This window comes from Hylobates moloch, unplaced genomic scaffold (assembly GCF_009828535.3).
Source record: "Hylobates moloch isolate HMO894 unplaced genomic scaffold, HMol_V3 SCAFFOLD_16, whole genome shotgun sequence".
Classification (NCBI taxonomy): Eukaryota; Metazoa; Chordata; class Mammalia; order Primates; family Hylobatidae; genus Hylobates; species Hylobates moloch.
This window is the reverse complement of record NW_026652291.1, coordinates 22,085,505-22,157,593: the sequence shown is the minus strand read 5'-3', so window position 1 is coordinate 22,157,593 and position 72,089 is coordinate 22,085,505.

Below are 72,089 nucleotides of genomic sequence, written 5' to 3'. Positions count from 1 at the left end.
ATGTGGGGTCAATAACCTGAAGCATTTTTTTCAAATACTCCTAATAGGAGATAAAACATGGCGTTACCAATACGTATAATCCTGAGCACAATCAATGCAAGGGGTACCAAGAGAGTAACGTGGTCCTGTCAAGGCAAAAGTGGATCCCTCAAGAGCAAAGGTCACAGTGACAGTTTTTTGGGATGCTCAAAGCGTTTTGCTTGTTAACTTTCTGGAAGGCCAAAGAATAATAACATCTGCTTATCATGGGAGAATGTCAAGAAAGTCAGTTAAGCTTTGGCAGAAAAATGCCCAGTAAAGGGTCACTAGAGAGTCCTTTGCCACCACTGCTCCTGCTCATTCCTCTCATTACACAAGGGCAGCTTTGTGAGAGTTTCTATGATAAATCATTAGTTATCCATCCTACAGTCCTGATTTGGCTCCTTCTGCCTTTTTTTTTTTTTTTTTTTTTTTTGAGACAGAGTCTTGCTTTGTCGCCCAGGCTGGAGTGCAGTGGCGCAATGTCGGCTCACTTCAACCTCCGCCTCCCGGGTGCAAACGATTCTACTGCCTCAGCCTCTTGAGTAGCTAGTATTACAGGCATGCACCACCATGCCCGGCTAATTTTTGTATTTTTAGTAGAGACAGGGTTTCACCATGTTGGTCAGGCTGGTCTCGAACTCCTGACCTCGTGATCCACCTGCCTTGGTTTCCCAAAGTACTGGGATTACAGGCGTGAGCCACCGTGCCCAGCTCCCCTTCTGACTTCTTTATGTTTCCTAATCTTAAAAAATAATTATAAAGGACATCCATTTTTCTTTAGTTAATAATGTAAAAAAGACTAAATTTACATGGTTAAATTCCCAGGACCCTCAGTTCCTTAGGGACGGACTAAATGGCTGATATCATTGCCTACAAAAGTGTCTTGAACTGGATGGAGCTTATGTTGAGAAATAAATATGTATTTTTATTTGTATCTTTTAATATTAATAATTCTATTTTTCTACAAACTTTTCAAAGTCCTCTCATATCAGAAAAAATAGACTGTGAGACAAGAAAATTACTAAGACAAGGAGGAACACTTAATAGTAATAAAAGTGCCAATAAATCAGGAAAATAAAATTACATATGGGATGTGCCTAATAACAGATATTCAGAGCTAAAAGGGGAAATCAGAAACCTAATAATTATATTTGGAAACATTAATACACCTTTCTCAATATTTCCTTAAAAAAAAGGAAGAAAAAAACTAGCCAAAATAATGATACTATTAACCATCTTTTAACCTCCTGACATTTATAGAGACTACATAACCAACCTGTATAATACATATATATTAGAAAACAAGAAACTACTAAATGTAATGATTCAGGTTCCCTCTTTAGGAAACTAGAAAACTAACGAGAAAATTAATCTTTAAATAAGTCAAAGGATATAGTAAAAGTAAAAATTAAAAAGTAGAAACAAGTAAAAACAGACAAAAGATAAAATCAAAGGGCAACTCTTTTAAAAAATCAGGAATGTCCATTACACATGTCCAAAGATGTTCAACATCATTAGTTATTAGGAAAAAAGAACGTTTAAAGCATTAGAATGGTTAAAATTAGAAAGACTTAAAATACCAAGTGTTAAGGAGATGGCGAAAAAATGGGAACTCTCATACACTGATGAATATTAAAAATATTATAATAAGCGAAAGAAATCAGACACAAAAGAGTAGATGCTTAATTATTCCCCTTATATAAAATTTTAGAAACTGGAAAATTTGTATAGTGATAGAAAGCAGACCAGTTACTGTCTGGGGACTGGCGGTAGAGAGAAGGAATGACTACTAAAAGAGGAAACTTTGGGAGTGATGCCAGTGTTGTTTGTCATGAGTGTGGCTGCGGTTCTGTAGGTGTGCATGCCTATCAAACTTACTTAGTTCTACACGTTAAAAGGTGCAGTTTATTATATATGTGTCAACTATACCTCAATACAGTTTTTTAAAAAATATATGGAAAACAAGAAAAACCAAAAGAGGAAATCATTTCTAATGAGGAGACTGGTTCAATTATTCTGAAGTCAAGCCCTGCTAATCAAGGAGGTGAGTAGTTTGAGGGGGAGGAGGGCTTTCAGAGAAAAGAGAGGAAAGGAACAGTTGTGTACTGAGTGCCTAGTGTGAGACAGGAAACTTACCAATTTACTAAATTTCCACAATAGTGCTCTAAAGGGGGTGCTCTCCCTATCGTAAAGATGAAACAACTGTGTTTTAATACAACTTATAACAAGAGTTCACAGAATAGAAAATACCAAGATTTTTCAGATTTTAAAGACAATGTTATTTGTTACTTCTTACCCATCTTTGTTAACTGCTGTTCACCAGAACAGTCTGGAAATATTAATGAAAATGGCTCGAAATAACTGATTTATTTTTATTAGTAAAAGGCCTCATGCAACACGAATAAGTGATCTATAACTTTGGAAAAAAAGAGAGTGAACACAGTTCTTTAAAATTCATTTCAATTGAATATTAAAGTTCAGTTGTTTTTGTTCTTATTGCTAGCATGGTTGTATTGGTGAATGATTAACCACCAGTTCACTGGAAAGACTAAAAAACAAACAAACCTGGGTTTGTAGGATTTGACAATTTCCACTGATGTGAATATTTCCAGCAAAGCCAATTTTAAGCTGTCAGGTGATGTCACTATACACTGAACTGGGGAGAACTGCACACTGTCGGCTCTGCTCAGCCGATTCAAGCCAGCTCTAATGTATGGCTGCTTTTTAGCCTATTTAATAAACAGAATGGATTGAGATTTTTTTAAGTTTATTTCATAGCTTTTTTGTTAGCAAATTTCCTTGGCAGGTGTTAACGTAAGTTTAGTTTTATGACACTCTTTAATAGATTTTGAAACTCGTTAGCAGGTTTGTGTTACTAACAAATGAAAATTTTCCTGATAACAACTTGAGTTTAGTGCATCAACAATACAGGTGACTTCGGTCTTCAAAACATATTCCTTTATGTAACAGTATGTTTTGAAAATGTAACTTCATGCCTTCCTTGACTCATTTTCTTTAACAGCACATTGTCGGCCTTTGAGAAAATCCTAAAGGCTTTGCTTTTAACACACACCTCGCCATCTCTCACCACTTTCACTTGTACAGTCATCTGTGCACAACCCATCCCCTGGATTATGGCCATAGGTTCTCAACTTGTCTCTCTTCTTTCACCCTTGCTCTCTCATCATCAATTCCAAATACAGTCACCAACACTAGATTTCTGAACTCTAAATCTGACCTTGACGGTGCTCAGCTCAAATCTCACTGACGGTTCTGCATCACTTTTATGGTTGAAGGCAAGGTTCTAACCTTGACCTACAATGATGCCTTACATGATTGTAGCACCACTCATCTCTCTAGCTTTATTTTCTGTTACTCTTCCCCATCACTGACTTCCCCAGCCATGCTATTCTCCAAATGCTTCTGACACTTTCTGCCCTAGGCTGTTTCCTCTGACTGCAATTCTCTTCTGGCAGATTTTTACATAGTTCACATCTTCATTTCCTTGATGTCTTCGGTCAAACATTACTTTTTCAGTAGAAACTCAGCCTCTACTTTCACCGCTGTCATTAAGATTGCACACTACCAGCCTATTCCTACCCTGCTCCTGTCCCCTGCACTTCCTATCCTCCTCCCTTGCTTTACCCCCACAACATTATGGCCTTCTAATGCCTATAAGATTTACTCCTTTATTTTATAGTCTGCATCCTATTTCCTCATTGTAATATAAGCTCTCTAAGGGCAGTGGGTTTTGCCTGTGTAGAATTCCTAGAACAATATCTTAAACCTCATAGATGTTCAATACCATTTCTTAAATAAATGAGTGAATATAAATGTTCATATTAAATGACCACGCATTTAGGGAACAATTTATTATGATCCCTGTCTGTTAAATTAGAGGACTGCTTTCTCCTGAAGGGAAATCTTTAATAAAAACAGTTTGTCCAGAAAGAAAAAGATCTGCTCAAACCTCTATTACTGAAAATGGAACAGAAAAAAATTATAAAAGATTGAGTTACTACTATAGGATTTTATACAAGATATAAATAATTATTGAGACTCTTCTGAATATCTAGAAATTATTTGCTGAATTTAAAAGGTTTATGTTAAGTAGTCTATACTTTATATATTGATATCATTGATGTCATCAAATATTCTAAGGTAAATATAATTTTATTAGTAGTTTTTTTTAAAAAAATGCATAGAGCTGTGTGTGTGGTACATGAGCTATTAAGAGGCTATAGCACATGATTCATATGCTTAAGAAACAGAGAATGCACATGCAAATTACAAGAAAATCAATAATGCCCAATATCACCTGCTAGTGCCACATTTTGAAATATGAAAAGGAATATAGGAAGAAAGTTAGGAATGTGGAAAGCCATAGAAACAGAGTAAAGTTGTCCCTCTGTATCGTTGGGGAATTGGTTCCAGGATCTCCCCATGGATACCAAAATCCACGAATGCTTAAATTCCTTATATAAAATAGTGTAGTATTTGCATATAACCTACACACATCCTTCCATAAACTTTAAATCATCTCTAGATTACTTATAATACTTTGTACACTGTAAATGCTATGTACACTGTTGTTATATTATTTTTTATTTTATTATCTTTTATGGTATTTTTTAATGTAATTATTTTTAAAATATTTTTAATCCACAGTTGGACCGACTGTGACATTTGGGGAAACCCCACAGAACAGGTGAGTGTTAAACTGAGACTTTAGCAACTTCCTGTCACATGTGGAACAACCCGAAAAAAATTAGCCTTGATAAAACAGTGTACCCTTAGATTGTATTCTCTGAAAACCAGCAACTTGATTGACCTAGTAATAAGGGATCCTACATATTCATTTATCGTTTTACTTAAAATAAATTTTTGATTTTTAACATTATTAAGACAGGGAGTTGATCAGTTGAGAATGATGAGATTCTTCCCTCTAGGTGAGGAATATTTTCTCTTTATTTTCTACAGGCAATTATATAAAATACACTTCCAGGAGGACTGAGCAATGCAGATTTGCACAATGCCAGCCTCCACAGGATTTCAGGGGCCCTAATACCAAATAGAGTCGTGATGGAAACTGATTTCTTTAAAACCAGGGAATTTTCCTGTGAGTAGGGATGAGTGAATAGTCTTGCATTTGTGTATCAAAGTTCATCCAGAAAAACACAAGTAAGAGATATACATTAAGAGATTTACTACAAGATATTGGGTTATGAGATCATAGGCAGTTCCAAAAACCACAGGGCAGGCTGACAGGAGTAACAGGCTGATGCTACAGTCTGTAAGTGGAATTTCTTTTTCTGAAAAATCTCATTTCTGCTCTTAAAACCTTTCAACTGATTGAATCAGGCCCACTTAGATTTTCTGGAGTAAGTTAACTAATTATGTACATCAATCACATCTACAAAACATCTTCACAACGACCCCTACACTAGTGTTTGATTGGATAACTGGAAACCTGTAGCCTAACCAAGTTGACACAAAAATCTGACTATCACAAGTACAGACTGATCTTTCAGTCTCTTTCTTTGTCGTTCTCTCTCTCTGCCTGCCTGTGTTATCCCTTTTGGTGGCCTAGCATTCAGTGCTGCATTTTTGAAATTATATATTTATTTTTAACTAGAATCTTTATTTTCAGTGTCTTTTCTACTTTTAAAAACTCTCGTTATTACAATTACATAGCATCCTGCAATAAATTCTGTAGTCATGGCGATTGTACTTATTGACAAGCTTTAGCTTTCTGTTCCTCATTTTACAATTCAATGGTTGCTACTCATGGATGTACTTCAGCATCAGCCAGAATTGGTGCCTTGGAATTCATATTTTTAATAAAATACTCCCCAGATTATGCTGATATATAGTTGGTGCTAAGAACTGTAGCTATACTTTTATGGTTATTTATCTGTGTTTTCTACTGAAAACAGCTAAATAAACAGTTTTAATCTTTTTCTCTTTTTTGTTTGTTTGTTTTTGGTAAGGGTAGGGATTAAATGTTTTTCAGAGCAATCCTTTACTTAATATGAAACCTGAAATAGACAGCCATTTTTTTTTCCCCAAAGTCAACATGAAACTACCTGTGAAATAGCAATAAGCACACAGTCTAGCCTTCTCTAACAGCCCAGGGAGTTTGTCTGCCTATTTAATCTCCAGCATTCTGTATAATGCATAAAATCACAATCCTTCCCAAGCTGCCAATCAATATTACATTTTCCCAAGAGGGACAATAGCTAAGGAGGAAGATTTAACTTTATTAAGAGGAATTTCTACCCTCGCTGAGCTAAATCATGTGGGGGAATGCATCTGGTACTCTTAGATTGTCAACCCCTGTCCTGTTTCCAGCGTGTGCAATTGGTTTATAACAGGGCCATGATTTGACCTTTTCATGGAACAACTGCAGATCAGAGCACGTAAAGGTCAATGTGGCCTGGTAGCATCATGATATGCATTAGCAAAACAACCAGATCACTGTGGGCTTATTTTCTTTTATCTTGATTCTGGAAATCTGTATTTCTTCCATTTATACCTGTGGTTTAAATGTGTAAGATTTGCCTTAGTTTTTAAAAATTCTTATGTAAAGAAATAAATCACATGTGGCAATGTTTCCAAGTAGTGTTTGTTACAAGGCAAGTCATATTTATGTTCAAAATAAGTCAGAAAAGGAAGCATGAAACTCTTTAATGGCAAAACACAGTGTAGTTAATGACTAGCTATTAATTAACAGGCCCAGGGACCCACCAGGCTGCAACAGCCAAGGGCTAGCCCTTCTAGAAATAACTAGCTTCAGGCATTAATTGCTATTATAATCTATTTTCTCTGATTCAAAGGAGACCATTGTTTTCTACAGTAGCAGAACATAATAACTAGCTAATTGGGGAAACTCTTTGAACTCCTGGCCTCCAGCAATCCTCCAGCTTTGGCCTCCCAAAGTGCTGGGATTATAGGCATGAGCCACCAGCCTTGAAGAGAGCCATACTTTATATGCTAATTTATTGAAGATTTCATCACCAGTTTTCCAAAAATAGACTTCAGTGACTAATAGAGAAGTTATCTCTGCATTACAGATTTGTCGAGAAACAAATTACTTAATTTACTTCTGAAACGTGCTGCCAATCACAAATTTCCATCCATATATAAAGGGTGGTGATAATGATAATAACAATGCTAGAAAAGGACTTTTGCAGGGAAGCAGAGAACGCTTTCTCATGACTCCCATCATTTTAGTGCATCACTATTTAACGGAGATACTGGCCTGTAGTTTTCTTTTTTTGATGTGTCTTTGTTTGGTATTTATATCAGGGCAACACTGGCCTCATAGAATGAGTTTACAAGTATTCAAGTATTCCCTTCTCCTCTGTTTTTTGGAATAGTTTTAATAGGATTAGTATTAGTTCTTCTTTATATGTTTGGTAGAATTCAGGGAAGCCACCAGGTCCTGAGCCCTTTATTGGGATACTTTTTATTATGGCTTCCATCTTGCTACTTGTTACTGATCTATTCAGGTTTTGGATTTCTTCAAGGTTCAATTTTGGTAGGTTGTATGTATTTAGGAATCTGTTCATTTCTTCTAGATTTTTCAATGTATTGGCATATGGTTGCTCATAGTGGCTGCTAATAATCATTTGAATTACTGCAGTATTAGTTATAACGTCTCCTTTTTCATTTCTGATTTATTTGTATCTTCTATCTTTTTTCTTAGTCTGACAAAAGGCTTGTCAGTTTTAACTTTTTAAAAAACTAACTGCTCTTTCATTGATCTTTTGTATTGTTTTCTTCATCTCAATTTAATTTATTTTTTGCTCTGATTTTTATTATTTATTTTCTACTTATTTTGGGTTTTGTTTGCTCTTGCTTTTCTAGTTCTTTAAGATGCATCATTAGATTTTTTTTAAGTGTCTCTTCTTTTTTGTTTTGTTTTGTTTTTTTGAGACGGAGTGTTGCTCTGTCGCCCAGGCTGGAGTGCAGTGGCGCAATCTCGGCTCACTGCAAGCTCTGCCTCCCGGGTTCACGCCATTCTCCTGCCTCAGCCTCTCCGAGTAGCTGGGACTACATGTGCCCGCCACCACGCCCAGCTAATTTTTTGTATTTTTAGTAGAGACAGGGTTTCACCGTAGTCTCGATCTCCTGACCTCGTGATCCGCCTGCCTCGGCTTCCCAAAGTGCTGGGATTACAAGCGTGAGCCACCGCGTCCGGCCGTCTCTTCTTTTTTGATGTATGCACATATAAACTTCCCTCATAGTACTAATTTTGCTGTATCCCACAGATTTAGGTATGTTTTGTTTCCATTATCATTTGTTTCAAGAATTTTTTCAATTCCTTCTTAATTTCTTCATTGACTCACTGGTCATTCAGGAGTATATTGTGTAATTTCCATGTATTTTTATAGTTTCAAAAATTCCTCATTATTAATTTACAGTTTTATTCCATTGTGATCTGAAAAGATGCTTATATTATCTCAAGTTTTTTGAATGTTTTAAGACTTGTTTTGTAACCTAACCTATGACCTATCCTTGAGAATGATCCATGTGCTGAGGAAAAGAATATGTACTCTGCAGCTCTTGGATGAAATGTTCTGTATATATCTATTAAATCTATTTGGTGTATAGTGCACATTAAATCTGGCATTTCTTTCTTGATTTTCTGTATAGAAGAGCTATCTAATGCTGAAAGTGGGGTTTTGAAGTCCCAGGTATCATTGTATTGGGGCCTATCTCTCACTTTAGCTCTTATAACACTTCTTTTATTTATCTGGTTTTTCCAGTGTTGGCTGTATATATATTTAAAATGGTTATATCCTCTTGCTGAATTGACCCCTTTATCATTTTATAGTGACCTTCTTTGTCTGTTCTTATAGTATTTGTGTTGAATTCTATTTTGTCTAATATAAGTATAGCAACTTCTACACTTCTTTAGTTTCCATTGGCGTAGAATATCTTTCTCCATCCATTTATTTTCAGTGCATGCGTGTCTTCATAGGCGATGTATGTTTCTTGTTGGCAACAGCTCAGTTGTTCTTGATTTTTTATCCATTTAGCCAGTCTGTGTCTTTTGATGGAGAGTTTAGTCCATTTACATTCAATATTATTATTGATAAGTAAAGGCTTACTCTTGCCATTTTATTATTTGTTATCTGGTTGTTTTATAGTATTATCTTCCTTCTTTCTTCCTTTCCTTTTTCCCTCTAGTAAAGGTGATTTTCTCTGGTAATATTATTTAGTTTCTTGCCTTTTATTTTTTGTGTATCCATTGTATGTTGTTTGGTCTGAAGTTATCATACAGTTTGCAAATACTATTTTATAAACCATTATTTTAACCTGATAACAACACTATTTGCATAAACAAACAAGCAGGCAAAAAGTAAACTAATAAAAACTCTATGCCTTAACATTGTCCTCCTCACTGTTTAGCTTTTTGTTGTTTCTATTTATATCTTATTGTACTGACTATTTCTTGAAAAGTTGTTGTAGTTATTATTTTAGATTGGTTCATCCTTTAGTCTTTCTACTTAGGATTAAAGTAGTTTGCACACCTCAGTTACAGTGCTGTAATTTTTAGTCTTCTGTCTTCTTACTATTACCATTGAGTTTTGCACTTCAGGTGATTATGTATTACTTATTAATGTCATTTTCTTTCTGATTGAAGTACTGTCTTTAGCATTTCTTGTAGGACAGGTCTGGTATTGATAATATCCTTCAGGTTTTGTTTAGCTGGGAAAGGCTTTATTTCTTCTTCATATTTGAAGGATTTTTCACTGAATACACTATTCTAGGGTAAAAGTTTTTTTGTTTTTGTTTTTGTTTTTGTTTTTTTTCCCTCAGCACTTTAAATATGTCATGCCACTGTCTCCTGGTCTGTAAGGTTGCTACTGAAAAGTCTGCTGCCAGATGACCCGTGCTCCATTGTATGCTAGCTGTTTTTTTTCTTTTACTACATTTTCAGGATTCTTTCTTTATCCTTGACCTTCGAGAGTTTGATTACTAGATGCCTTGAGGTAGTGTTCTTTGGGTTAAATCTTCATGATATTCTATAATTTTCTTGTATTTGGATAGTGATGGCTTTCTTTAGGTCTGGGAAGTTCTCTGTTATTATACCTTTGAATAAACTTTCTACTCCTCTTTCTCTACCTCCTCGTTAAGGTAAATAACTCTTAGATTTACCCTTTTGAGCCTATTTTCTAGGCTTCATTTTTTTTTAATTCTTTTGTCTCCTTTGACTATCTATTTTCAGATAGGCTGCATTCAAGCTCACTAATTTTTTCTTCTGCTAGATAAATTCTGCATTAAAGGACTCTGATGCATTCTTCAGTATGCCTATTGCATTTTTCAGCTCAATAATTTCTGTTTGATCTTTTTAAATTATTTCAATCTATTTGTTAAATTTATCTGATAGAATTCTGAATTCCTTCCCTATGTTATCTTGAATTTCTTTGAGTTTCCTTAATACAGCTATTTTGAATTCTTTGTCTGAAAGGTCACATATCTCTGTTTCTCGACGATTTTACCTTCATGCTTTATTTGGTTAATTTGGTGAGGTCACATTTTCCTGAATGGTACTGATGCTACTAGATGTTCTTCAGTGTCTGGGCATTGAACAGTTTGGTATTTATTATAGTCTTACTGCCTGGGCTTATTTGTAGCTGTCTGGGAATGATTTCCAGATATTTGAAAGGACTTGGGTGCTGTGATCCAACCTGTGTCTGCTTTAAGGGGTACCTCAGGCCTCAGGTAGATCCAGAAGTACCATCTGGTAGTCAGGGTTTAGTGTCAAAACCTTATAAGTCTACCTGGTGTTCTATCATATTGCAGCTGTGCTGACACTCAAGCCACAAGATGCAGCCCATCCCACTCTTCCCTCTCTTCCAAAGGCAGAGGAGCCTCACCCCATAGCCACCACCCCCCATGCCACAAGGAGTACTGCCGAACTACTGCTGATGTTCCCTTCAGGCCCAAGGTCTCTTAAGTCAGCTTATCATGAGTGCTGCCTGGCCGGGGAATCACTGTTCAGAGCAGTGGGCTTCCCTCTGGCCCAAGGCACGTCCATAAATGCTGTCCAAGAGTCAAGTCCTGAAATCAGAAACCCTAAGAGCCCACTTAGCGCTCTATCCACCTGTTGTCATGCTGGTACCTAAGGTGTAAAATAAAGTTCCTTTTACTTTTCTCTTTGCTTTTCTCAAGAACAGATTTTGCCATGTAGCCACCATAGCCGGTAATGTGTTGAGTCTCACCTGAAGCATCAAGTCTCAGGCTTACCCAAGGCCCTTGATGTAGTACCTGGGTATCACTCCTGGTTATTCAGCTCCCAAGATCTGTTCAGTTAGCAGGTGATGAATCCTGCCAGGACTGGATCTTCTTCTTCAAGGCAGTTGGTTTCTTTCTGGCCTAGGGTGTGTAAGAAATGTCATCTGGGAGCTAGGACCTGGAATGGGGTTCTTGTGACTGTGACCGGTGCCCTACCTTGCTGTGTCTGAGCTAGTATTCTAGTGCAAGATAAAGTCCTCACCTCTCTTCTGTCTCCTCTCCTCAATTGGAAGGAAGGGGTATCTTTTGGAGTTGTGTGCTCTGCAGTGTAGAGTTAGGGTAAGGGCAATGCTAGCACTCCCTTGTTTGTCCCAACTAGTGTCTCGGTATGTCATATGCTCCCCCGACCCCGAGTCCACTGTCTCTGGGGCTAGTTCAGCACTAAGATTCACCTAAGAGTTGTGGTCTTTATGGCCTAGACTGCCTTTCAATTTACTTGGAGATAGAGCGCTGTAGCCCTCCATGGTGAGATTGTCACACGCTCAAATTCAGCCCACTGGAATGGGTGATTGCTCTCTGGCTAGGGATGTTTTAAATGCTCCATCATGGGCAGATGTCAGCTGAGTTTGGTCAAAGAAGGGTTTTGTCCAAAAGACTTCAATAGGAAAGTCTTCTTGAGAGTTAATATTTGTAAAATATCTGCATCACCAAGTCTTAAGTTGAAATGGAAATTGATGTCATGGATTATTAATATCAAGTCTTAATTTACAAAGCTAAATTGTTTTGATAGAAGTGCTTATAGTTTGGAGGTCACAATCAGGTAATAGATTGCCTTATGTAACAAGATTGTCACTCCTCCCGAAAAATTAGAAACCTTCCCACTGATGGTCAAATGAAAATATTTAAAACACACCTTTTATCTCTGACACGTTTGCATAGATTGTGTCATCTCCTCCTCTCTAAAGTTCCAATGAGATATTTCTTTTATCAAAACTAATACCAAGCATTTCTTTTTTACATAAGTGAAAATGTGCTGTCTCTAATTTAGTTGTCACTTTATGTTCTTACTTCCCAAAATAAAATTAACCCAGTTTCACTCTGGTAATCATTTTGGAGTCAAACAAAACCACTAGTCCCATAGGAATAACACACTTTGTGAATAGAAATAAACTTTTTCAAGTTCTCACTTTTTCAGTCATCCTTAGTGAACCTCCAAGCACTTTATTTATTCATTAGATTTTTTTCAGAACTATCTCCATTGCAAAATTGCCTCAGGAGACGGGCTAAGAATCACATACCAAGAAAAAGATATACCAGAAAAATAGATATAATGGACATTTAAAAGAAGCTAAAATTAGCTATTTGTTTAAGCAGTAGAAATGACATTCTATTAAAAAAATTAACTTTCCCAGTGGAATTTAAATAGCATCTGCCTTTTTAGAATGATGACTGGAATAGGTAAAGCTGCTTTTAGTTAAAAAAAATCAGGCAGAAAAGCTTGAGTTTACACAATGTTTTCTGTTCTACATCAGGAACTCAAATAAGTACTTCTAGTGCTAGCTAGAGCATGCACTGTGTTTTGCAGTAATTTTCCTAATAGGATAAAAATCTGGTGGATGATCCATTACACTTGAAAAAGGATGTGATATGACAGAGTATCAGTGGTAACTGGACATTACAGAGGAAAGCTAAGATCTTTGTTGTGATCACTAGATTTGCTATGAATCTCAGTGACATGTTTTTAATGTTTTGCATTACACAGTACGTGAAAAATGAGTACTGATATTGAGAAGAGGAAGTGAAACTGCAAACCAGTCCTCCCATTAAAACGAGATTAATACAAACAAGTGAAAACATTGAGATGCTTGGAACTTTTAATTTTCATGGGATATTAATTTTCATGACACAATTGAAGGACCTTTTAAAAAGTAAATTAGATTTTATTCAACCTAGACGTTTGCATTTAAATACATTTCTATCCCTACATAAAAGTTGTCAAGGTGGTTATTCCTCTCAGATGTATTTGCATTATATTCTAAAGAAATGAAGTTTCAGCCATACACCTGAGTTGATAATCTTTTATTCATTTAAATAGACACACTTCGAGTTAGACCTCTGTGTGAGCTAACAAATTAGAAAATGTACAGAATATTATTTCAAGGAGCACATGCCCTTGAAGATACGATTGAGGAAAACAACTAGCTAGGAAAAAGATATTGACTATAATACATGATTGAAAGTGTATTATGAGCATTTTGTAGGACAAAAATATCTTGGTTTTGGATAGCAGGCCTAACATTAAGGCTGATCCAAGTCAATGAGCCTGCAGCTTGTCCACTTTGCTAATCCCTTTTAAATAAAATTAAATAAGAACACAAAATTGGGAATACACAATTTCTGCATCCTCAGAATCTTCAGAATCTTAGAAGGAACCGTGCAAATGGGGAATTCTGGAGCTTAATTCTCATGGTAACTCTACTCTTGGTGTGTAGCAAACACTGCCCTGGATTACGTGAAATAATTTTCATTCACAAACTCTATTGTATAGTAAGACAGCGGAAGCTAGGAATAAATTTTCTATTTTTTTCTTGTTTGAATAAATGTTAACTACTTATCTTAGGTGATACAGTCTAAAGGTGTATCATAAGAGATTGTAAATGTCAATCACGGGTTTGGGACTTTACTAACTAATGAATCTAGTGGAAATGACAGAAATATTTCATGGACGAAACTACCCACAGATGCAAAAAACTTAAAGATACACTGAATTAGGTTTCTATTGAGATCACATGCCACTTGAATAAGAATAAAAGTCTTGACAAACATGTTGACACTGGAATGAAGAAGTTAGGGATTCAATATTAGATGGAAAAGCCTAACTTAATTGAACAAAACATTCAATTGGGTCAGGAGATGGAAATTATTATATATACTTATGCTTATAAATAATAAACTTGCATACACAGAGAAGATGAAAATAAGGACTGTTTAACATGTTAATGTAAACTTTACAATTTAGTGAAGATAGCTGTTGGAAGTTTGAGATTTTGGCAATGCACTATCAGAGAAAAAGTGAGCTGAAGGTCTTCCTATAAGAGTCATCATCATACAAGTTTATATTCATGGTTATAATTGCAACTCTAATGCTACCATCAAATGGGGGATATAACCAGGGTTGATGATCTCAATGCTGCTTTTTGGATAAAGTTATCATCATGATCCTTCACTGTCCTTCCCTGTAGAGTGAACTCACTGTCACTTCTTAGCAGGAGCATTTCTTTTCCACCTCAGTGGTCTTTTGACTAATATGGATTGGTGTTACCATAGATTTTCCAGTTATCACGAGGTGTTTCTAAATGTTAGTGGGAGCATTACTCGGGAACCTTACTAATAAATTATTCATTTACTCATTCAGCCAGAACTTAGTGGTTGCTATATGCCAGCAACTACCTAGACACTAAAGCAAAGGGATTAATAAATTTCCATTTACTGTGAGAAACATGAGTCTAAATGAGAATTCAAACAGGGCAGGTGTTCTCATAATAAAATGTCTGAAGTGCTGAAGCGATGAGGTGACAATGTGTTATATATACTTCTTTTTTTGTTTGTTTTTGTTTTTGTTTTTGTTTTGAGATGGAGTCTCGCCCTTTCGCCCAGGCTGGAGTGCAGTGGCGTGATCTCGGCTCACTGCAAGGTCCATCTCCCGGGTTCACGCCATTCTCCTGCCTCAACCTCCTGAGTAACTGGGACTACAGGCGCCCGCCGCCACACCCAGCTAATTTTTTGTATTTTTAGTAGAGACAGGTTTCACCGTGTTACCCAGAATGGTCTCGATCTCCTGACCTCATGATCCACCCACCTCAGCCTCCCAAAGTGCTGGGATTACAGGCATGAGTCACCCCGCCCAGCCCTATATACTTTTATAGGTAAAATATATTGACATGAACATGACAGAATAGGTGTGAAGACTGCTGTAATAATGTTACATAATGGATATGGTTTCTTAAAAGCATAAAAATAAACACATAACATTGTCCACTTTTACTTTGTAGGTGCTGTTCCACTTATGTGTTCTCCTTCACAAATAACTGCTTTAAAATATCGTCAGTATTTGCTGTTATTAATCTTCCTCATTCCATTCTTGACTTTCTCCAATTTGGATTGTTATTCCACCAAACTGCACTGAAAATATTTAAATAAGATTTCATTTTGCCAGATTCAATTGTTGACTTTCTCGTTCCGTCTTACTTGTCAGAAAATTTGGAAGAAAGAAGCATTATTCTCTTTTTGAAACTTTATTCTCTAGACTCATTGATACCACGTTCTCATGGTGTTTCTTCTTCTTCATGGACTATGCTTTACAAGCCTTCTTTGCTGGTTTTTTGTCCTTTGCCTATATTGTATTAAAGTACTCAGTATTCTGAGTCCTTTTTCTGTAACTATTATCTTTTCTTAGTTGATCTAATCCAGTCAAATATCTTTACATCTCCTCTCCATGTGAAGTGCTCCCATATATGTCTTCACCTCTATGCTGAATTCTCATCTCTCCTCCAGACTGGCAAATGTATCAAACTGCTTCTTCATCCCCCTTCAATATTTAGTATACATGCCAATTTAATATATTTAAAGTAAAACTCATTTTTCCTCCTTTAACTTTGTCTTCACTCATCTCCCGTATCTCAGTAAATAACACCACTTTTCCATTTGCTAAAGTCAGAACACTAAATAGGATGGATTATTTTTGCAGTATCACATTCCACATGCAACCTATCAGTAAGTTGTGTCAGTTGTAACTCCAATATAAATCTCAACTCAGACAGCTTCTCAATATCTTCAATGATAAAACCCTAGAAAATAAACTAACAACCTCCCAAATTTTATCTTTACTTCACTCCTACCTCTTTTGCCATGCATCTTCTATTAATTTTCCAAATTACGTCCAAATGATCTTCTTATATCCTAATCAAATCTTAGCACTCCCTTGCTTAAAACTTTCTAATGGCTTCTGATTACACTGTGAACTAAACCCTGAAACTTTACAATGACCCACAAAACCTGTGTGATCTGCCCTTTCCAGTCTCTGATCTGAGTCCGTACAATTCATCCACATGGTCTTGGTTCTAGAAACTCGGCCTTCTCTCCTTCCTTCCTTCCTTCCTTCCTCCCTCCCTTCCTTCCTTCCCTCTTTCATCCCTTCCTCCTCTCCCCTCCCCTTCCTCCCTTCCTCTCCCCTTCCCCTTCCTCCCTTCCTCTCCCCTCCCCTTCCTCCCTTCCTCCCTTCCTCTCCCCTTCCCCTTCCTCCCTTCCTCTCCCCTCCCCTTCCTCCCTTCCTCTCCCCTCCCCTTCCTCCCCTCCTCTCCCTGCCTCTCCTCTCCTCTCCTTCTTTGTTTCTTTCTCTTTCTCTCTCTTTCATTCTTTTTCTTTTTCCTTCCTTCCTTCCTTCTTTCCTCCATCCCTGTCTTCCTCCCTCCCTCCTTTCCTTCTTTTCTTCATTCTTTTTATCCTTTTCTTTATTTTCTTTCCTGGAATGTGGCAGAGGTATTATTATTGAAGGGCTTTTGAACTTGTTGGTTCTTCTTTCACCTCTAAGAAGCCACGTATTTTGCATCGTGGCATATGGGTGTTTTCTTTTCATCAATTAGATCTCAGCTCAAGTTTTACCTCTTTAGGAACATTTTCTATAACCACACTAATGTTGTCCTCTACCCATCTAGTCACTGGTCACTTGATATTTCATTCGTGTGTTTCATTTCTTTGTAGCTGGAAATAAAAATATACATTTTTTAAATTCATGTAACTTTTCTACTTTTTCCCACTGCAATATGAATGTATGAAGGCAAACACTTTGTCCTCTTTTTTCCTACTATATCTACTGTGCATAGGACACATAGTAGAGGTTAAATAATTGTTTGATAAAAGATTGGATGAATTACATGAATCAGTTTATTATTAAGAGTGCCAGAATATAGAAAAAGTACCCTGGGTCACTATTATCCATCTACTTTAGTCCTCAATGGAATGTATTGCTGTGCTCCCTTTTTAAAATCATCCTCACTGACTGACATGTGCAGGTTCATATTCTAATTTATTATAATTTCTCTTAAGCAACATTTTATGAATTTACAATACAGTCTGGAATACAGTCTTTCTTCTTTCTTTTGTTTTCCCAGAGAATGAACAGTTCACTAGCAGAAAAGAGAGAGAGTTCAGTAATCTATACATGACCCAACATGGTTTTGGAGATTCAAGATACGATATTCTGTATTTCAATTTCTTACCTCTTCTGGACTTACATTAGCTTTTTCAGGGATGATCTCATTCAGAATGTATTTTGCTGCATGATTTGAGCTGAACATTTCAAAAATCTTCAGTACATTCCAAAATTGGTATTTATTCAGCAGGATAAAAAGGAAATGCTTGCCTAAGATCAATTCCTTACCAAACCTTTTGAATTTTGGTTGCAAAAACCAAAATCAATCATTGCAGTAAAACCTTCAGGATAGATTTCCTTTTCTCATTGCATCTCCAGTCATTACTTAATGGCTGAATGTGCAGCTGGGACCAGCTAAGCCAGGGAGAGCTTGTGATCCTTTAATTCTCACAAAAGCATTTTGTATGGATCAGGTTCATTTTGCTTGTCTACACTCTCTATGGTTGTAATGGTGTATAATTTTTATTTTCCTTCTCTCCATATTCTACTTAACACACCACTCACTCTCAAGGGAACTGTAGTGAAGAAGACAAAGCAATATTTCTTTAAAAGAGAATGTTTCAATTGCCTAGTACAGGCTGCTTACATTGTATTCTCTTCTGCTTTTTAGAATTTTCTTTTTGTTCTTTGTCCCTGTAAATTGCATATGACCTTATGTGACTAAGTTTTAATTCTTTAATTTTAATGGGAAAATATGTGCAATTATTATGCAAAGAAAAATCACAAAAGCAAAATACAATCTAGGAACAGAAAAATCAGTCAAAGAAGTATATAGCTCATGATTAAATAAACTGTTAAAGAAATCAAGAATGATGTTGACACACATATTGTAATTAAGGTTTAATTAATTAAACACAATTATTATGTTTTGGTATAATGCTACTGAAATCATACACTTAGTTGAAATAGTTATGGCAGCAGAAAAATATCACGAAATTTTATTTAAAATGACAATATTTATTAAAATGCAATATTTTTGTTTTCAATAAACAGTCGCCCGTCTTGATTTCTCTCTCTCTCTCTCTTCTAGATTTTAGCATAAATAAATTACAACTCATGGCCCTTTAAAACTATTTAAAATCAGTTAAAACGATGAAAGTTATACTTTTTAATAAGAATGGAAAAGGTAACAACCTTGGAGAATGGAAGCTTTTATAACATGTCTACAAACCACACAACTGATTAATTTTCATTTTCACAATCATTTATTGAAAGTCTATATATACTTCTGGTTGGGCACAATGGCTCATGCCTATAATCCTAGCACTTTGAGAGGCCAAGGTGGGTGGATGGCTTGAGCTCAGGAGTTCTAGACCAGCCTGAGCACCATGGTAAAAACCCCATATCTACCAGAAAACACAAAATTTAGCCAGGTGTGGTGGTACATAGTCCCAACTTGGGGGTTGGTAGTCCCCATCTTGAGGGTGCTGAGGTGGGAGGATCGCTTGAGCCTGGGAGGTGGGGGTTTCAGTGAGCCAAGGTTGGGCCTTTGCATTCCATCCTACCTGGGTGACAAAGTGAAACCCTGTGAAAGAGAAAAAGAGAAGAGAAGAGAGGGAAGAAGGAAGGAAGGAAGGCGAGAAAGAAAGAAAAAGAAAGAAAGAAAAGAAAGAAAAAAGAAAGAAAGAAAAGAAAGAAAAAAGAAAGAAAGAAAGAAAAGAAGAAAGAAAGGGGAGTGAAAGGCGGGAAGGGAGGAAGGCAGGCAGGAAGGAAGGAAGAAAGGAAGGAAGGAAGTCAGGCTGGAAGGAAGGAAGGAAGTCATCTATATATGTTTTAGAGAAAATATAAACATTCCTGGAGCTTCACTGATTGTATTTTATTTTTTATATTCCATATAAAAATATTTGTCATTATTTCCGTACTAGACAGATTTTAATTTGATTTCATAGTTCTATTTTTGAAAACCAATATCTACTACCTGCTGCCTTGCTATTTAAACTCACACAAATCTTGGAAGAACTGTTCAGGCTGGCATTTTTTAGGCGAAATTTTGCAACGGCTAAATGATTATATCATTGGACAGGAAAGAGGTATTTTCTTAATAAAATAAAAGCAATAGAATAAAGCCAAGCTATGCTGAACAATGCCGCAGGACTTGTTATTGCAAGGGAGTGGATTGTTAAACAAAATAAAAAGAATATTTTCATTCTAGCCTTTTTTTTTAATGTGAAGATGAAAGGTAATTTATATCAAGTGGAGAAAAACAAAAACTTGACACTTGACAGTATAGAGGTATAAAATCGCCTCTTTTATTTTTCTATCTAATACAAAAATTTTATAAGAGAAACAAATTTGTATAAAGTTGAGGCTTTTGCCTCACAGAATAAAGAAAGGAAAAATGCTACAAAGACTTTTTGAACAGGATAGAAGATAGAAAACCAGGCTCTCCCTAAGAATATTAATGAAGAGGGTAAAAATACGCATTCTTGCTGGACATGAGTCAAAGAAAAAATTTAATACAATGTACCTTATCCCTTAGCCTAACAATCAAACCTTGACAAACATTCAGTTACACATGTTTCTGTGCGTGTGTATGTATGCTTGGGAGCACATGTTTCCCTACAAAATACATGAGGAAGTTTGCATAAGCATTTTAAACAAATAACCTAATTGTAGAGATACTTAAAGAATACCTGAGTATCTCTGAAACACTTAAATTGATTGTATTCTATTTACTTTTTTATATTTTGAGAGCAAAGAGACTTGCCTAATATGAATTTTGGTGACGGAAAACAGCTTTGTAATTAGTGCTAAACCCAGTGGAATGGGTTATATACAGCTTAATTTCAGGGTAGCAATTCTGTTGTCAAAACTATCCCTCAAAACTTTATAGTTTATTATCTTAACTTTTATGACATTCGCAATGGCCTGAATATTTTTGTATTATACTGTTTGTTTTTCTTTAGACTAAGTTTCTTTATTTTCCCCTTGAAAGTTGTGTTTTATATACATACATACATACATGCATACATACATACATACGTATTGTATTAGTCTGTTCTCACAATGCTATAAATAACTGCCTGAGACTGGGTAATTTATAAAGGAAAGAGGTTTAACTGACTCACAGTTCCGTATGGCTGGGTAGGCCTCTGGGAGCAGCATGGGAGAAACCTCACCCATGATCCAGTCACCTCCCACCAGGTTCTTCCCTCCACATTTGGGGATTACAATTAGTGGTGAGATTTGGGTGGGGACAAAGAGCCAAACCATATCAATCAGTTAAGACATCACCAACTGATAGAATCATGTATAGAATCTTGAGAAATTTATGTTATTTTTTCTCAAATCAGGACATCAAATGCCTGGGAATTTAAGGGTTTTTTTTTTTTTTTTTTTTTTTTTCATAAGATCTAGTAGCCAACCAGTTAAGGACAGAGCCAGTACTGCAAGGCTTAGCATATCATTCTTTTTCCCATCTGTAAAATGGTCTTTTAATATTAATGCCTTAATAAATTGAGGTGTTTAATTTGCTTTGGATGTATTGGAGGAAACCAAGAAGAAAAGGCCTCTTTCTCTTCACATGCTTGTTCCAAGACTCAAAGAACAGAACTCGTGAGGCTTCAGATAGAGCCAGTCAATTCCCTTAGGTATGGACTTCTTTCCCTATACATTAACAGATCACAGAGAATTTTCCTAGAGGAACTCTTGCCACTCCTCATGAGCCTTACATGTGATATTCTGTTTGCTATTGTTAATAACAAACAGAGCATTTCGGGAAAATTTAGTTTTTCCTAGTCACACAGGTGACTTCAATTTCTACAACCATTCCTGCCCCCTCTCTCTTTCATTCCTTTGCTATCAACTTTGGGGACTTTATCCTTACTGACGGTGGTAAATGGTCATCTGGATTCATGCTTCAAAGTTTGAATGGTATTTATATAGCTCATAACTTTTTTGCAGTAGCATTTTCCTATGTGATGCTGATTTACATATGTCCTAGTTCATTTAATCTACACACAGCTCTAGGAGGTAGATATTATTATGATCTCCCTTTCATAGACAAGGAAATGAAGCTCAGAGAGTGATGCAACTCACTAGAAATATCAGCACTGGTACTAGATATAGGCTTTGAACATATGAGGTCTCATTCTGGGCCTGGATCTTATTGCTGCCCAGTTAGTAAGAAAAACATACTGAGTGTCTGGTTTTCTGTCTGAGAGTCTAGGAAATGGGAACTGATAAGACTGAGATATCATTGATTCAGCCGAATGGCAAGGATTTTGTAACAAGCTACAAATTAGGGTGATCCGGATACATTAAAGATAGGTCTGGAGGTGAGATTCTGTGATGTTTACATATTTACATATGTATACATATTATGATTCAATGTTCCTGAGGAAGCTAAAAAGTAAATTCCAGTTACCCAACTGGCTCCACTTCCCTCCCCATCATACTCCCAAGTGTGTGTGTGTGTGTGTGTGTGTGTTTATCCTGTATATTAAAAATCCCAAATAATACAGGTCAGTCTGGAAGAGGTTTCAGAACATGCTTGCTTCGATAGATTCAGAATCAAATCCCTCAATACATCTAACATTTCTACTAATAGAAATAGCTGAGGCAACCCTGTATTACCCATTGGTGGATCTTTCTAAATATAATTTTTCTTCTGTTTGATTGGAACAATTTTACGAACATGTAAGTATGAATGACTTTGTTGAAATATATTTCTTCTCTGAGTTGCATATACTTATGAAAGAATACTCGAAGTGGATTAAAATTCTAACTGGAATGTTTGCATTCTAACATTTACAGCAATAAAGTCTACAGGAAAGATTATCACATTCTTCCCTTGCTCGTGTTACCAGAGATAGAGCTGAAAATACCACAGTGATATATGCTTTTGGTGGTAAGAAATCAGTACTCTTTGAAAATTTTGTATTCCAGAATAAAATAAAAAAACTTCAAAGGCCTAACAGGTGGCATACCATTTCTCTCTGATTCTGAAAAGCTACACACCACACACACACACTCACACACACAAACTCACATAAGCTCCTGAAAGAAAAAGACCAAAAGATTATCTGCCTTTGTCTTGTTATGCCTAAAATATTCCACTAGAGGACAGTGCAGCTATTGTCATTCAGCCATGCCAAGTTTTGATCAAATTTCCTGATGCTTTTGCAGAATATAGAAAGCATACATTCATTTAAAATAAACTGCACGTGTTTGTTTTAAAAGCACTTTAGCTTGTACCTGATGGTTAATAGATCTGAATTGCTTGGAGCCCTGATGCACACAGAGTAGAGAACATAATGAATTTAGCAGATTTTTTAAAGAAGGGAGAGGTTGGGGAGGAAGACAAATACGAGCTAATTTTTTTCATTTGCCTTGATACCTTAAGGGGAAAAAAAAGCAGAAATAATGCACAATCATTATGAACAAGCTGGTAGATATAAGTATTAGTTTACATTTAAATGAAAATAGCTTATAGAGAGGGAGAATGGATATGATTCAAATAGTTTCCAGCATCTTGTTTGAAATGCAAAAGAGCAATTTATATTTATATTAATTTAGGTGGATGCCTCTGGTTTTCTTGGGACTTCTCAACAAATTATTTCTATTTATCTTGGAAATGGGCATTTGAAACATGATCTGGAGGCTATGCAAAGACTTCTTGAACTTGAGACCTAAAAGATTTGATACCAGCTGAGGAAAAAAAAGAGACTGGGTTACTTGAACACCCTTTACAAAGGAGAAGCGGGCAGAGGGGACCCAAGAAATATGTTAGGGTGTCATTCCCTTTCATTGGCAAAATTTAAAAGAATAAATTTATAAACATAAGGCACCAGAAATAAAAACATCCTTTCGTTCTATTTCCTGCAGTGACAAGAGATATATATTCTAGATTGTAGAGAGAGCTGCCTTGGAGATAAATTGTCTGATTTCAGCATCTCAGCGGTGGATAATAGATTCCCCTCCGAACCACATAATTAAAAAATGACATTTCTGCTACTTTGTGCCAACTTAGTACCGCTGCTGCCCCTGGCTTCCGGGTCTGGGAGCCCAGCAGGGTACAACCAAACAAATATTGCATTATTCAGTGGGACAATGTAAGGTCGTGTTAACAAAAAAAGTTCCTTCTAGGGGGACCGGAGGACTTTAGTATTTTCTTCTCTACAAATTCCTCTTTCTGCTTTTCTTCTTTTTTTCTTTTTCAATTCTGCCAACATGAAAAAGATATGAACGATGAGATTAGGACATCCACTTATTACAAGTTGGCCAGATGAAAGAGAGCATATGTGTGTAGCAGAATAAATTAAAGCATCTAATTTTAGCACCTTTTTTTCCTCCAAGCAGATATTCAGAATCAGCCAAAGATGAGGCAAATGCTGTGAGAAAAAATATGTAAATCAAAGTGCTAAATCCACATCCTTAGACATCTTTAGGATGAAATGGTTAATCCTCATGTGGATCCTGCCCACCCTCCCCCACCCCCGCCCCCAAATCCCTCCAGGAGTTTCCTGAAAGGCAGTTGACTGCAGTCTGAACAACAGTTCTTTATGGGTCTCTCAGTTCACCATGTATCTCAAAAAAAGTGCATGTGCTAGACAAGCCTCCAATTAACAGTTACTAAAGTGTAAATGGATTTCCAAATGTCACATAGCTGGTAATTAGTGAAACCAGGACTACCAATGGATCTTTTGATCCCTCTTTGAAGTGCTTTAGTAACAGCCAGTATTCTGCAGGTGTCTTTAGTTCAAATAATAAAAGTACACTAACAATATTCCTTTTTCTTAAAGGAAATAGAAGAAAATATGACTCTTTAAAAAACTACAATTCAATGAATTTAAATTTTGTGATTTCAACCATCGATTAGGATTTCGATTTTAGGTTCACAATGTATTATTATGAAAATACATATTCACCAGGTTATTCATTTCAGCAGTGTTAGTCATTGTAAAATATTGGATACAAACTAAATATCCATACTATAAGTTGGCCTGGAGCGGTGGCTCACGCCTATAATCTCAGCACTTTGGGAGGCCGAGGAGAGTGGATCACGAGGTCAGGAGATCGAGACCATCCTGGCTAACACGGTGAAACCCCGTTTCTACTAAAAATACAAAAAATTAGCCGGGCGTGGTGGCAGGCGCCTGTAGTCCCAGCTACTCAGGAGGCTGAGGCAGGAGAACGGCGTGAACCAGGGAGGCAGAGCTTGTAGTGAGCCGAGATCGAGCCACTGCACTCTAGCCTGGGCAACAAAGTGAAACTCTGTTTTGGAAAAAAAAAAAAAAAAGAGGTAGATTTCTATGAACTAATGTTGGATAATTACCAGAATATATTGCTAACCCAAATAAAAAAAAAAACCCAAGAGCAACATAGTTTTCTATAATATGCTTCATGTAGGAGAGTTAGGAATGTAAGAAAATATACATGTATATTTTTATTTATGGAGAAAAAAATACAGGTATGATAGCCAGAAACTATTAAGATCAATTACTAACAGGGAGATGGTGAAAACAGAATGAAGAGGATGGAAGAATAGAAGTGGAGTGGAGTGGCACAGATGAGAAGACAGTGACACTGTTTGGAATATACTCTTTTAATTGACCTGAAACTAAGTTTGTAGTATTGTTTCGCCTACCCAATATATAGATTAAAAATTTAAGGTCCCCCAGGAAGTGAGGGAAACCCAACATGGAATACAAGCTGTAAATAGTAACCTAACTGTATTACAAATGAGTAACATACTCCCACTTAAGAGGGTGAAAAAGTAAAGTACCTATTTAAGGAACTTTGGACGGCAGTATTGCAATGTAAAATTAAAGGTTAAGGTAAAAAAGAAAAACACAGATATTGTACTCTAGTTAGCAACATTGCTTTTCGCAAATGTAGGCATTACAAAATCTGAAAATACTTTTTTTTTGTATACTAGAATTGAACAAATACTCAAATATATTGTGGATAATGTGATCCAAGTTTCTGTATGTTAGATAAAAAAGTAACAATGTGGAGAGGAGAAAAGTTAGAATGAACTCTACAGTGCTGGATTGGAATTTATATCACATAAAGTCATGGATTTTGCATATGTCCATAGATAAATGGTAGAAAAATAAATATTGATGTGTGCATGCATACATTAATATATATCTGTAAAAGTGTGTATGGATGCATATTATATATAACGGTATCACAATATTGTTGCCCGAGTAGCAATAAGCGCATTTAATAACAAGATCTTGATTTCTAAATGCCATTTTTTTTAAAGGATGGGATCTTTTATGAAGAAATGGATTGGGAAGAAAAATATAAGGTTGGAACCTCTTCTGGTGCAAGAAAGTAATGAAGTGTTCAAACGATGATGGAGGCATTTAAAAGGGACACAGGAAGCAACTTAAGATTTCAATAGTCTCAACTGGAAGAATTTGAAGTAACAACATAAATCATATTGGAATATGAACCATAAAATATTTATGAGTCTGTGCTGATAGGAATAAACAACTGAATAAATAAGTAAATGGTGGGGAAGAAGCAACAGCTCTTCCTTATAATACAATCACAATTAAGCAATGTGGAAAGAATGACAGAAACAGATAATTACCCTTGGGCATGCATCATGGTATGATAGTTGCAGGCAAGAATCATTCATGGAAACTAAATGTATTGAGCAAAAGTATAATGGAGCACAGGATATTTGCATAGTCAAGATATAACTCCCTGCAAGATTCCTATTAATTACAAAAGGAAAACCAATAGCTTTACAGTGGAGAAACATGGCAGACACAAAAGTGACCAATTAATTAGAGTTAACATCACCAGTTTGAAGATACATTGACATGACATTCCTCCTGATATAATGTAATAAAAAGGGTAAAACACTATCTTAGTGGCATTTTTGAAAAAAACACAAAAAACTCAATGTAATCATGATAAACACAAAAGGAACGAATGACATTATGCAAAATACCTGACTGTTATCAAAAGTGCTAAGGTTATGAAAGACAAAGAAAATGAAAATTTAGTTTCCTTATAGACTGGAGGAAACTAAAAAAAAATGACTATCAAATGCGATATTTAGTTTCCTTATAGACTGGAGGAAACTAAAAAAAAAAAAAAAATGACTATTAAATGCGATATGTGATCCAGGTTGATACAGAAAAAGAACACTAGTGTGAAGATACAAGAAATTCAAATCAGGCTTCTAGCTTAGTTAATGAAAGTATATCAATGTCAATTCTCTGGTTTTGATAATGTACCATGTTTCTGTAATCTCTTTAGAGGAATCTGGGTAAATGATATACTGGAACTCTATTATCTTGCACTATTTCTATACATCTAAAATTACTTCAAGATAAAATTTTTTAAAAATGATGAAGATACTAAAGAATTCAGGCACTTTAATATTTAGTGCTTATTTTAAAAAGGGAAAAGGAGAAAAGAACAAAATGCTTTAGGCTGAAGGTGATGACAGACTTTTAACAGATGTCTGGAAAAATAATCTAATTTCCAGTAATAGTAATGATTATCTAATTTAATAACTATTCAACTGGTATATTGGAATGCGTATGTCAACTTCATGAGATAGGTATTATTGTTCTTCTCATTTTAAAGAGGTGTCAACTAGCAATTAGGAGGGACTAAGTCATCTCCCCAAAGCACAGAGTCCAAGTTCGTTCTCTATTTACAAAGTAAATTTTTATTTATGGAGTACTTAATAAGATTTTATTTTGCATACGTTATGTTTAAGCCTTGTAATATACAAAATGAACTAATATTCTTACTTAAGAATTATAGAAATAAATTCTGAAAGAGGCTATATATTAACAGGGAATTTATATGAACATGTTTATGATTCTACTTCTGCTCTATACAGAAATATCTTATTTACTAATTTCATCTTAGGCCACAGAACTGATTTAAAAATTTATATTCTTTCCCTGTGTATCACATTGAATCTATAGCTAAAAGGGCCTAATAGAAACTTTATTTTATCATGTCTTCCTTATTAAAGTGAAAATGTAAATAGTAGATTTCTATATAGTCATGATTAAGTGAATAGGTTTTAAAAAATTTCTGCAAAGTAAATAGAAGTAGATAGTATTATTGCAAATAGGATGGAAGAAACACAGACGCAGACACACACACATGACTAAACCAACATACCTAAACAAATATTGAAAACTCAACACTTTTACTCTTTGTTTCCTTACCTACAAATTCCTTTCCATAGTATTTGGCTGGCATATGGTCTAGTGACAAGCAAGGTGCTGGCCATAATTCAATAGCTAATCTATATAACAAGGCTAAGCTTAAGCCTTGAGCTCTGGTTTGGAGAGTCAATCTCCTCTTTTTTTTTTTTTTTTTTTTTTTTGTGTGTGTGTGTGTGTGTGTGTGTGTGTGTATGTGTGTGTGTGGTAAACTTGCATGGCTGTTTGGATAAAAATATATTTGTAAGAAGCACTGAGGAGCAAATTATCTCAAGGAAAAAAGAGGAGCATATAAAAAAGCTTGGGAAGGATCAGAGCCTTGATTGTCAGAGTGAAAGGGGATTTGGAGTAGTGTTGTATTTAATTATTCCTAGCTATGCCCCAAAGAAAAGGGCATCCCACGTAGAACCAGGTCTGGCAGGATTAATGGGAGAAAACATCATTAGAAAAAAGATTTATAGATTGTTTTGATTCTGAAGTAAGGAACAATAGGAAAGGGAAAGAGAATGAGACACCTTCTCCTGACATCTGACATTCACAAACCACTCTGTGCGTGTTCCCCTGAGGCTCAGAACATGCTGAGAATGTTCATATATGTGTTTCCGGGGTTTTGAGAACACCTGGGTATGCCTCATGGAAAGTCTTTGATGCAGGTGCTAGAGGTGCTGTGTAGAATCTTTCACAAGGTTGCGAACTGTGGAAACCTCTTTAAGAAACACGACCTAAGGTTATCAGAGGAAGAGAGGAAGGAAGTAAGGGTTAGTATTTGATCGAGGCAACAAAATCTTCCCATATGTGGGTGACACAATCTGTAGAGACAAAAAAAATAAATTGAGTAAAATTTTAGAGAAGAGTTTCTGCGAAAGAGTACACTAACTGGTTTACAGAATGGCTGCAAAAATATCTAAGTGCTTGAACCAAAAGTAATTTCTAAGGTCAGTTCTAAGAAAAGTAGTTTTGCCAAGAATCTCTTCTTCATCTTTTCATTCAGGTCCTAAATATTACTAAGGATCTCTCATCTTCTAGGTGAAGCTCACAAAATTTCCCTGGGTGTTGCTGCCTTCCTGGAAGCCAGAGCCAAAAAAAAAAAGAGGACATGCAGATGCACATGGGAGGATTTTGTGGGCCATGGTTATCAGGCACAATCCCTTAGCTCACCTTGTTCTGGTGAGAAAACACTTCCAGTGCCACACCTCAGCCTCCTTCCTGTGGTGAAAAAACACTTCCAGCGCCACACCTCAGCCTCCTTCCTCTGGTAAAAAACACTTCCAGTGCCACACCTCAGCCTCCTTCCTCTGGTGAAAAAATAACTTCCAGAGCTACACCTCACCCTCCTTCCTCTGGTGAGAAACCACTTCCAGTGCCACACCTCAGCCTCCTTCCTCTGGTCACAAAACACTTCCAGTGCCACAACTCAGCCTCCTTCAACTGGTGAGAAAACACTTCCAGTGCCACACCTCAGCCTCCTTCCTGTGGTCACAAAACACTTCCGGTACTGCACATCACTGCTGGAGAACTGGAGAGTGGAGTCTTCCAGCCCAAGAAAAAAGAAATATAGGATTTTGTCAAGTACCAGAAGTTTCTGCCACACTCAGTGGGCATTCTTTGAGTTAGTTTTTTTAGTATACTTCACTAAAAACTTTGAGAGACGAACCCCTAATATAGGTCCTGCAAATAACAAGTATTCAATAAATCCTGTGGAATCAATAAATGAATCACCTCTTCCAAAATAAACAATTTTTTAAGTTACTAGCAAAATGCCTAAATGAAAATTAACCATTCTATAGAGAGATTATTTAGTTAGAAGTTCATTCAGCCATTCAATAAATGTATTCAGTGTATGTTTATAGAATAACTATAATTTACCAACTGTTTTAGGCATGGGGGGGGTACAGCGGTGAATAAAATCATCCAACTACCTATTCTAACAGAGATTAAATTCTAGTGGGGCAGGCAGCAGACAAACAAATGAATAATTTCATATATTCATCCATTCAATAATATTGAAAATTTTTCTTCACAAAGCTGAAATCAGTGGTCCTCAACCTTTTCAGCACCAGGAAACAATTTTGTGGAAAACAATTTTTCTACAGACTGGGGTGGGGGAATGGTTTCAGGATGATTCAAGCACATTACCTTTATTGTGCACTTTATTTCTATTATACTGCATTGTAACATATAATGAAATAATTATACAACTCATCATAATGTAGAATCAGTGGGAACCCTGAGCTTGTTTTCCTGCAACTAGACAGTTCCATCTGGGGGGATGAGAGACAGTGACAGATCATCAGGTATTAGATTCTCATAAGGAGCATGTAACCTAGATCCTTTGCATGTGCGGTTCACAACAGGGTTCATGCTTCTATGAGAATCTAATGCCACCGCTGATCTGACAGGAGGTGGAGCTCAGGAGGCAAAGCTCACTCACCTCCTGCTAGGCTACTTGGTTCCTAAGAGGTCATGGACTGGTACTGGTCCATGACCTGAGGGTTGGGGACCACTGACTTAGATTCTACTGGAAAAAGATGGGCTGTAAACAAACTATGTAAGTACGTAATACAAGCATATTAGTGGGCCAGCTGTAGCATGGTGGGAAAACAGGGGCATGAGGGAATGAACAGGCCCATTTTACCAGCTGGGGTCAGGAACAATAATGATGTGGAGTCTCTTGAGTATGGGGGAGTTACAGAAAGCAGGAACTGAGCCAGGCTCTGGCCAGGGGACCCATGTGCTGCAGTAGTGGCTAGGAACCCCCACAACTCAGCCCATAGCCCAATTGAATTAGCCCATGCTGGCACCCATATCTTGCTTGGGCACTGTCTCACCGTTTGACAGTGGAGACGGGTATGAAGCCCTCTACTGGATTAATAAAACAGATAATATCCTTGTTCACAAGACGATCTTAAGAAGAACAGCAGATGAAGACCCTGTAAAATTTTATTTTCCAGAAGAGAGTGTACAGAAGCTGATTTTGTGATTGATTGGAATGGGACAGCAGTGAGGAGCCACCATTTTGCTCACGGATGAATCATCACCCATTGTAAGAGACTGCCTGAAGACCAAACAAGGTGTGTGTGGGTAGGGAGGTCTGGGGACTTGGGATAGTGGCCCAGTTAATGGTGTCCATTTTTTTTCTCTTTGGTGAGTTGAAGAACTTCGAAAAAGAAAAGAAATATCTGCATTAGAGGGAATCTAGCAACTATGGGATATGCATGGGAGAATAAAACTGGGAGGCATCTAAACTTTGGCTTAGATTCCCAGGCCTTTCCAATCCAGGCAGCCATCAGCCTACCCAGGAGGTTGAGGATGAGGACCTGAATCTAGACTAGTTCACTGCTGATATTTTCTACCTGAGTATAAGTGCCACAAAACTACCTTTATTGTAAATGGCTATGGTAACTGCCTGTAGATCTATTCCCTTCTCCCCATTCCTCTATGACATCAGCCACCTTAAACCTATTTTATGGAAGTATTGGGTGAGATAGTCCCTATCTTGCCAGTATGCCAAGAATGCAAGGGCTTAACTGCTTTTTATCTGGGCCATTTCTCATGAGTTTGCAGAGAGAATAGTGAAAGATGAGATACTGTTTCCTTCAAGGACAAAGAGCAACCTTGCCTACTTGCAAGCTATAAAAGGAGTAGATTATGCAAAGCCGGTATTGTTCAGCAGCAATGAAAATCCACTGCAAGTGTATCATCCATCCTGGCCCCCTAACATTATAGGACTGGAAGGTAAGGGAAAACCATACTAATATATTGATGCTAATACTGTTTGTGGTGTCATAGTAATAAAGTCTTTTATCTCTGACCCAAGAGTTTTGTGTCTTCTGATAACATCCATTAAAGAGTACAAGCTAATTTCTTTGCTTATAAGTGTGGTAAAAGCAAACCCCAGGCCTGTTAGGAACTCAGCAGTTGGTGTTTACTTTGGTCGAGTTGTGTTTGAGAGGTGTTTATTAAACATTCAAGTGAAAATGTCTAGTACATCTGGGGTGTGTAGTTCTGGAGTTGAAAGGAAAGGTCCATGCTATAGAAAACACTGGAAAGTCATCAGGATAAATACAGCATTTGAAACGAGTTCAGCAAGGGTGTGAACTATTCAGATAAGGACTGAGACCTGAGACAGTGTCGATATAATAGCAAATACCAGTAAATGCAATGGAGTGTTTAGGGCTATTTTATTGCTGTGTCAGGAAAACAACATGGACTTGAAAGACGTGAAAGATTATGCCCTTTGGGTCATGTCAGTTTGGTCTTTTCCTACCTTATCTCATACCACTCATACTCTAACAATATTGAATATATGCTGTTCCTTAAACACACATACAACTTTTCCTACCATGTATCATTGCCTTCATCACATTCCTGGGCTTGGAATGCTCTTCCCACTCACTTCTTCTTCTTCTTCTTCTTCTTTTTTTTTTTTTTTTTTGAGACAGTCTCACACTGTCACCCAGGCTGGACTGCAGTGGCGTGATCTTGGCTCACTGCAACCTCCACCTCCCAGGTTCGACACATTCTTCTGCCTCACCCTCCCGAATATCTGGGATTACAGGTGTCTGACACCACGCCAGGCTAATTTTTTGTATCTTTAGTAGAGAGGAGGTTTCACTATGTTGGCCAGGCTGATCTCGAACTCCTGACCTCATGATCCACCTTCCTTGACCTCCCAAAGTGCTATGATTACAGGCATGAGCCACCACACCCAGCCTCTTCCCACTCACTTCTAGTAACTAACTCCATCTGTCCTTTTAGGTATCTGCTAAAATGCCATCTCTTCTGTAAGGGCTATTCCAACCACCCCACACCCAGTTATAGTTATCAAAATACACATTTGTTTTCCTCATTGAGGATATCAGTTTATGTATTTATTTATATGCTTAAATCCTTCTTATTACTTTATATGTCAATGCACGTCTACTTACTTACTATGTCCTACATAATGCCCCACGAGAGGATAGACTTCAAAAGTCTTATTCTCTGCTATGTTCCCAACATCTGACCCAGTACCTGGAATATGGAAATAGTGAAATAAATATTTTGAGAATGAATCGAGGGCCTGTTGTAGAATATTTGGCTTCTTAATCTATCTGAGCTACTATTCACTTATATGAAAAATTATATCAATTTTATGGTTTTGTGAGAATTAACCTTATTTTTAAATACTATTGACACACAGTAGGCCCTCAGTAAGTGAAAAATTTAATCATTTATTATTTGAAGACTGTATGAGAAAAATACATGGAACAAAATTGGTCATCTATTGCAAAGGAGAATTCTCTCTACTTAGGAAGAAAAATGAATGGGTTAGTCTCATCTACCAGTGAATAAAGAGCATATAGTGAAAAAAGACTAATAGACAGACTGAAACTTCAAAGACTGGGAGACTGGAAAAAAACAAAATGAAGCTGAAGATACTCGAACCAAAGTGAGTAAAGATCCAAGCAACAAAATAAAAAGAACATTGTACAAGAAGTGTCCATAAATCTAAGGAAGGTTTTTGATTCAGAGGGAGCAAGAGATCAGCGAAGAAGAAGATAGGTAGTGAGAAATGACAAAGACTGTTCTTTGATAGAAGTAGCAGAGCTGTCATAAAATGAAAAATACCACTTGCTCTTCAGGATAATAAAAGAGAGTGATGAAGAAGAGATGCAGAAAACATGGACAAAACTTCCAGAAGAACTGTTAGTTGATGATGTTAAAAACTATCAATCCTGGGTCTAAATAACTGATTAAAAATTAAACATTCCATAACATTGACTGAACTCCCAGAAAACTCCAGAATTCATAAGAAAGAAGTCAAAACGTCTTAGTGAATAGTTTAGCTTCCTTACAAATCCAGATGTAAAAGATGAGTTTTCCTTTGTAAGTAGGGAGTGCTTGGGGATAAAACTATATTAATATATAAGTATGTGTTTGTGTACATGTGCATATGCATACATACATAATGTGAAGATACAATAAGCAAAGCAATCCAAAAGACTATTATTAAAGAATGGAAACAGGGCCCATGTACACATACTAAACACAAAATAAACATTCAATCACAATAATAATTGAATGTTATAATCCTATTATAATAGTTTACTTATAATTATTATAAATCATTACCTGAACGAATGCTATACATTGGTATAAAAATCTGAACTACCCTCTAGAGCACATGTATTTGTTCAGGCTTAAATTCTGGGACCTTGAACTGGGCCCCATGATGAGCAATGAAAGTCCTCAAATAAGAGATTCAAAGGAGACATTTATTGGAAATATTCCATCATAGAGTGAAACTTAAATCTCATATGAGATTTCAGAGTCAAGGGTCTTGGTAGTGGGGTAAAATCCAGCTGAAAAGAAGCACAGTGAAATGGTTTTATATAAGGGGAAATAGAAAGAAGTCAAGAAGGGGAAGCCTGAAGACTTTTCCTTAGTCATCAAATAATTATATAGTCAGTAGACAAACTGCTGTAATAGTTAATTCTATGTGTCAACTTGACCACACCGTGGGGTGCCCAAAATAAACCTTTTTTCTAGGTGTGCCTGTGAGGATGTTTCCAAATGAGGTTAGCATTTGTATCAGTGGTTTCAGTAAAGAAGATGGTGCTCCCCAGTGCAGGGAGCATCATCCAATCTGTTGAGGGCCTGAAGAGCACGAAACAATCACAGAAATGAGGGATTCACCTCCTTTTATTCTGCCTTGCTACATGAGCTGGGATACCTCATTTCATCTTATTTTGAAGTTGGACTGAGATTTACATAATCAGTGCCCCTGGTCCTCAGGCCTTCGAGCTTGAACTGAATTAGACCATGGATTTTTGTGGATCTTTAGCTTATAGATGACAAGTCGTGTAAATTCTCAGTCTTCACAATTACACATGCCAGAGAAATGTATCTCTCTCTCCTTTCCCCAATTTCTTTCCAGATAGATAGATAGATATCCTATTTTTTCTCTTTCTCTGGAGAACTATAACTAATCCAGCTATTCTAGGTTTTTGGATGGGCAAGGAGCTGTTAACAGTGGCATGGTGGCTGAAAAAATATGCAGTTATTAAGCAGATATTGTAAGCAGATATTTCACATCAGTGTAATCTGAGGGGCTCAATGTTAAGCAACATCAGATTCCTAAGGTGACTGACCTTGGGAATATCAAATTAAAAATTTCAATATGTGCCTCACTTGCATTATTTTTCTCTTGCCCAAATAATAATCTATTAGTAACGGAATTGCATGATGTGCAAAAGAATGCTGAGACGTCTTTGGTGGGGATTTTATTACTCTTCATAACCTTGACCTGAATAGCTCAAACACTGGTTCTTACAATAAGTTACCAGATCTTGGGTTGGCAAACTATGACCCATGGATCAAATTTGGCCGACCAGTTCTTTTTGTTAATAAAGTTTTATTGAAACTGGAACTCAACTATGCCCATTCTTTTATGTATAGTCCATAGCTGTTTTTGTGATGTTGATTTATCATCACTGAAGTTCCTAGAGCCACATCTGATGGGGGAGTCTGCTCATGGATGTTTGGAAAACAAACGCAACAGTGAAAACCTTTGTAGGATTTCCTCTCACTACTTCACAGTATATATCACAAGGGACATGATTAGTGGATTTGCCTTCTGGAGGCATTTCTCTGGCTTTATAGATTCTGATTGTCTAAAGAATTCTCTTAAAACAGAAATTTTATTTTCACACAGACAGGGTATACCTGAGTTTATTCTTCACCTGAAATGTTGAAATAGCTTTTTGTTCCCCCATTTACTAGTTGTCCTTCGTATTCCCAACAATTTTTTTTCAAGTCCTTGTAACATTATAACATTTTTGATGACTTCTCATTTCCTCCGGGAGAAAGTTTAAGTTATTTAATAAGGCATGATGGGCTTTGCATTATATGTCCCTGATTCAACCATTCTGGTTTGTTTCCCACCACCTTTCTATGTCACACTTTACTCTTGCCATACATCACGCTTTCTCATGCTTCCAAGATTTTTGCATCATTTTCTTTTCTTTTTTCTTTTTCTTTTTTTTTTTTTTTGAGACAGAGTCTTGCTATCTTGTCCTCTTGCCCAGGCTGGAATGCAGTGGCGTGATCTCAGCTCACTGCGACCTCCGCCACCCAGTTTCTAGTGATTCTCCTGCCTCAGACTCCTGAGTAACTGAGATTACAAGTGTGTGCCACCACACCCGGCTAATTTTTGTATTTTTAGTAGAGACAGGGTTTCACAATGTTGGTCAGGCTAGTCTCGAACTTCTTACCTCAGGTGATCCGCCCACCTCGGCCTCCCAAAGTGGTGGGATTACAGGTGTGAGCCACCGCACCCAGCCTTTTGCATCATTTTCTGTACTGCAAGAACCTTGTGCATGTTCACATAAAAGTACTCATTCATTGTTCATTTCTGTACCCTTTCTTTTTCATCATGTAATTATTGAGCTCCTGCTCTGTTTCTCAATCTGTGAAGAAGGAGGGAAAATAATAAATAAATACACTCCATTCTCAAGGAACTAATAGTCCAGAGACAACTTCAGCCATATAAACATATAATTGCAATTTAGCAGCATATCAAAATTAAGAGAAAAAAGCACATGTTTTAAAAGCAAAGGACAACTGTACATTAGAAATCTTTGTAAGAAATATCTTTGTGTAGTATCCAAGTGAGGCTTGGATCTCATCTAAAGAAGCACTAAAATAGTCTACACTGTATCAGAGTTGTCTGAAACCATTTCAACTTTCTTTGCATTTCTACCTTCATTTCCTGCCCCTCATTTATAGCTAACTAATATATATATGCACTTGGGTATTAGTTGGTGTCCCCAGTTGGTGGCTCCAACCCTAAACTTCTATTTCCCACCACACATGGCTTTCCTGTGTACACTTTTTTCCTCAATTATCTATGAGTATCTTCTAAATCATGTAAACCGCACACTCACACAGAGCTTAAATTTCACTTACTCTGAGAGATCGTGGCTGGTCTACTATATTCATTTATTAATTTCTATCATTTTTGCAATATTTATCACAATTTAATTAGATACTACAGTAATAATTTATTGTCTCTCTCCACCCTCCAATCCCACTAGACTACAGCTGTATGCAGTACATAAAGAATGGACTATTTTATCCCTAGTATCTAGCTCAGGGTCTGGCACAGAGTAAATATTTAATAAATCATTCACAGATGAATAAAGGAGACATTAGTTCCGTGTCAGATTATTTTCCAGATTTGTTGAAATTACTTCCATAAAAACCTTGTATCGCAACCTTCTGCCCTAACGTTTGTAAATTTAAATCACTTGTCTCCCACTTCCAATTTTCTACATACAGGGATTACATCACTTGAACCATCCTTCAAATTAATTCACCTTCTTAACTCAAAAATATGTAATAAGTCCACATTAGTAAAAGAATGATGCCCAACGTTTTCAGACTGGTAATCAAAGTCCCAAATGCTGTCTTCCTGAAAACTATACTACATTTTTCACCTGCTGTGGTTGGCATATGGTTTGCTTGTCCCCAACAAAACTCATTGAAATTTGATCCTGGGTGTGATTGTGTTGGGGACATGTCAGGGGTGTTTGGGTCATGAGGGTGGATCCTCAAGAATGGCTTACTGTCATTCTCTGGATAGGGAGTGAGTTCTTGCCATAGAAAGACTGGATTAGTTCTCATGAGAGTGAATTAACTTGTGCAAGAGTGGGTTGTTATAAAGCCAGGATAGCCCTCCTTCAGTTTCGCTTTTTTTGCATGTGTCTATTTTTCTTTTAACCTTCTCTGCTATGCTATGACATAGCACAAAAGTCCTCATCAGAAGCAAGGGCCATGCCCTTGAATTTGCCAGCCTAAGTTAAATAAGCCTCCCTTATTTATAAATTCCCCAGTTTCAGCTATTCTGTTACAGCAACACAAAATAGACTAAGACAGCCATGCTTAAAGTTAGGTGTGCACATGTAACTGAGTTTCAGTCAATGCAACTTGAATCATAATGATGCAGCTCACATACAGAACTGATCCATCACAAACTCCAATACGTGATTCTCCATGATCTTTTCCTGTCTGTTGTCTGCAGAACAAAACCCAAGGCAAATCTTGGAAGCGATGTTAAAGAGGGCAGAGCCTCCAGCAGATAGGGTTGAATGTGGAGAGCAAATTCTCTATACATCCAGCATATCTACAAATTGGACTTTATATGAATCAGAAGTATCATTCTATTTGATTAAGCCACTGAGATGTTAAGGCTTATCTGTTACATCATATAGTATTGTTTACGTAATATACCCTTGCTTATATCAATATTCTCCTTCAGAAATATTTTTCTGTAGCAAAAGTGAAATCATGCCTGTTTCACTTTACATGTGTAAAAGACACACCCTGTATGCTGTATATTGCATATCTCACAGCAATGAGAGTTTGTAGACCAATACTCCACATTATTCTTCCATGAAGTCACAGCTGCTTGTACAAATTATCATATTTTCAAAACTGAATGAATTGTATTCTCTCTCCCAAATTAGTACGAAGGCTAGCTGGACAGTGACAGGTACTTAAGTAGAAAGAAGACTGGAGATACCATTTTGAGATAGTTTTAGTGGACCACATATAAGAAGGGCAGAGAAAGTTGGTATGATGAGAGAAAAAGTCGAAAGATGACACAGGGAGAATCAGAGATGAGCATTTGTTTTCTTTACACAGAGGCAGAGAAAAAAGGAACTGCTTTCTTCTCAGTGATGTTCATGTCCTTGTTCTGGGCTCTGGTGAGGCCCAGATACACCATTGGCAATGGCTTTCCTGTGATACCCAGGTGTTCTTCTGCTGAATTTTCTCTTTCTGGATGATCTACTTTGAGTTGGCCTCTGTTGAACTCAATCAAATATCCATTTGCTAAGGCGGTAGTACTCCAAGCTGTTGGTCTGTGTGACTTGGCTTGATCAATTTCCTTCTGTGAAATATCACCCTATCACCTTTTCAATTATACTTTTTCTTCATGTTCCCCCTCATGTTTCCAGGACCATTTAAAACTAAGAGGAAAGGTACATTCTCTATTCTCCAAATTATCAAAACAAATATTTCTATCAGAAAAACAAATAAAAACACATTCTTTAAATGCTCTATGTAAACATGAGGAGCTGTGAACACTGATTCTTCAAAATCTGATAAAAAATGTTACAATTCATAAAGCTGGTAAGATAAAATTATGAGCATATTTTGACATATTAAAATATACAAAATATTTTTAAAAGAACAAAATATTTTCTCAAAGGTACTGGCATATTTTACTAAAAGTGGGTGCAATGTATCTAGCTAATTACAATGTTTCAAATACAAATCATGAAGGGAATATTTCTGCAGCTTCACATCAGTACATGTGCAGTTTCTTTTTTATTATGATATTTTAAGTTCTGGGATACATGTGCAGAAAGTGCAGGTTTATTTCATAGGTATACACTTGCCATGTTGGTTTACTGAACCCATCAGACCATCATCTACATTAGTTATTTTTCCTAATGCTATATGTAGTTTCTTTTCTCAAGTCTACTTTCTTTAAAAAAAGACATGATGGTTAAAAAATGTCTTTGAAGATAATTTATTGATTGTAAAATTTATCCCTCCCATTTTCCAGTGTTAAATTAGTAGTATTTTGTCATTTTCCTGGGTTATAATCTGGATATTCTCACGCCTGGCAAGACACATTCTGATATGATCTCAATCATGCATAGCTCTTCTCACAGTTAAAAATGCAACGCATTTGACATTCCATCAGGCTGGACTTCGTGCTCTTGGAGAAGTTGGGTGTTCAAAGGGTGTGGCTGCAGAGATCCAGAGAGCTTGACTTTAAAACATTTTGATACTTAAAAACATTTTGTTTATCAAGAACATTTTGATATTGATCTAAAGATATTGAGAGACCTTTAAATTCATTTGATTTATAATAACATTTATTATATTTCTTATTACTATCTTCTGCCTCTTTCTCGCTTTCACCATCATCAATACCATGAATCAACTTAGTTCTCTGTGCCAGTCATTGGTTGATGTTTTATGCATATCAGCTCAGTTAATCTTCACAATCAGAGGATGAGGCAAGTGCTTTTCTGAGGAGGAGGTTAGATCTCAGAGACCTTCACAAGCTGACCTGGGTTCACATTTTAGCTGACAAACAGTTTTTGAGAGCTTCAGCCTAGTTTAGTCCATAGCCCACTTTCTTAATCTCTACTCTTTCAATGAAGAGACTAGAGAGGAAAATCAACATGAAGAGCAGTGGCAATGTAGGAAAGTAAGACACCTGAGCCTGACAGTCATTCTCTTTTGGAAAAGTGGTGATAGAGGTGGTCAGAAGATAGAAAGCTATGGCCACACAGAATATCATGGGGATTTAGGACAGTATTTACTGTGATCTCCTTAAGAATGTACCCTCCTGGAGGAATTAAAATGACAAAAGAGTTGGGTAGAAAAATCCAAGTAATACTCTCCATAGAAAAGAGTACAGGCAGAATGCAGGCTGTGATTAACTTACTATATACATTATTACCAAACCTGCTACTTGAAAGGAGGGCATCCTGGGCTGTAAATATTAACACGTGATAGCTAGGAAAATGTGTCTGCATGTACTATATCACTACTTAATGCTATATGTTTCTTCCTTCTCTAGAAATAGCATGGTTAATCATTTGTACAATGCTCTTATTAGTAAGAGGAATCGAGCAAGTGCAGAGATGGTGGACTTTTCTATTCGGAGCTATTTCAGCATTACCATCTGGAATCCTACTATTTTGGCTTTTGCTCTATTTCTGCTACATTGTGTCCAGGCCTTGAGAACCCTTAAATTCCTTCAGCAGGTTGGAGCCAATTCCAGCATTAATTTAGGGCTATAGCACATTCCCACTGGCTTCACATTCTCCCCTTTTTAACAGTTTCCCCGTATCCTATTGAGAGTAAGGCAGTCTTGCTTCGAAAAAGAAGGGGAAGTTCATTTCTGAAACCCGGAGGGTAATTGCTCGTTGTAAAGTAACCGTGGCTTGCTTCTTTCGCCATAGCAAGAAAGACTGGCCAAATTTACAGTGCGGAGGTCCAGGAAAGAGCGTGGGTAGTGAGCAGGTTGTTTGCTGCCAACCCTAAAGATGCAGGAATCCAGCCATGACCATGCAGCTTTTGGCCACACGAATACCTTTGTTCAGAGAGGTTTTCAGCTGAGGTGACATTTCTGCAAACAAAATAGACTTGGCTTCCCCGGAAAGTGATGGAACCATTGAAAAGCCAGAAAAATAAAGAGTTTTAATGGAGTAAAAATTACAAATGCCATATGGTATATGGAATACATTGTGAAGAAGTAATCATGAGACTAGAAGCCATAGATTTAATAAGACTCCATTCTCCCCACACGTACAAACAGAATTAGGAATAAATTGCATACAATGGTATGGACAAAGTAAAACGATCATTTATCTTTTATTACTATTCTTTATCTGTTTATTTTTATAAATGGACAATGAATAGTAATTCTGTGCATTTACTTTAACTCTTATGAACAAATGCATGCAGTAAAATAAGGGTAATGCTTGAATAATGATTTTAAGATTTTCTTTCTCCTTTTAGACAGTTCATTGGTCATATGATACCATAGTTAGAAATTTTGCTTCATCGTCAAGAAAGTTAATGCCTTCATACCTCAATGTAATTTTGAATCTCTCTTTGTGGTATGGAAGCCAAGGACAACTAGCAACATTTGAAAACTAGGGCTTTCTCTGTGAATTTAATTTTATTTTATATTTCATTCAGCATGATGCATATACAGACTGATTTATTTAGCTTTCAACTTCTCAAATATTTTCTCTATATTCCTGTGGCTGCTTTCTTAAATTATGAGTAGAGGCTTAAATATAATACTCCCTGAGCTTCTTTTCAATGAAAAAAAATGATGGTGGGGTGTTTCATATTAAGTCCCAAATTATGAACAAATATCAGTTTTAGAATCTGAATTTATTGGCGTTACTTTCAATTTTCCACTTACACAAAAGAAAATGAAATTTAACATAAAACCAATTACTTAAAAACACTTTTTAACAATCAGTGCTTCATGTAGAAAAAACTAATGCAGTTTGAAATTAAATTATTTTACTCACCACTGGTGGCAATTGTAATAAAGATTGAAATAATTTTTGTTATTGTTAGTGTTCATAATTTCTTCATTCTTTTTTTCCAACTCTGGATCATAGTATTTCAGGATTTGGGACATATTTTGCTTAATTTATCAAATAATATTTGATTAATGAAATAATGTTTGACATATGAAAGTATGTATTTTGTATTTTTACATTGTGGACAATTAAGGAACTGTATACACAATCTTCATTGAAGCTCCCTAAATATTAATACTTACTCCAATCACATGACCCTGACTGTTTTCTAGCACTAACCACTATCCTGAACATACAATTTTCTTGCTATTTCCTACATTACAATTTTAGCTCACATACATGCAGTCTTAAGCAAAATACGCTTAATTGCCCATATTTTTAAAGTTCTTAAAGTGGTATCATACTGTTGGTAGCCTTCAGTTATTGGTGTGATTTTGCCCAATACTGTTTCATGATCCAAATGTTTGTTGCATGTGGTGATAGTTTGTTATTTTCACTGCTGTACAGTGTTGCACTGGGTGGGTATACTACAATTTATTTATCGGTCCTCCTGATGATTACCATCTGTGGTGTTTTCAGATTTTGTTTTGTTTTATTTTAGTTATTACAAACAACACTATTGTACATTGTATTTTACATGTCTCATAGTTCTTATGTGCAAGAGAGTTGTCTAGGGAAATGTCTTTGAAGCTTTTTGATAGTGACCCACAACTAGAAAAGTTTCATATTGTGACCAGAAAAATAATGTGAAGAACTGTGCAGAGTGTAGCATATTGTCCTAGTTGCAAGCTAATTACCCAGTCTGTTATTATTTCATAGATCCCAGTAGAAGACACAAAATTTCCAAGTCAGAGACAAAGGATTTCAATACTCGTGGCAAAAGCAGCAATCAGAGCTTCACATTTCCTGGTGTCAATTTCTCATACCCTCAAATCCCAGAAGCATGACACAAAAGAGTCCATGATGGATGTCTGAATACACAGTGGGCTGTGTTAGAAGAGAGTAACACTGAGCTCAGGTGATCTCTGCTTTGTAGTAAGCTTGCACTTTGTCTTGGGGGAGACATTCCTTCATCACTCAAGACTGTTCCCTGCAAATACAACCTTGAATAATGGCCTGGAAGGTGAGAGTTCTAAATTCCTGGCACTTCCAGCAAGTATGCTCAGGAACACCAGGGCCCAAAGTGGATTGCCTCTTTCTAAAAATATGTTTATGACTGAAGCCCTTTCCTTTAAAATGTTAGGTGAATATGGATCTTTTATTTGCTGTCCTATTTCATTTTCAATAATTCTGAGTATGACTCACCAAAATGATTTCACAAAATAATCTGTAGTAACCCTCAATTTAAACAACAAACAAATAAAAACAAAAATTGCTATGTTAAGTATGTATTTGAGAGTGTAATTGCAGAATTACATTCTTCCTTAACATACAATGTGAATGGTTTTATAGTGATTTGTCAGTTATTTATTATTTGCTTTTCACAAGTGGTGTATGAATATTCCCCTTGCCATACGTCTTCACCACCACTTGGTTTTATCAGACATTCATTGTTTGATAATTAAATACTGCATAATTATATCTGATTTGGTTGTAATTTGCATTTTACTTATTATTAATGAGGTTTAGCATTGCCATAGGTGTATAGGTCATTTGTTTTTTATTGTCTGCTAAATGTCTGCATATGACTTTGGCCCATTTCAAAATTGAGATATTTCTTTCTTTCAGATTGATACATGAATTATTTACATTTGTGAGTTATGAATATTGTCAATAATGTCTCACTGTAGATCAATTTTTCACTGAATTTCTGGTGTCATTTTATAAATTAAATTTATTTTAATGTTTTCAAGTATTCTATTTTAAACTGATATTTTATAGTATTTGTCATGTATAAGAAATCATTCTAGATCATTAGTCATAAAGATATTTATCTAAATTTTCTTCAGAACTGTTAAATGTCTTTAACATTTAAGTCCTAAATACATCTGAACTGGTCCAATAATCCAAATGAATCAAATACCTAAGAAAAACTGCAACAAAAGAAGAGACAAATCTACAGAGAGTACATTATAAAACATTCTTGAGAGAGAATCAATATGAAACTAAATTTATAGAAAACTATTTATGGAGGGAAAGACAGTATGTAAAGAAGCAAATTATCTTCAAATTCATCTATAAATTTACTGCAATCTCAAGAAAAATTCAAGTAGAAGCTTTTTTGTTGAAATTGATAAGCCAATAATAAATTGTAAATATTCAAAGATCTTATAATAGCTAATGCAATATTGAAGATAAACTGAAATTTTGGAGAATTGAGACTTATTTGAGGATTGCAGTGATGAAGATAGTGATAAATTGTGCAAGAATAGACAAACCATCCAAGAGAACAAAATAGAGAGCTTAAAAGCAGACCCAGGCTTATATTGATCAATGAAATGATACAGGTGGCATAACAGGAGGGTGGCAGAAAGACAGTTATTTCCATAAATTCTACTTCATGAGTTGTATATCTGAGAGAGAGAGAAAGAGAGAGAAATTGTTTTTACTCATAGTATAATATATAATTGCTTCTATTCATAGAAAGAAAGACAGAGAGATAATTGTTTCTATTCATAGTATAAGCATATTAATTTCAGGTGGTTTTTAGATTTTTATGTGAAAGTTAAAAATAGTAAATCCTAAGAGAGGATAATATAGAGGACGTTTTCACCACGTGGGGTATATAAAGATTAATAAAACTGGACACACAGTCTCTGATTATAAAGAAAAAGTGACGAATCTTTTATTTCGATGTAACAGATTATGTTCATAAATATACAATACAATTTTAAGAGAAATGAAATGAAAAGGGCAGCAGTAGAGTGGGATGTCACAGTACATATGACTGACAAAAAATTACAAAATCAAGACTAAAATGGCATACCACTAGAGTAGCTATAAATACAAAGAGTAAAAATACTCTTCTCTTTGGAGGACGTGAAGCATGTTCTTGGGCACTGATTACGTGAGTAGGTAGCTTTTCCTGATTATATCCTCTGCAGAGTTTTCATAGTGTGTGCCTAGATCACAACTGGAAGGATCTATGGCAAATTCATCATCTATCAATAAGCTCAACCAATATTTGTTACAATTTTACCATGTTTAATTGTGAAAGAGTTCTTAGAGCATCAAAACACATATCCAGAAATACTATTCTCAAGTACCAGGCAATATTTATTTTTTTTCAGTTACTTTTCTGCCCTATATTTATCACTAAGCTCATATGAACTTTTAATTTTTTAAAAAACCTTTAGGTGTCTGTTTTATTCATTCCAGAGAGAAGGAACTTATTGGCACATGACTGATTTATTAAATACACTCAATAAAAGTTGGCATTTTTACAGTCAGCAAGCTCAATAAAGTTCACAAATAAATCTTCTATAGTTCTCATATTTACATATTTCTCATATTACTCTTTATCTAGGTATCTATCAACTTTGAAAGATCCAAAAATAGAACATGAGGGCCATAATTGTCTGTAAATGGGGAGAGGGTATATTTCTTTGCGAGAATTTTTTGTGTAAATAAGTAAGTTAAGATGATATTATAAAACCAATTATAAAATTCCTGATGATATCTTCTATAGCATGTACTTTGGCATTGATTATCTATATGAGTATGTAGCATTTCCTGATTACATCCTTTATAAAGTTTTCATAGCATATCATAGCTATGAAAATATTATTATTCAGAAAAAGATAAACCATACCGGAATAAATGATAAAGTGAATGATAACTTTTCAGTTAAAAAAAGAACCAAATGTTCAATGAAATTTGGGACTAAATAAATGGCACTGCTGCACAATTCAGATCTTTTTTCCCCTTATGCTGGGCCTACTGTGTTGTTTTGCGTAACCTACAGCATGTAGACATCTCAGTTTGAGACCTCTACCCCTTTTTTCCCCAAAAGTTCTTTCCTTTCATCAGTGATGGCTGAGTTGATTCTTAGACTAGTTCCAATGTATTCCCTTGATGTAATCATCAGATCTGTCTCCCCTCAGCACCTTGCTTGGGGATGCTTCTCCTTCTCTATGCCTAGGTACAATTTCAAATCCAGACTTGGATCTGTCATCTTCATAAATTCTCCTCAGATTATAGGAGTTCACAAAATCTTGTCATTTCTGTGTACTCTTCTCGGTCCTAAGAAATGTTTCTCCTGGAATAACCTGTGGTCAGCCTCTGATAGATATGTTCTGTTATTATGTTTTTGTGTAAATTCTGTCAAGCTAATGTAACTGTGATTTAATTTCACGTGATCTATAGGGCCTTACACAAACCTGAACCTAATAAAGACATGTGGGACTTAATCTCAAAATGATATCACTGAAACTCATTTCCAACCCAATTAAACTGTTCTCCTAGGGTTGGTTGACAGTCCAGAATTATTAGGCTTCTCAGTGGAGCCAGAACAGTCTGTCCAGTAATACTTGACCCGATCAAGTGTTCTCATGGGTGGTTTGGAAACCATGTCTTGTTTGCAGATGTTATTTATCACAAACTTGCCCCTAGCCCTTCAATGTTGAGGATTTGATATTAGTGGAGTTGGGGAAGTGAAATTATTAGGGTGTCCTTAAAGTCCTTTTCCATAAATGAATGATTTATTGGAGCAATGAAAGAAAGGAATAAGTTTGCCTGCTCAAAATAGCCCGTCATTTTTGATGAATGTGACTCACCTTTCTGTAAGAAGTTCAATTTAGCACTGGTACCAATTCTTGAATTTTATAGAGAAGGAAATTGTAAAATATCTTAGAAATGTGGCCATGGAGAGAACAAACTGAGGTTGAATGATGCAAAATTGGAACTACACTGAATGCAACGTAATGCCAATGCTGTTCAATGCCAAGAGACTTACAGGATAAAATTTGGCTATTTCCTTTTGAAATAATATTAGCTTGCAATTAAGTAAAATCAGCTAGCAACACTTCATAACTCCATTACCTACCTGCTTTGTATTCATTAAAATGTGGCTTTCTTGGCCTGTCAGTGGTATGCTGAGATGGCTTGCCACAGCTCCAGAGTGCATTGTATACATTTCTTCTTGACTTCACGTTAAGTGACATTATGTTGGTAGCTTGGAATTGGTCATGGTGAAGCTATATACACCAGGAAGACTGGCACATGCTGCAAATGAAGGCTCCTGCTCTTCCAGAGATCTAACTGTTAAGTATTTATCAGCATACTACTAACCTGTGTTCAAAGGTTGAACTGCAGAAGACTCTCAAATTTCCACCAAAGTGACAATAATAACTTTGTCAGCATAATGCTGTGTTCATCTAACAAATACAAAATTCCTTCACATTCACAACTTTGGTCGGCTATTACTAATTATTAAATAAAATAAAATACTCAAAGAAAAAAATGATATATACAAATTCCCAGGTAACATAAAACATAGTTAATTAGAGCTCAACTTTTACAGAGTAAATTTACCATCAACCATAGAAGACATGAACTACGGAAAAAGCACAGGGAATTTGGACTTAATTTGAATTCCATTTCTTATGCTTATTATGGGAGTCATCTTGGAGAAATTATTTAATTTCTGTGCGCTTCCTATGGCACATCAGCAAATTTGGAACTGATAATGTGTATATTACAGAATTGCTGTAAGTCATTTAAGTATGAGACCACATAGTGTCCAAAATATAGCAAATACACACAAACACACAAACACACACACACACACACACCAAAAAAATGCCTAAATCCATTGAGAAAAGGGTCAGAATAGTCTTCACCCCTTTGTCGTTCTGCTGTTTTTAGGGTGTTAGTTCTAGAAATCATGTCTCTGCCCAATTTGCTGGAATCGTATTGGAAAAATTACTCCTTTTCTGGAATCTCAGCAGTAACATCAAGTAGCTCAAGTAGTTGTGTGAGCCTGAGACTGTCACTTAACTGATAGAAGCCTTAGTCATCTCATTAGCAAAATAAGAATATTGAAACTTACATTTTATGAGAATTGCATGAAACAATGCATTTAAAGTGATTGTCACAGAGATGTTAGCTAGTAGTTTCTTAGTGATAATTTGTTATTTTGTTGTTAAAATTATCATTATTATTGTTATTTTTACCAGTACCACTTCCATTGTTTTTAATTTGTGATATGTCTTGGGCATATACTTCTCTCAAAAAATACAAATGGAAGACAATATAATGATGAATCCCTCCTTTCACAAAGGGTGTTTAGCTAAGAGATCCAGGCCACCTATCCAAAGAGACCAAACTGGCATTGACACTGACTACAATCTATGTCACCAGATGGTTAGGTGATGTTGGGACATCCAGCACCCGTAACTTTACCTTTCATTTCTAAATAAGGTGCATAAAACACACTAAATATCCCCTCACTGGGGACAAAATTATGAATATTATAAAAATGGGACCTGACTTTGCTTGAGGTTCCTGGGGAAAAAGCAGAGTATCCTGGGAACGGAAGTAGAGGTGGTACTTGGCCTGTCCTCATGCTTGTCCTTTACCCCAGGAGTTTCCTGACAGGCTGAGGCAGGTAATAAAAGCATTAGGAAAATGGTATGCACTTAATGCTTGTGTTTTAAGATTCGGATGCTGAAATTTTAACCGCTAATGTATTAGGAGGCCTTCAGGAAATAACTGGGTCATGAGAGTGAAGCCCTCATGAATGGGATTAATGACCTTATAAAAGGGACCTCAGAGAGTTCTCTTACCATCTTCCCATCATGTCAGGATACAAAGAGAAGGCAGCCACCTGCCACCCAGAAGATGGCCCTCACTGGAACCAGCTGGCACCTTCTTCTCAGACGTCTGGCCTCCAGAAGTGTGAGAAATAAATTTCAGTTATTCATAAGCCCCCTAGTCTATAGTAATTTGTTATAGCAGCCCAGACTGATTAAGGCTGGAAGGCCAATTTACAATTTGAGGAATTAGATACAAAGAATATTTATTTGGGAGGAGAGAGCCCTAAAAACATTTTCTTCAGTAATCAACATATTCTAATCCCTAAATTGATCTCACCCTCACAACTGGTTATTGCATTTTCTTCTTGTGAAAAACAATAAATCCTAATCTCTCTTCTTTTCCCACCTTTTCCACAGCTCCCAAACCCCTGTCAAAGCTTTCAACTTTCTTTCCTCCCAAGGCTTCCCCCAATTTTTTCCAATATGTGCCAAGATCATAGCAGCCGCTTCCACTATGTTATCTCCCAGTAGTCCTACCTCACAGGAGTCATTCCCTTCATTTTCAAAATGGGGGTAGGTGGTTTAAGTCACCCACAACCACCAGCTTTTAATGGCATAGGAGGAATTTTTATAAAGATAGATTCGTTTAAAAGCACCTGCTTTTTCCACTCGAGTTCACTAGCCCCAAAGGCAGGGTTGGATAGAAATTAGAGGATCCAGGCAACAATTCTAAGTAATCCAGGTGACCCTCTAAAGGGTTGTAATTAAAGCTTCTCTATTCTGAAAACTCTTTATGAAATAAAGAAAAAATCATACCTTCCACAGCTGGAGCTGATAAAAGGTGTCCTGAGAGAGAAAAATTCAGACAAAAGAGGCTCTTGGGAAAGGCAGAGTCTGGCAGAAGTAGGATGGAGTATGAATGGAAAGAATATTGTTCCTAAAGAGAGAGAGAAAAAAAAAAGAAAGGCAGGTTTTGGGGCGATTTGAAGCATTACTCACTCTTTGCTGGTTAAAGAAGCTTTATTTTTTATGTGACAGGTAAAGATTTATTTATTCTAAAGGAGAAAATGTGTGTTCTAATCTCCTATTCTTTACCTACAATTATTGTGTTGACTGATTCCCAAATCTTGAAGTTATGACAGAGGAGTGGAGAAGCCATAATGTAATAATACATATAAGCCTGGCTTAAGAAACAAAAATATAAAAAGCAGAAATTTCCTCTTTCTAGTTGTATTTTGTGGGCCATGATTGTCTATGGGGATAATTCTGGCTCTAGTCTTCTTTCCAAATAAAGAAAGGAGGCTGCTTCATTGGTTTTGAGGTTTGTTTTTGTTTAAAACTGGTGATCGTGCCATATATACTCAGTTCTCGTTCTCTCTCTCTCCCTTTTTTTTTTTAACTGAAGTCACTCGTTAAAGTGACTGCAATATATCTGGAAGACATTGATTATTTTAAATGTGTTCCCAGTTAATCTGCTTCCTAATCTGCCCTGGTTTGCTCTGCAGACCGCAGGTACAAGAAGAGAGCTTACCTACAAGGCTTCTGCATGGGAGAAATAAGTAGCTTGTTTTTTAAATGAATGTATTCTTGGTTCCTCTTATAATTTGCTCATCCTGATTTCTGACCTGAAGGGATTAGAATTAATATTCTTATTATAACTAGTACAAAATGAATTTTATAAAATAAGTGTAGATTTTCATTGGAACCTGAATTAGGCGAGCCTTTTGGCTTAGCATTTTTAAAAGGAGGGAGAGTATAAAATAGTAGTTAATCCTGTGCACTCTGCAGGCAGATCTGGTTTTGAATCCTCTTCTAAGTACAACACTAAACAAGTCACATATGCTATCTAAACCACAGACTTCTCATCTGGAAAATGGTGATAATATTAGCTCTCACAATCATTCACAGTAACTCCAAGTGTATACGAATGAAGCTATAAATTTTGAATGTGATTATGCATAAAAAGGACTTAGTACAGTGCTTTGCAGAAAGGAAAGCTGAAGTAAATACTGGTTTTCTTGTCATTATTTTTCCTCATTTACATCTTTCTCTGCTTCTGCTATTCTATCTCTTCTTATGTTTTGTAATTTGATATATCATATGTTCACCACCTCAATTATAGTACATTTTTCTGGTATGGAGTTTAGGTGATCATGAAGGATTTTATTTAAATTATATTTGCTATTGATCCTGCTATGATTAAACTAATCTTCTATGACTCAAACTTTAATCATTCAGCCCCATTCTACAGTCATTAAATTACCCTTCATTTTAGCAGCCATTAGCACTTGAACTTTTCTAAGGAAAGAAAATTTAGGTGAAGCTCTGTGGCTGTAAAATAAATCCTTCAGCTCTTCAAATCCACTCATTGAAGAATAGGGGATACAACCTGGGCGGCTGCTTTATCACCACTGTGAAAATATTCTGAGGGATATCTGAATATGAGCAGGGTTTTGAAACCAACCCAAAGTCCCACAGATAGTTTTTTGAATAAACATAGAAATTGATCCTTCTAGTCTTATACTTGTTTTATCTGAGTTTCTTCCTCTGGAAAGAATCCCACAGGCCTCTCAAAAAAGTATCAAAGAACTGAAACTCACCAGATTACCCCATTCAGACAATGAGATGGGGACCCCTCATGCACTGTGATTATTTCCTTGTCCCTCCCTAGCTCCTGTTTTCTTACACTTTGCTACATCTTCCCCCGCTATATAAACCCCTAGTTTTAGTGGGTCAGGGAGATGGATTTGACCCTGAGCTCCCATCTCCTTGGCTGCCACCTGATTAAAGCCTTCTTCCTTGGCAATATGCATCTCGGTGATCAGCTTTGTGTGTGGCAAGCAGCAGGACCTAGACAGAACCTCTGTTGTTTCAATAACAGTTTTACAGACCATGACTGTGATGTCTGAAAGAAAACTAATATACCATGTATGCATAACAGTAGAGTATCTTCTTTGATGAGAAGATAGTGTCATTTATTCTATATATTACTGGGAGAGAGAAACAGGTTTCATTCCAAGAGGATAGAATACAGGATAAGGAACAATATTCTGACTATATAATATCACACTTTTTTTGTTCTCTCTGGGAGAAAGTTAACAAGTAGAATCTTAAATTCTGTGATCTTTAGGTTACCCTTAGAGGAACGGAGACTGGCATATAAAATTAGCTTCTTCCTTTCATTTATTTTCCCCAGTATACTTGTATGGGTTTTCTAGATAATTATTTTCCCTACAATATGCTTTATATTAAGAGAGTAGTATGTTGTGCCTACTGAAAAAAATTTAGTAGTAAAATGTATCATATTAAATGCTTCAATTACTTAAAACTCTTGTTATGTAGGAAGGGATATTCTCTCTCCTTTGGTGCTGCACAGAGCATAGTTCTGCTTGTGGCTTTCACAGCCAGAAAAGATGTATACTTCTAGGTCTTTTATTTCATGAGCAGCTTACCTTTTTGTCTCATTCATACATTAATACTTTCTAACACATTATGATATACAGGAATCAAAATGCAAATGTCATTTAACATGAGTGACTTAAACTTGAAATTATAATGTCTACCTTATTCAACCCCTAGCAGTGGTCTTACGTATGGCTGACTGTTTTAGTAAGGACAAAGCAGTCTTTTTAAGAATTTTTTTTGCGGCCGGGCACAGTGGCTCACGCCTGTAATCCCAGCACTTTGGGAGGCCGAGGCGGGCGGATCACGAGGTCGGGAGATCAGGACCATCCTGGCTAACACGGTGAAACCCGTCTCTACTAAAAATACAAAAATTAGCCGGGCGTGGTGGCGGGCGCCTGTAGTCCCAGCTACTCGGGAGGCTGAGGCAGGAGAATGGCGTGAACCAAGGAGGCGGAGCTTGCAACCAGCTGAGATCGCGCCACTGCACTCGAGTCTGGGCGACAGAGCGAGACTTCGTCTCAAAAAAAAAAAAAAAGAATTTTTTTAAATTATACTTTAAGTTCTAGGGTACATGTGCAGAACGTGCAGGTTTGTTACATAGGTATACACGTGCCATGGTGGTTTGCTGCACCCATCAACCTGTCACCTGCATTAGGTATTTCTCCTAATGCCATCCCTCCCCTATCCCCCCCACCCCACAACAGGCCCCAGTGTGTGATGTTCCCCTCCTTGTGTCCATGTGTTCTCTTTGTTCCACTTCCACTTATGACTTATGAGTGAGAACATGCAGTGTTTGGTTTTCTGTTCTTGTGTCAATTTGCTGAGAATGATGGTTTCCAGCTTCATGCATGTCCCTGCAAAGGACATGAACTCATCTTTCTTTACCAGGTGAAGCTGACATGTATGGCTGTGTCATGACTGAATGAGGGAATTTGTTTCTTCAGCTTTGTAAACCTCGTGCTTCCATCGTCAAGAAACTTGCAACTCAGAAATCACCACACCTGCTACATCTCATGAAAATATTTTTAGCAATAAAAATAAAACAAAAAAATTAAGTGGGATTCCTTACATGCTTGTGGTAAACCCAGTTTCCCACAAAGAGTCTAAGCACTGAAGATAAAGATTCTTAAATCTTCATTTTATACCCAGTCCATACAATTTCTAAAGCCCATCTGTGGAATTTCTATGGGTAAGAGCTCCGGATGCAGAGCAAAGCTCTTACAGTCATTAAATCACCCTTCATTTTAGCAGCCATTAGCACTTGAACTTTTCTAAGGAAAGAAAAGGCAATGAACAATTTTGGGGGAAATATCTAAACAAGTAGGGCTTGCTATATGAGACAAGGTATCCTGGCAAATCCCGGTAGTATTAATAAATATGTAACAAAAATTCCAATAGCACATGTTCTGTGAAAAGGTCGCATATGCGAAGGAACCCCCAAATGCAGAAGACGCGGAGAAACCAAAGAAGGAGGCAGACAAATCCAGTTTGTTGGTAATGGGTGACTTATTGAGGGAACTCAAAGATAGAGGTGTTATCTTGAGTGACCACAATACAGGTAGGTCTCCACACTGTTACTCTCCTGACTCAAGGCTTATATACCACAGGGAAAGGGTATATGGGCCCTAGCAAGACAACTAAAGGCAACCCTCCAGACAGGCAAGAATGCTGTGTGTGTCACAGCCTACAATGTGCACAATAGAATCAAGGTTGTTTTTTCTTATACTAAGGACATTAAATAAAACAGAAATCAGGAGGTATTCACAGGATTGGGGCTAATCAGAAGTCAAAAAGACAGATGAGCATCCAGGATGAGTCACTTTTGTCTCTACAGCAAATATCAAAAGGAGGCACATGGATTTTAAATGCTCTATACTTGTGTGTTGTCTAGAAAGAGGAGAATGTTTGAAATTATATTACACTTGTTAAGTCAAGAATTTGGATAGCAATCTCGAGAGGAAGCCCTAAAATACAGTAAAGTAATGCTGTCAAATTATGAGAAAAGATAATGTTTCAAAGTAAAAAATAATCATTTAAAAGGCACAAAGAAAGAAAAGAAACAGGAGGAATATGAGAGCAAACAGTAAGACTCACATTTATATAATGGTAATTTTATTAATATAAAAATTAAATAATGAAATTAAGGATAATATGGTTGGCTTAGTGAAAAAAATGAATCATGGGTCTTTTCCAAAAGCATATATCCAATGGAAAGACAGGAAAAGACTGAAAGTAAAGAAGTTAAAGGTTTAACATGTAAACCTAATAAAAGGTTAAAATATTATTAGCTTCATATTAAAAATGTACCTTTTAATGAAATAATGGAGAGCTCAAAATGATTAAATATTTAATTAACCAGGAAGATAAAATTATTTCTTTTTTTTTTTTTTTTTTTTTGAAAAATTTCTCTCTTTTTTCCCGGGTGGGGGGGCCGGGGTAGGGTTTTGGTCTCTGCAAACTCCGCCTCCTGGGTTCACGCCATTCTCCTGCCTCAGCCTCCTGAGTAGCTAGGACTACATGTGCTCGCCACCACACCCAGCTAATTTTTTGTATTTTTAGTAGAGATGGGGTTTCACTGTGTTAGCCAGGATGGTCTCGATCTCCTGACCTCGTGATCTGCCCTCCTCGGCCTCTCAAAGTGCTGGGATTACAGGCGTGAGCCACCATGCCCAGCTGATAAAATTATTTCAAACACGTATACCTATTAATGTAGCTTAAATATATAAAATAAGCATTAGCAAGAATATAAGAGCTATACAAATTCATAATCACATTGGAATTATTCTTTCACTAAAAAAAAACAGACAATAATTGTATAGATGCAAAGAACAAAATAAACATTCCCTAATTTATATGTACGCCAAAACTATAAAATATATACTTTTTAAATAATTATGAAATGTCTACCAAAAATTAACCATGTGTTAAGCTGTAGTACAATCTTTATAACTTTCAAATAAATGAATCTTTCTAACTTGCAAAGAAATGAAATCATTAACAGTTAACAGTTTGTTCTTTAATCACAGTGCAGTTGATATAACAATTAATGATCTAGAAGATAGCTAGAAAATCACTGCATGTTTGCAAATTAAGAAATTTACTTGCAAATAATCTATGTATCAAAAGAGAAATCTCTGGAGGTAGTACTGTAATCTTTCTCAGTTCTTTCAGCTTCCAGTTCTGCCCTTTATGCCAGGCCCTTAGTGATGTCCCCACAACTTCATAGGTTAGCAGTGACTTACAGATTTGGGCAGTCTATACAAATAGGATGGAACTCTCCCTTTCTGTATATCCCTCCCTTCTAGATTTCTTTCCCTAATTATGCAGCTTTTCTACCTTAATACTCTGCCTTGCAACAAGATAGTAAACTACATTTTTCTGCTTACTTTGGTCATTTGGGTTTCAGAGTGTCCTCTGCAAAATGTCTCAATTTATCCAGTGGAGTTCTCATCTTTCAGCTATTAATTCTCTTCTGGATTCTGCATGTTTTGCTTGTGATTAGCCTCAATGCCTTTAAAAACATTATTTTGAAAGTGTTGATTGAAAAAATATATTTTGCCCTGATTTTTTCTGCCATTACTAGAAGCCAGAAGTCAGGGTTCATTTGTTGTTATTTCTATAATTAGAAAGTCCATCAATTTGTTGTGTTGGGGGAAGAAGTTTTCATATTTCAATGACTAAGAGATCTCGATCTGTTTCTCTGGTTTTAGCTTTGCGGGGGTTGATCTTTGTCCCTCCATTCAGTTCCTTGTCCATGAATTCTTATGTTCTCCTATTCCAAATGCGTCAGAAAGTTTTCATTTTTTATGTGGCCCTATCTGAACTCCATTCTGCGGTACACAGAAATGACTTGTTTAATTATTTCTGCATTCAAATAGATTGTTAATTCAGAATATGTTTGTTTGTGGTTTAGTATTTCAAGGGGAAAATAAAAGGAAAACACATCTGATTAACTTTGATTGAAAAAATACTATTTGAACACAAATTAACCTTAGATTCTATATGCTCTTTGAATATTTTAAGAAATAAAGAGAACAGAATAGATATGATGGGTATGTTAGGTCAATTTGTAATTCTATGCTCTGTCAATAATTTGTCATAGACAATAAATTTCTGAAGCCATGGCTTGCAAGACATTAAAACGCAGCACAAGACTAACCATTTATCCACCTTTGATTCTGTAGCAATTGGATAAATACAGCAGATAAGACAGTATAGGATTTCATGAGATTTGTGTCTGTAGGTATGGGAAGTGTGCTGTATACTCCACTGAAGATGGCAGACTTAGTATTATTTTATGTAATTCAATTTCTGTGAATAAGCATTTGCCTGCTTTTTTATATTTAGATTTATGGGAATGATGATGTTGGTAAATATTTTCAACAGAGCTCTTGTACATGGTGAATGACATGAACAAAGCTTAATACAGCCAATCTGCTCTCAGTGTTTTGACTGGAATTTTAAGGTTTTGATTACTAAAGAAAAACTGTGTTTTATATCTGTATCTCCATTTAGAAAGTTTACTGACTTAAAATAGTTTGAGTTTATTTGTTTTAGGGTAGAATAATGAAATACAAGCTATTAGGTATTAAAAGAAATGCAGGGAGAGATCATTTGTTTCTAGGTTAAAAAAAGTATATTAGATAATTAAAATAGGGAGGACTATCACCCTATACTTAAAAAAAAGTCTCTAAAACACAGTAAAAATTGTATCCATCGTTTTCACAATTAGACAGTCATTCTTATTGCTTTGTTCTCTGTGTGAATCAAGTTTTTTAGGGGTTTACTATGCCTGTCATTCTTAATGATGATGAATACTTGGTCAACAACTGAGACATTAGTTTTTGTCTTTTGGCCTTGGATGAGTGTGCTCCTGTTGAAGCTGGGCAGAGATGCAAATGAAAAGCCAGGCAACAAAAGAGGGGTAATTTAAAACAACAGCTGGGATCCACAGAAGTAAATATAAAAATATATAATCTTATTACACTTCCCGTCTTCTATTTTCTACCAAGAGACTGATCTGTAATAGTTATGGGAATATTTTATTTAGTATGTCTTTTGACAAGACACTTCAGACTCCCCTATGAGGATTGCAGTGAAAATTATATCCAACAAAATAGCTACTACTTGTAAGAGTTAAAGAAGAAAGAAACGTGAAAAATGGCTCAGCAGTCAAAGACAGGTTTATTTTGGAGAATAAACCAGAGAGGGGCTTTCGGCCTATTTTGATCAGGAGCGTTCTATCTTACAGACTAAGGGTATTTAAAGGTTTGAGAGGGAGTGTCTATTGCAGGCTCAGAATGTTTCTGTGTGGAGGAGTTTTATCGTGGGGTTGGAATGTCTTAGCTCAAAGGGAAGGTTATCTGGGGGTTGACACGTTTCTGGTCAGAGGGGAACTTATCTTGTGGTGAACAGGTTTCTGGTCTGAGGTGTCACTTGTGGTTTCTGGTCATACTGACATTAGCCATTAGGCTGATTTTTGGGGGGCTGAATTTAGGCTGTTTTTAATCAAGGGGAACTTAAAATGGTGGTGTTGGTCCAAGATGGTGGTGCTCCTGCTCTGTCACTACTGATGGGATTATTGAGCATGGATAGAAGGGCACTAAGCTAAAAAATACCACAGCATATATAGTTTTTAATTTTTTTTTATTTTCCACTTTGAACAACTATTATTTGAGGGCTCACATTAAATAACTGGCAGAAAAGCTATACATATAGATTATAAACTAAGGAAAATAAGTATTCCAATTTCCTTATCCAGATTATAGTACAGAACTAACTATATTCTCTATGGAAAATCACACAAATGATATAGAGATACAAATAAGAACTGTAAAGAGGAAGAACGCTACCATAGCAGAGAAAAGAGGCAAGGAAGGAACAATTTCAGCAAGAAAATTATATTTTTCCTTATTCTTTCTAGGACACAACAAATGTACTAGGATTTGAACTTCTCAAGGATGTGTTATCCATTTTTACACTTGTTACCAAGTTCAAATATCTGCCTTATTATTGGTAATTAACATAAGTATTATGAATGAGATGATAATATCTGTCTCCTATGTTTGTTGTGAGGATTAAATTAGTCCCTTTATACAGTGTTTCTTCATGTGTGTTGCCTTGACCACACACACATATCAAAAATGTAGAATTGTACATTTGAACCCAGACCTACTGAAATAGAATTTCAGGTTAAGGTGGTCCCTGACCAGTGAAAATTTTGATAAATTGTACAGATTATTTTTAGGCACATTAAAGTTAACTTTAATTTGGAGAGTTCATCAGTTCAACTGATTTTATACAAAATATATATCAAATGTCTGGTATGCACAACAATAAAGTTTGATAGATACGAAGTTTGCAAAAGTAAGGATAACTCTCAGCCTTCTAAGAAATTATAATATAACTAGAGACATGAGAAAAAGAAATTAATATTTAGAACAACATTGGATAAATAATAGAAAAGGTATATCTTTTCAAGTTGGATATAATAACAGTAATTATTGTAAGGATTAAAATGAAACAAATTGTCTTCCAGGTTAACTTTGCTAAGAAAGGCATCCAAAAAAGGGCAAGCTTTGAATGGAGTTTTTGTCTTCAGTATTTAAAATAGTGCTATATTAAAACCAATTATAAATATTTTGATGCAAATTTTCATAGCTTGTATATTAACAATTTCACTTGGACTACATTTCTTTTAGGCTTAACTCAATCAAATTAGTTTACACCTATGGGAGTAAAGATTGAATGTACTCTAATATTCTTATCAAACATTCATTTTAATACCCATAAAAAGTGGTCAATCCTCTGAAATTTACTGACTCATTCACCCCAGTGGGAAGCTATGACAATTTGAGAAAAGTTATTTGCTTAACAGATTTTCTCCCGGAGATTGTTTTGGTTGGTAACACATGCATTTGAAAGTGAGGGCATTATTCAGAATTCTAAGACAAAACAAGCAGGGGAAATAACAAAATGTGTTCTGATATCTAAGAGGACAAAATTAATTTTTGTATATATTTTAATTTAGATTAACTTCATAGCCATCCACAATGCTGCTATTTCTCATCTTTCTTCAAATTATTCAAGTGATTGCATTATTTTTGCATAAGTTTTGCATTACATTTAATTTTGTAATCTCGGTGGAAGCAACATATCATTTTATTATGCACTTCTCGACTTCCCCCAAAGTCTCCACAGAGATCAAGTCATATAATTGTAACAAAAACTAATCAGCTTCCACTTGTGAGAAAGAAAATATGTCTGGGAAAGTAAATAGAAACAGTGAATCAGGACATAATTGAGACGGAAAACAGAGTATGAGGTTACTAAATAATCCAAAAAGAGGTGGGATTGGAGACACAAAGAATTAACCTTTCCCATTTTCTATGATCACATTCTTCACTGTCTTGGTAAATGGAATATATTCTGCCTGTTAATGAGAGTGGGAAGAGTAAATTTTTCTTCCTACCAAAATTTAAAATGAAAGTAATCATCATTCTGGATTCCCATTTTGCCCTTGGTAATAAATGCATGGGAAGAGAGAAGAAGGATCTTTTATTTGTCTACAGCTATTGTATTTTTTTCTTTCTAATTCTTCCTTTTAAAAAACTTCTATTGAAATAATAATGGTCTTTTTACAGCTATTTAGTATGTTCACAGTAGTTTTTGAATTATATTAAATGTTGTTGAAGCAATTTAACACCTTTATTTTCAAAACAAAATTTGAGAGGGCGTATTACTGCTGTTTTAAATAGTTTTAATTACTGACTTATTATTTAAAGCTTATTGCCATTTTTCTTAAATCATGCTAATATATGGGCTTGTAATATTACCTGCTTTTATTGCATCATGATAATAAAATTGATTAATTATAATTAACTAATGTAATTGTCAACTTTTCCCTTAAAGAACTTACTTTTCATTAAACGAGAAATAATGTTTATTTTCAAATTATTCTAGATATTATTTTTCTTTCTACTTTTTTTTCCTTCCTCAATTCAAATAGCAGAGCCAAATTATAAATTAGGATGGTACAAAAAAATTACAAAATAACTCTTGGAGGACAAAAATCATCTGTTCATTCATTAAGAGTTGTTGGCTATATTATATCAAGATGCATAGGGCACTTTGTAACTTTGCTGTCTAGTTAACCATCAAGACAGATAAAACAATTCCATTCTGTAATTCTGGATTTTATATTCTAACCACTCACTAAAGAAAGAACAAAAAGCATGAAAGTGAATGGCTTAATGTCCCCCATTATTTCTCTGGAAGGGAATGCAGCAAAACATTGTAGATAATTTTTCTCTTGTGTCAAGAAAATTAAGTTTGAATTTATTTCTGCTAGTTAACCAAATGAACGTCTCAAGTCATTCATTTATTTTCCCATATTTAAAACAGAAATAACAGCCTCTGTAACTGATCTCAAAAGATGAATGTAGAATATAATTGCATAGTTCACATCATCTGTGATATACTATTCCTAAATAAAGGATTGTTACCATTTAAGTGTGGATCTCAACAATCAGTTTTCTTTTAAGAGAGGAATGAATTTAAATTAGATTGGCCATCTTGCTGGACAATTTGAAGATATATACTGATAACTCCTTCAAAATTCTAAAATTTTTTAAAGCCATGCAAAAATTAACTTAGAAAAAGAGAAATACAGACCAGTCACATTTGTGAATACTGATATAATGACTTAAATATTATAGTATGTCATAAAACACAGGAGCATAGTCAAATAGAGTACTAAGCAAAACATGACCAAAGAGAGATTTTGTCAAAAATAACATAGTGGCTCATTATTAAGAAATGTATTAATGCAGTCACATTGATAAAACTTATAAAAAAAATATGATTATTATTTCATAGGTCCAGTATGGATGCACATAAGCACCATACAAAAAGCAACATAAAGATTAATTTAGATTAAAAACACTCAGTAAAATAGAATTTACTAGATATACCATTATCATAACTATACACACAGGCACACACATAAACAAACACATCTACATGAGTTCAAGGAACAGAAGCTTATTCAGTGGGAAACGCAAGAAGCTTCTCTTCAAAATCAGCAACAAGGTATGACTGTTCAACATCTCCAGGAACATCTAACCATTTATAGAAATTATAGAATATTAAAACAATTAAACAATAAAAAAGATTAAAATTGTAAAAATAGAAAGAAAGTGTAAAACTACCAAGAGTATAATTATACATTTGGAAATGTCTTTGTCCTTTTTATAGACATCAGGTTCCCAGGAAAAGTTTCTTCTTTTTCTGTGGGTATGGGCATAGTGGGCCCGGGTGGGTTCTGGTGGGTACTATAATTTTAATTTTTTTTTTCCTTTATTAGAACTATATCTCCAGCTTCTATGAATCATCCCTTCAGCCCTTGATTGGTCCCAGGCCAAACTTCCGGGCCAGGCTTTTACTTCAGCTTCTGATAGCTGTTAGGCCACGCTAAGCAGCATCTGTGAATCATTATTTCAGCTCCTGATTGGTCCTGGGCCAAGGTCCCCGTCCACGCTGTCAGGCGTTGGCCAAGACAGCCCGCAGACTAAGCACATTATTTCCCCTTTCTAGTCCATAAAAACCCAAAACAGGCCCCACAGTGGGTACGCCCATTCAGGACTCCCTCTTCTGCTGGCAGAGAGCTTTTTCTTCTTCGTCTTTTTCTCTTTTTTTTTTTGGAGACAGAGTCTCGCTTGTCGCCCAGGCTGTACTGCAGTGGCCCATCTCGGCTCACTGCAACCTCTGCCTCCTGGTTTAAAGTGATTCTCCTGCCTCAGCCTCCCGAGTAGCTGGGATTACAGGCGCCTGCCACCACGCCCAGCTAGTTATTTATTTATTTATTTATTAAGGAGAGATGGGGTTTCACCATGTTGGCCAGGATGGTCTTGATCTCTTGACCTCATGATCTGCATGCCTCGACCTCCCAAAGTGCCCTGGAATTACAGGTGTGAGCCACCGCGCCCGGCAGAGCTTTCTTCTTTAGCTTATTAAACTTTCGCTCCAACTTCACCTTTGTGTCCGTGCTCCTTAATTTTCTTGTAGGGAGGACAAAGAACTCCGAGTGTTATCTCAGACAATGAAAAACTTACACTACTACTTACTAGACCATGTTACTGTGGTGAAGTTAACCTTCTATGCTTCAAGTGCCTATTTTATAAAGTGGAGATCATAATAATATCTACCATTGGGGATATGGTGAGAATATTCAGGACATTTTCTAAAACATAGTTAATAATATCATTTTCCATACTGTATATACTTCATTAGGACAGAGTTCAAGCCAGTTTTTGCTTACTATTATGGGCACAGGTATAGTAGAAAAGCTGAACAGCATTTTACTTCAATTATATGTGTTAAGTTAATTAACCCATGAATGATTAATGTGTGTATTATAGCCAATAGCTATCATTTATGGTTATATGTGTCAGGCACTATACAACGCATTTCATATACTTGATTAAAACCCATGAGTCAGAGGAAAATTATCACCATTTTCAGATTAGGAAATTGAAGCTCACAGACTAAATGATTTGTTTTAGTGTCCCTCAACTATAAAGAAACAGATGTGGAAGTCCATGGCGGGTTTATTTGACTTTAAAGTGTTTTCTAATTTCATAATATTGTGTTCCTCCTCAATCTATCCAAGAAGGGTCCCATTAAATAAAAGTAACATCACAGCTAACCATTCCCTTGGAGACTGACTTATGGAACATTATTTTAATTCTTTCTTGAAATATTGACCATCTGTAAAATTCTGTAGTCCACAGATCATTATGAAAAAAAAGTAAGAGCCATGAATCTCTAAACTTAAAATATTCAAGTTCAATTAAAGCTTTACTTTTAATGAACAAATCTTTATTAATGTATTGATGATTCACTAAAAATAAAATGTTTAAACTGCTCTTTGAGAGATGAATAGTAATTTTTATTTTTGGTATGCAAAATGTTATATTTTTCTCCTTGCATTAATACACCAATATGTAGAGTTAGATATTCTCATAATACTCTCCCATAGCACGTAAGTATTCGGGAGAATACTCTAAATGGGTTTCAACAGTTTCCTTTTGTAAGGTGTTGAACTAACTTTACCTGCAATTATACAGCATCTGTAACTGTTTTGTCAAAATATAGGTATAATTAGTGAAAAATCATTTTAAAATATGTATTTGGGGCAGGGCGTGGTGGCTCATGCCTGTAATTCCAGCACTTTGGAAGGTCAAGGTAGGCAGATCACCTGAGGTCAGGAGTCTGAGACCAGCCTGGCCAACATGGTGAAACCCTGTCAGTACTAAAAATTAAAAAATTAGCCAGGCGTGGTTCCGCATGCCTGTAATCCCACCTACTTGAAAGGCTGAGGCAGGAAAATCGCTTGAACCTGGAGGCGGAGGTTGCAGTGCGCTGAGATCGCACCACTGCACTTCAGCCTAGGCAACAGAGCAAGACTCCGTCTCAAAAAAAAAAGCAATAGTAAAAATAAATAAATAAAATATTATTTGATAATAGTTTTATTTCTATGTTATTTTGACATAACATTTTAATTTTTTCTTTGTAGTCATCTCTAGAATAAAATTTGGTAATTTATATTTTCTCAGAAACTGATTTCATTGGTATGTTTTTATTTCTCTACAGCTGTATATTATATATTTTATATATTACTCTAAATGGTCTTCATTTAAACCATTGTAACATATTTTATTTATTTTATATTTTCATTAAACCAATTCTTGAATACATTTATCATATTAAGCAGTTGTAACGTTTTCTTCTACAGTCATTCTCTTTTATTATTATTCTTCCCAACATCTTGTGTTTCTTGTGATTGATTTTGATATTTTGTCAATGTATTTGGCTTGAATAAATTGTAAGTATATTCAATGTTTGTTGGTTTGCAGGTAAATATTTCAATACTATGAATTAAGCTTAGTTATGTGTTGGTGACTTCCCATGTATTTGAGATGCATTCTCTTTTATACTGCTTTAGAAATAATCTGAATATAATTTTAGGTTTCCTCTTTAGCATGACTACTCAAGAGACTTTTCTTCATTTTTCTTATGTGAGTATAATTTTCAAATGAAGTTACTCAAATATATGGTATAAATAAGCCAAAATTAAAATGATCCTTTCTTGACCCTACACTTAGTCCCATTCATCAGATGTAACAAACAGGAAATTTAAAATTTTTAAATTTTCCTGTTTTCTCATTATTTTGGCTTCTGATGTTAATCACATTAAAATATACAGTTGTTCAATTTCTTGATTGTGATTTTTACTTTTTTTAACTTCTTACCAACGGGAATTAAGGAATTTATTCCATCACATTTAAAATACCTTCCTGCTGACTATTTTCTCCAAATTTTATTTTCAAACTAGATTTCTAGTAAATCAATTCACTATTTTCAGTTTGTTCATTGGACACTCTTTGGTAACTACAAGGAGCAAAAGTAAAAATGAACGGCACACATCATTACAGTTGATTGTAAACCAAGACATTTCTCAACATCTATTAGGTGAATACCTGTACAGTATCCAGGTTTCAACTAGAGTGCAGTCCTTATGCACAGTTTGTTTTGCCATTAGATTTTAAGACTCCACTCATTGCCAACATTGACATTTTATCCAACACAGTTCAGTGAGGCTCTTTTGTACATCTATAATACAATTAGATTGATTTGTCATATTTTACATTCCATCTTTGAGTTCCCTCAACCTCCTAAATTAATTTTTTTCAATTTGCGTGCATTAAAGTTTTTACTTTAGATGTCAACTGACCTTGACACATGCATTTTTTTTATGTATTGGCAATTACACTATCATACAGAACAATCTCATCACTCTAAAAAAGTTCTGTGTGCTTCACCTATTCGACCCTTTTGATGCTGCCTAAATCCCTAGTATTCACTAACCATTTTATTGACTCTGCAGTTCAACTTTTTCCATAAAGTCATATAATTGGTATAGTACTATATATAGTATTTTTTGACTGGGTTCTTTCACTTAGTAATATGTATTTAAGGTTGATTTATGTGTTTATATGAACTGATAGTTCGACTCATTTATTTATATGGCAAAATAATATTTTATTATACAATGAACCACAATTTATAAAACCACTGGCCTACTGACGGATAGTTTTGTTGCTTCTAGCTTCTGACAATTATAAATAAAACTTTGAATCCATCATTTTGTGTGGACATTAGTTTTAAAGTCAGTTGGATAATAGAGAGAAATGTCATTGATGAGTTATATATTAAAAGTGGGTTATGTTTTTAAGAAACTGCCAAACTGTCTTCTAAAGTGGCTGTATAACTTGCATTTCCAATTAGCAATGAGTGAGAGTCCCTGCTGATTTATATATTTGCCAGCAATTGATATTATCAATTTTTTTAGAAGCCAACCAATCTAACTGTTATAATTGCAGGGTGATCATTGATAACCTGAAAGCCACTGCCTACTAATGCTTATAAAAGGTTTTGTTTATGTTGTTGTTTTCCTTTAAGTTTATATCTTCTTCTGAACCATCTTGGAAATAATTGATTTTTCTTCTGGAGATTGTGGCAGTAGATTTTGTGTTCTTTTACCAACTATTTTCTTGATTGTCTTCAAATTTTCTGGTTTACTACTTCTTTATTTCCTTATTTTAAAAAACTGTTATTATTTTGTTCTTTAAAAATTTCTGCTATCTAAATTTGAACTTCTAGAGAAGGCAAAAGATGATGCTTCTGCTCTGTATATGTCTGGGAACCAAATGTAACCCTGATATGAAAACCAGACGAAGATACTATACACAAAGAAAATTAAAGACAAATATTACTAAAAAAAATATGAAAATTCTAAATAAAATATAAATAGATTAACTGAGCAGTTAAAAACAATTTTATTGCAATGTTTACATTGATTTTTAAGTGAAACAATATAAAAGACAATTCAACACAGTGAAATAGAAAAATTTAATCAATACTGATAGTGAGTTTTAAAAGTTTAAGACACTCACGCTAAAGTTTTTCTTTTATGACATACGAAGCAGAAGAAGGAGATTTCCCTAGACAAGTAATGATATCTATCAAATACCTACAACAAACATCATAGTTGATGATAAATCTTTGAAAATAGGCTCTCTATACATCAGATTAAGTAACTGCGTGATGAGTGACCACCGCTATTCATTATTATCTTGAACTTTCTTATCCAGAAAACATTAACTGAATTAAAGTTTTAAACAGCAGAGAAGATAAAAATAAATCTTATTTTTGGATGCTACATGGTTACTTTGGCAAATGAGTTAATTAACATCAGTATTCTAAATTTATAATTTGTAGATAAATTAATGGTCAGATGTTTATAATTCATGAATACAGCCAGTGTGCTAAGTGTAACAACAACATAAAATAATGTATAAAAAAGGAAAATAACTATAAATTTTCATATAGAATTAATATTCAGTTAATAAAAAATAATAAACATCTACATAGTTTTAAAGTAATACTGTTAATAACTCTTGAGTCCAAAAGGAATCTGAGTAAAAATGTCCAAGACTAGAGATATATTATCTATTGCTACATCTATATCTATATTAATTTCTTTATTTATACCTATATGCTCAGAGTCTTTGTTAAAGATCATCTAGATAAGGCATACAGAAATGGCAGAGAGGAGGGTTAAGGGGAGCACTTAGACATTGTGAAGCTTAACTCTATCCCTCAAAAGAGACTGCGAAAAAAGAGAGAGTGATGACACAGGAAGAAAATCAGGAGCATGTTGTATAATATATGAAAAATATTTCAAGAATTTTGTGGTTAACTGACAAACTATAATGTGAAGTTGAGTAAATCAAAGGCAGATAATTGACTACTGGATCTGACAAGATGTTTTAGTTAACATAATGAAAAGAACCATTTCTGTATGGTGGTGGGTTGGGTACTTCTATAAATCATCTATTTGGCAGTATCTTATTTTCCATATCTGGCTGCCCTGGAGACTGGAGACTGGAGACTGGACCTAGTCTGTTCTGACATTGTATTAGAGATAGAAACAATATGTGGTCAGAAAGATTTTGACCATGTTATTAGCCCACACATGATTTTCTTTCTCTAATATGTATTGTATTCTGATTCCAACATTATGTTGTTTGAATTAAAGACAGCACCATGTTTCATCAAATCTAAGATTCTGCCAATCAATCAAAGGATGCATCATTATTCTCTGTACTACTAGGAATCAAAAAAAGAAAGAAAAGCAAACAATCCAAACCTTAGCCAGTGAAATTATGGCAATACCATCACTTGTAAGACATATACCAATAACAGAGTTGTTAAGATATAGGGGAAAATTGAATCTTTAAACTGATAACATACTGTAAATCTCCTCTTTAATAATCTGAGATTTTAGTTTTAATACTAAGCAAGCTCACAAAAAAAATCAGAAAAATGAATAGTTCCAGTCCAGTAATTATGCCTTAGCAGTTAGGCAGTAATAGAAGACTAATTCCTAATATTGAATGTTAATTAATACCATTAAAGAGATAAAGACTATTTGGTTTTAAAACATATGCATATTTGAATCTTTAACTGCATTTATTTTGCTTTAGCTTATGATTTACACACAGTATATATTTTAAAAATTAATCCATATTTGTATTATATAATTGGCATTATATAATTAATATTTGTATTATATAATCATCGCAAACATTGGTGAATTTAAAACAAAGATGGGCTTATTTGAAATTTTTATTTCTAGGTGACTGAAAGATAATTTGAGAAAAACCTAAGAGAAATATTTACAACTTGGCAGTTCTAAGAATAAGGTTGGTAGCAAAAATTGACAGAATTAACAGGATGCTTATGCATGATAAAAAGCATTTTCTCTTATCTTCAGACCAAGTCAGTAATGTTTTAAAGTGATGGCCAATTTCTCTGTCTCTCTCTTTCTCTGTCTCTCTCTTTCTCTGTCTCTCTCTTTCTCTGTCTCTCTCTTTCTTTCTCTTCCTTCATATAATCATAACAAGATCAATTTCTCTGTCTCTTTCTCTCTCTCTCTCTCTGTCTTCCTTCATATAATCATAATGCGATCTCTCTGAATGGCATTAAAAATTCAATTTAAAAAGAATACTGATTTGAGTTGATCTCACATAATCTTGGGTCTGTGATATGAATGGGAGTTCTGTTAGAAGTAATGAAGTCTGAGATTTTAGGCAAAAAATACATTTTATTATGTCTTTCAAGAATATTTTAAATGCTAACATTAACTTTATTCATTCCTTTGACACTTGATTTAGTTTTCCCTTAGGTTCTAAGTAACTTTGTTACCAGGGTGTCTGGATTTCTAGTTATTACTTTATTAGTTTTTAATAGAATGAACTTTGCCACAGGCAATGTTAATATAATATAAAATTTTAAGAAAATAATATGTGAGGAAATCTGCATATTAAAGCACGGGAAGTATTTCAAATTCAGCATAGTGTTTTTCCAGGTATTTTAAAGAAGGAACAAAATATAATACTTAAATGGATTTATACTCTGAGGTATTAGATAATTTTAAATTAGTTAAATGTTATTAGATAAATTTTAATATCTCATCAAAATAAGTACAAAATGTATGGAAAGCATGGTTTATTTAACAGAGAGAATTGTCCTTTTAGATTATGTATTTAAAATGTTGTGTTTTTGCTAATGGTTAGATAATCAGAAAGCTTACTTCTCTTACTTAGGACCTATAGATTAGTCCAGAGAAATCTGAAATCTACCTACCTATTCATCTATCTATGTGGAAACGTTTTAATGTCCTTGAAAGAACATATACTAAGCATGTCCTTTCCTCTAGTTGGACTTTTGAGTAGAAAGAAGTACAACAATGATAACTACATAGGATTAAGGAACAGGAAATACATTCATGATTTACAGCTTACCAGTAGAATAAGTAAATAAACTAATATGAACCTATTTGGAAAGAGAAATAATCACCAAGTAAACATTTTTAAAGAAAAATTTGGCTTGAAAGTAAATTTTTTCTTACAGTAAAAAAAAAAAAAAACTATCTGATAAAGAAAAGGAGAAAAACTAATCATGAATGATACTTCAAGAGAAGGAAATAAGATAGGACTGGGCAATAGTAGAGATGGCCTCAAAGAGTCCTGCTTTAAAGTTCAGAAGGGTAGAATATGAGTAGAAGTGAAGTAGAAATGGTTTTAGACATGGTAAAATCTATCTCACGGTTATCATCAGAATTTAATAGAAGGGAAAATGAAAATGAGCACTACTTTTTGTAAAGTATGTATATGTGTGTTTGTAGATGTGTATTTGCTTATACGTATACAGAAAAATTTCCTTACAGACATTACATGGTTCCACTATAGACTTTGCAGGAAAATAGAAGATAATTTCAATATAGACTGTAAATCTTGCTAAGAATGTGATCAGGGGTTTCAACTATTTCTGTGTCCCAAACATGTGACTCTGATGGAAGGGAGCATCTTTGAACTCCTGACCTGATGGTAGAATATGGAATACTTTTCAGGGCTAAATTATTACAAACATGGTAAAACTAGTTGATGACATGGAAATAAATTTAAATTTGGATGTGAATGCTCATTTTATTATAAGTTTACACAAAATAAACATTGAGAAGAAGCAGGTGAGTGTGATAAGTGTAAGATCAGACAATATGTATGTCCCAAGAGAAGGATTTACAGTTTTATCCTACAGGGAAATAAAACTTAGGAGTGATTGCAATTTTGGATATTGCCCAATTTATATTTTTAGGAGATCATTCTAGAAGCAATGGGAAAAACAGAATAAATAATATCTTGTATAATCCTTGGTAGCAATGTTCCCACATTGCATAACAATGTACTTGGGAAGTATTTTATAGGGTAATAAGAAATGCATTTCTGATTCAGTGATTTTTTTCATACATTTGTTGAATATTTTGGAGGGTTGGAGGGACATACTGTCTAAGCAGACTTTTAAGATGAATTTATAGAAATGTTTTATGTATAATCAATGATTTTTGATACATTATTTTTGTAAAATAAAACCCGAGATAGGGAAATGGTCATAACTTGTTTACCTATTATATCAATTTAAAAAATCTGTTCTCCTTCAAATACATGCTACAAATTATAGACCATTTTAGATGCATCACATTTCTGCTTTTGAAGTTCATCACAATCTTTTCAAGGAGAAAAGGAATGTTTTCAATTGGCAAAGTGAGTCTAAGTGGTTTCAGAAGCTTTACAGAGAAAGATAATATGCCAGAGATGACACTTTGTCTAGTTGGCAAAATCAATGAGAAACTGGATTTTAAGACTCAGGCATTAGTTTCCAATTAGATCATTATCTTTTCTGCACTAATCTGATTCTAGACTTGAATTAGGACAAATGTGAGAGGCCAATCATCTGATGAAATTGAAAATAAAACATCACATTGTCTCCTTCTTTCAGTGTTGACATTATGTATATATGTGTTCCAAAACTTACCCTACTTTATGTTACAAAAATAATGTGATATCATATATTGCATATTATCACATAAATCACATATGTAAAAGTCCATCTCTGTTTCTCTTTGTGTGTTTCTTTCTCTCTCTCTGAGTTTCTCTTTCTGTCTTTTTGTGTGTCTCTGTGTGTAAAAGCAAAAACAACAAATAATAATGATATTTAGATGACTTAAGTGTAAAGTTAAAATTAGAACATTGATCTGAGAGCTGTTGTGATGGTTAATATTGACTGTCAACTTGATTGGATTGAAGGATACAAAACATTAATCCTGGGTGTCTCTGTGGGAGTGTTGCCAAAGGAGATTAACATTTGAGTCAGTGGGCTGCAAACCACCTAGAAATAGCTCAAGGCATAATTTTTCCTTCTTTTAACATCTCAAAATATGACAATTTGTTTAATTCTATAAGATTCTTTGGTATTTTAATTTCTTCTTCAATATACTGCAAATTTAATTATTTTAAAAATTTCCCATTCTACTTAGGAATTCAAGATTATTGCATAAAATTATTTTATTTTTATTTTTTACAAATTTTAAATATCTGCTATATTTGTAAATTCCCTTATTTATTCTTGGTAGTTTTTATACATGGTTTCTTTCTCAAAAGGTTTGTTTATTTTCTTTATATTTTTCTAAGAACTTTCTCTTCTTTTTATCCTCTATTGTGACTTTATTTTCTAGCTTATTGGTTTTGCATTCTGATTTATCATCCTCTTTCTTCCATTGTCTTTATTCTCTTCTTTTTGTAATCCATACAATTTTCAACTTTATTTTTTAAAGAAAACTTAAGACTATGATTTCTGTTCTAAGCACTGTTTTATTGCAGTTCAAAAGTTCTAGTAGAAATAATTTCAACTACAAGTAGCTATAATTTTTTTAAAAATTCCATTTTTTTTTCCTTTGGCTCATGAGTTATTTAGAAATGTTTGTTTAATTCCTGTGATAGCCCTTATAAGAGAGAAGCAGGAGAGTCAAGGTCACGGAAGGTGATGCACTGTTGGAAGCAGAGGTTGCAGTGCTGCAGTCAGGAAGCCAAGTAACATGGCTAGCCTCTAGAAGGTGGAAAAAGCAAGGAATAGACTCTTCCTTGGAGCACCAGAAGGAAAGCAGTTCCACTGACACCTTGACCTTAGCCCCATAAAATTCACTTCAAACTAATAACTTCAGAGCTTTGATAAAATAAATCTTTGTTGTTTAAGCTACTTAATTATTTGTTACAGAAGAAATAGAAAAGCACATAATTTCTATAAAAATAATATCCATTGAATTTATAATCAGAAGTTGGCTAAATATAAATCCATGACTCTGTTAAGATGTTTCTCTCATGTACCATTTGCTGGTGATGCAAAAGTATAAGAAGAAAAACATCTAGTTTATCCTGACGAAGTAAGGCTGGGCATTAAGATGACTCATACAGCCGAAGACGCGAGAGTTACCCAAAGCAAAGGGGATACAATGTAGGGATGAGCAAGTAGAGGGAAGCACTTCTGGCAAAGGGAAATAGCATCCTGGAACAAATTACATTGCTTAAAAGCTTAGAGAAATGCGGATCTGAAAGAACTCTTACAAGTCCAGAGTCTTCAAAGGGATGTAAAAAGTAATTTAAGATGAGGCCAGTGAGTTGGACAGTGTAGAGCTGGTGGGGACTTCAAAGTGGACAGTCACAGATTTTGCCTTTTATTTTAGCAGAATTAGAACACCATCATTGGGTTT